The sequence below is a fragment of the Ceratotherium simum genome, chromosome 31, assembly GCF_057802395.1.
Source record: "Ceratotherium simum simum isolate JZ-2026a chromosome 31, ASM5780239v1, whole genome shotgun sequence".
Taxonomy (NCBI): Eukaryota; Metazoa; Chordata; class Mammalia; order Perissodactyla; family Rhinocerotidae; genus Ceratotherium; species Ceratotherium simum.
Window position 1 is genome coordinate 473,352 of NC_141930.1, and position 72,089 is coordinate 545,440.

At 37.4% G+C, this 72,089-nt stretch overlaps 1 long non-coding RNA gene across 2 annotated transcripts; it reads right to left on the reverse strand.

Moving 5' to 3' along the window:
* Positions 1 to 18,765: 18,765 nt before the first annotated feature.
* On the reverse strand, positions 18,766 to 57,469 carry LOC147913001 (uncharacterized). 2 transcript variants are annotated; one of them, XR_015549268.1, is made up of 4 exons: positions 57,405 to 57,469; positions 43,586 to 43,693; positions 28,050 to 28,183; positions 18,766 to 19,487 (listed from the first exon to the last, which is right to left on the reverse strand). It is a non-coding gene; the product is annotated as an uncharacterized LOC147913001 (long non-coding RNA). The 2 variants fall into 2 exon arrangements; XR_015549267.1 differs by lacking the exon at positions 28,050 to 28,183.
* Positions 57,470 to 72,089: the final 14,620 nt, after the last annotated feature.

A 72,089-nucleotide genomic window follows, 5' to 3' on the forward strand; every position in this document is an offset into this window, starting at 1 on the left:
GACCTGAAATCTTAAAATTCCTCAAAGAAAAGATAAGAGAGAAGCTCCTTCACCTTGGTCTTGGCAACAGTTTTTTGAATTTGACGGCAAAAGCAAAAACAAACAAGTAGGACTACATCAAACTAAAAAGCTTCTGCACAGTAAAGAATACTAACAAAATGAAGAGACAGCCTATTGAATGGGAGAAAATATTTGCAAACCACGTATCCCATAAGGGGTTACTTTTGAAAATATACAAGGACTAATACAACTCAATAACAGAAAAACAAATAATCCAATTAAAAATGGGCAAAGGACCTGAATAGACACTTTTTTCCCAAAGAAGACATACAAATGACCAAGAGATACATGAAAAAGGTCTCAACATCACTAATCACCAGGGAAATACAAGTCAAAACCACAATGAGATATCACCACACACCTGTCAGGACATCGATTATCAAAAAGATGAGAGATAACAAATGCTGGTGATGACGTGGAGAAAACAGAACAATTTTACACTGCTGGTGGGAATGTAAACCAGTACAGCCACTATGGAAAACAGTATGGAGGTTCCCCCAAAAATTAAAAGTAGAACTAGCATATGATCCAGTAATCCCACCTGTGGGTATATATCTCAGGAAATGAAATCAGTATCTTGAGGAGACATCTACGCTCCTGTGTTCATTGCAGCATTATTCACAATAGCCAAGGTATGGAAACAACCTAAGTGCCCACTGACAGGTGAATGGATAAAGAAAATGTGATACACACACACACACACACACACACACACACACACACACGGTGGAATATTATTCAGCCTAAAAAAGAAGGAAATCCTGTTATTTGCAACAACATGGATGAACCTGGAGGGTATTTTGTTAAGTGAGGTAAGTCAGGCAGAGAAAGACAAATACTGTCATGATCTCACCCATACGTAGAATCTGAAGACTGAATTCGTAGAAACAGAGACTATCTTGGATGGCTGCCAGGGGTTAGAGGGTGGGGAATGAAGAGATGTTGGTCAAAGGGTAAAAACTTCCAGTTAAAAGAGAAATAAGTCCTGGGGATCTAATGTACAACATGGCGACTGCGGTTGATGATACTGTATTGTATAATTTCATTTTGCTAAGAGTATAGAACTCAAATGTTCTCACCAAAAAAAAAAAAAAAAAAGGAAATATGTGAGGTGATGTGGTGGGTGTGTTAATTAACTCAGTGGTGGGAATCTTTTCACAATGTATACTTATATCAAATTATCATGGTGTACACTTTAAATATATTACAATTTTATTTGTCAATTATACCTCAAGAAAATTGAAAAAAAACTTCCTGTAATAATTTATTTAAATAAAATTTTATGCTGAGGATTTTACAGTCAGATTTTTTTCTGTAATTTTAATTTATATTTATTGTCTTAGATTTGGCTCTTGAGCTGGTGGAAATGAGGGCAAATTATATTATGACGGAAGGTTAACTCAGGGGAAAGCTATGGATGTGGAAAAAGAGTATTTCTAGATCAGAGATCATCTTGATTTGCTGGAATTATAGGGCACTGAGTAATTGGTGGTGGTGGCCGGACACGAGGTTGGAAAAGAAGTAAGACCAAGCGAAAGGGCCTTGAATGTCTGGGAAGCAATTCAGCATTTTTATTATAAACAATATGGAACCAAAAAGGTTTTCTAAGTAGAACAGTAACAGTGTCAGGTTTAATTTTAGGTCCCCATTCAGGTGGTGACAAGCGGAGTGGAGAGGAACAGGGAAACGCAGGTGCAAGCGTCCGGGACACAGACACCGCGAGTTTTTGATCCATTTATTTTTGTTATTTATTTTTCCTGAAGAACTCTCTATTAATGGAACACTTGGCCTCTCTTTGTCTCTTTCTGAGGTCTTATAAACCTTGCGAGTAAGTTGGTAAGTACATATCTTACACATCTATGTGATGAGTTACCAAAATCAAAATCATAGTTTTTCATGAAGAAAATAAGAAAGAAAAACAGAGAGAAAAGTAGAGAGAAGAATAAAGACAAGAAAAAGAGCAAAAGGAAGAAAAAAGGAGGATGGAGGGAAGGAAGTAAAAGAGAGGGAAAGAAGGATGAATCCTGCTCTTTCTCATCTCAGTGATGTCGACATGTCACCATTAGAAATGAATTTCTTTAGAAGAAAACATTTTCTGCTCTTATGCTATAGTGATTCCATGTAAGGTTGTGTGCTGTGCCACATCTGATGCACTGATCTTCAGGTACAGTGGTTTTACAACTTTTTTAAACAGCAGTAGCAGCAGTAATAGAACCACCTTCCTCCTCCTCACCCCCCATAAGATTTTAAGTGAAGCCTCTCAGCATATGGTAGATGAAAGTTGAGCACCTCTGTTTGGGAAGCCTGGAGCCCCCTCCTCTTGGTTTCACTCTCATTTTCACAGTAGCGCTTGAAGAAACGGTATGGAAACCTGGGCTCTGAGAGGCACCGTTCACCACCCTCTTCCTTATGTTGATGATTCTATTAAATAGATGGTTTTGTGAGAGTGACTCTAAATACAGATGGAAGGGATCGTGAGGGCCTGACCAGCTGAGATGGTCACTGGCAGAGGGAAAGTGAAGTGGTTCAGAAAGTAGCTAAAAGAAAAGAAGAGCTTTCTGTTTCAGTGATGTTTTATTTTTATTTATTCATTTATTTGTTAAAATTTCATATTCACTTTATTGATTGCTGAAGTTCAGACTGATGCATCCTCCAGCCTTCCATGAAATTGTCTTTCTGAGGCTTTTCTATGGTAGACGTCGTCTGGGCCTGGGACACATGCCCGACCGAGGTCATGGAGAAGGGTCCGGTGGAGCAGGAGCACCGGGAGCTGCCACAGTCCCTGGACCAGAGCGCCGGGGAGCTGCCTGTCCTGCTCGTCCTCGCCTAATCCTGCCCGGCGACACCGCAGGTGGGCGCAGACCTTCTGATGTTTGTTTGCTACACTGCAGTTTTGCGGAGGTCGACTCTGGGTTTGTGCTCAGAGACTTGCTGACTGTCTCCTGGAGGCAGAACAATGGTCTAGCCTCAGCTTTCATTTTCATCACCTGAAAACAAAGCATCTTGCCCTTTCCTCCACTCTATCCAAGAGATTTCCCCTTTAAAATATCTAGTGATAAACGGATAAGACTGGTGGAGACCAGAGCAAACAGGATGATTGTATTTAAATAGGTGGCCAGTGTTTTATGCATCTGTTCAATTACTAGGTGATACGTATCCAGACGCATACTTTTGTAATTTACAGTTTTTTTAATCATGCGGAGGATTTTCTCTTATAGCAAATAAACACCTTGACAGTGGGCCGGAGCATCAAACTGCTGAGACAGCACAGCAGAGGTTTGATTTTTCTCCTTTGTTATTTTTCATCTTTTATTTAACAAAACCACATGCCGACATTCAATGTCAAATTAATTTTCAACCGGTTTGTTCTTCTGGGAGTTTTGTCTGTCCCTCTGTCTCTCTTATAAATTTTGTTCCTGAAATGTAAAGTGTCATGTTGTGTTTGAATTCCCATATCCCCTGGTGCATTTCTGGGAGACTCAAATGCTCATTGCCAATTGTTGACTAGCGTTTGGCTTTGAGCACTAATGAACGTATGTTTTCTCTGGTGTCTTAAACAACTATATTGATGGCTAAAATATCTCTGAGGCCTAAGTCACTTCCTGTTATTAAGTTAGGCATCTAGAAAAGGAGGTTTTTTATTTGTCTGGACCATTTCACTTGTTGGTGACAGAAATTTAAGTCCAAGATGGTGAGAGAGAGAGAATGAATTGACTGATTTGTGAAATGAAGAAGCCAGAAGTAGAGCTGACTTCACATCTACGATGGGCCCAAATGGTGGTGTTAGGACAATTTCTCCATCTTCCAGCTCTGTTTTTCTCTGTGTGGGTTTGTCCTCAGTCAGGATCTCCCTTCGGTGAAAAGTTATCTACCGACAGCTTCACATTTGCGAGCTACCAGTCCAGCACACTTAGTGGAGATGACAGTGCGTCTTTCTCGAAAGGTCCATAAATGGTCTTGGGATTTATCTTCTTCAGCCCATACAGGGTCATGTGCCCACTTCTGAACTATTGCAGGGAGCAGGGCCTGGTTCCCATATCCACTCTTAGAGTTGAGAGTCAGATTGGCCTAGCATGAAACTCATGGAGTACTAGATTGGGAGGGAATTTAGGGTTCTCTTGCTGGAGGAAGGGAGATGTTGACAGGCAAAAACAACATACGCCTTTTGTAGCTGCCCAAATAGTGCAACACCTCCCTTCTTCAGGTACTTTTCCTTCCTTCAGACATGTGTTGCTCATACTACGTCCTTCCCTGGTCATTGTCCAAGGAAATGGAAGGGATGGGCATCAAGTCTGCGTGTGTCTGAGTGCTGATTACCTCTCTCACAATTAGCCCACAGCATAAATTGGCATAGACCTATCAGTTGGATAGAAGAAAGGCCCTTGTGTTGTCTTAAGTGCCAACTTGCATCAAGCCACAGGTACTACCAAAAAGACAAGACACACTGACTATGTGAAAGTTGTATGTGGACACAGACTTAGTGATCCTTGACCTTAGGGGATCTCATTTCTAGGTCACCCTGAGACACCGTTCTCACTCTGATGTCTGAAAAATTGCCACCACTTTTGAAATATGGCATCTGAAAGCCTACTGGGTGACACCTCGGAAGTCCTTGGGTCCATGGTGTGTTCTAACGTTTATATGCTGTGTTAATAAAGATTCGTCACTTGTTTACATTTTCTTTCTATTTTCTCTTCTGTAAATGGAGCAAGTTGTAATATCTGCTCTCTTCATTCTATTTCAGGACTGTGGTTTTAATAGTTGTACTCTCTGGGAATGACTTAGGGAACAAGGAGAAAAGAGCTCAACTGAATCACAAAAACAACAACTTTAACGGTCTGATTTATATCCAAGTGTGAAATGTATACGCTTCAATGGCAGCATATAACATAAGAAATCATGCAATAAAATGGATCTCTGTGGCAGGAACAAAAGGAAGACAGTAGAATAGGAAGACATGAAATATTGTTTAAACAGCGCTTTAAAACATTTTTTCTCTCCTTTCTCCTCTTCCTGTCAATATTTTAGGAATCAACTCTTCATATATTTATTCATAGTGTTTAGTGTTCTTGAACTAGCTTACATTAGTGATATTTGACTAGTAAGATAAAAATATTATTTAAAAATATTATTTGAGAATTCCTGAAGAGACTGAATGTAAGCCAAGATTATTGGATTGAAAAATTAGAGTCATTAGAGACATAAATGACGGCCGTTTAGTAATTGATTAACAATCTTCAGAATTTTATCCTCAGAGTCTATGGAACAGTAAATGATCATATATTAGATACATAAAATGCACTTAATATTACATCAACTAGAAAAAATAATATTCTTTTTGTATTTCACATAAATTTTGACTCACAATTGGAAAATATATTGACTGTAAGATTGTATTACTAAATTCCTGAAGACGTCATTTTTCATTTATTTCTTTTTTTTTTTTTTTTTTTTTTTATTTATTTATTTTTTCCCCCCAAAGCCCCAGTAGATAGTTGTGTGTCATAGCTGCACATCCTTCTAGCTGCTGTATGTGGGACACGGCCTCAGCATGGCCAGAGAAGCAGCGCGTCGGTGCGAGCCCGGGATCCGAACCCGGGTCGCCAGCAGTGGAGCGCGCTCACTTAACCACCAAGCCATGGGGCCGGCCCAATTTTCATTTATTTCTTAGCCAAAAGAAATAATTGTTACTAAATTTTTCAGGTGATTTCATCAACCTTCGCAAAAGCAATTGTTAAATAAGTAAAACAAACTGCAAAATTTGACAGTTTAGAGGCTCAGAATCTGAGAATCCCTTGAGAAAATACTTCAAATTTACAGAAAGACTGTTTCAAAACGCACTCATACCCGGTGAAACTAGAGATCTCAAAGTCACCAAAAAACGTTGTATTTGTGTACAATCTCCATGTAAGTTAAATTCTTCTCAATTTCTGGGAGTAACTATTTGTCAGATTTAGTTACTCACATTAAATATTTAGTTTCCCTGATTAAATCTCAATAAGAAAGCATATCTTACTTTTCTTTTGAGGTCTTTTCTACACACTTGGTGGACGGTATAGTGTTATGGGTTTAAGGAGGTACTTAGCACATACTGAATGAATGAAGATAAATGAAAGATTTTACTAGTTATCTTTGCATACTCTTCTTTGCTCCCAGTTATTTCTTGGGATACCATCTACTTAAAGCATTCTTTAGAAGAGCCTTTCTCTAATTACAGTCGAACCAGGAATATGCTCCCAGAGCTATCTGAACTTTGCTATAGGTACTTTCTTATATTCCCAAATTACTACCATTTATTCAGTCAACAAATGATTATTTAACCTCTATATATGCCAGAGGATATGAGCGGCTATAGTACTGTGTCTAGTGAGTAACCAAATGTGTAGACAAGTTATTACTTCTCTGAGAAATGGTTTCATGAGATAAATGCAGGGAAGTGTGATGAACCCTAAGATGAGAGACAGAAAACAGCACCAGGTTATGTCTGCTTAGCAGACTGCCATCTTGGTTTACCTTTGGCTTCTCCTCTGCTTTGTTCTGGCCTCTCTTGGGCTCTAACTTACATACAGGTGCTATCCTATTCAAGTTCCCTGTCCATGACTTTCTCCTTTGCTTTAACTCTCAGCTGCCTCTCAGCAGATGCCTCATCTAGAGGGCCAGGTGAACATGCTCTACACTCAGAGCTTCTTTCGAGAACTCCACCACAGGTAGATAGCACCACTTCTTTGGGAGTGGGGCTCTGCACAACTTGATACCTAAGAAATACTTTAAGTTGTTCATTAAAAACAATTTTTTAGGTAGGCTAAATTTTTAGGTAATTTAGCAATATTGTAAAACATAAAATACAGAAAGCTATAGAATCAGTAGAATGTATTCTATAGGAGTTACTCTCTTTCTGGGAGCTGTAGCCACCGCCATGTCTTATGTCAAGATATCTGTTCTAGAATCTGATGATTTGTATTTATATTAAGCTAAGTGTTTATTTTGCTTTAATTTGGTAAATTTGCCTGTGCTTAAATACTTGTACCATCTTTAAACTATTAAATAATTTGGTAGGGAATTGTTAGTCATTAAGGTATAAGGGCTACTGAGAATCTTTAATATAGATGATGTTGTCCACTGTTTTTAGGACCCTTGGATTTGTATGTCCTCTCTGCAACAGCACGCTCTCTCCATAATTAACTAAACCCATTTTATAAGAACAGGACTATTAGTCCACTGTAGTATTTTACATACCAACTAAAACCTGAAGTGCTGATACTTCTGACACTGTTATAGCTACAGGTTATACTTCAGCAGTATGGTCTCTCTGTAGATGGTGTGTTACTTAAATATGCAAGTGTTTCACTTATCCAATTGCGAAGTAGTCTGTGGTGAATAGGGAGGTATTAGTAACAGGGAGGTTGTTCTGATGTGAAATGGTGTGTACAGCATCTAACCTTAATCCCATCCCTGGGATGTGCTGCCCTGCCATGGCGTGACCCATTATAATATGCCCATGCGAAAGCAGATGTTCTAATAAATTAATTTTACTGCGATTTAAGACCTTTATATGATGAGTGGGTGCCAGAATGCTATAATCCGTCTATGCAGCTGCAAGATTCTGAGCAGTTTCCAGGCTTTTACTCTTGCTTTTTTGAGAGGAGGTAATGGATCTTCAACAGTCTATTGTTGAGCACAGAACATCCCAAATCAAGTCTACTCTTTAATGAGGACAATATTATTTATAAAAGCAACACATTCGTATAAACCAATGATAGATTTATGTAAATATTTAATAAGGCCACTGACTCCTATATTATAGAAAAAATGCTTGGCACTGTATATTTGGATGGTGAATAGAAATAAGTTATATAAAGCATGAAAAGCTCTCTTTAGGAATTCCGTATGTTACCAATTTGCTAATTAGTGGATAGGTCTATCTATACATCCTACACTGGATGAATTTACCTTCACATTCCTGAATCTTAGCTACATAGATCATTAATTCCAGCTTCTATTAAATGACATGGCACAGTGTCTGATGCCTAAGCACAGTAGGAATGATATACTCTAGAAATATACCAGGGAATGATTTAAACTCTGCATCTCTGAGATGCGATCTGAGCTGAAGGGAATATTTTTTATGTTTGTACCTTAGTCTTCAGGTAATTTCCTATCAATTTAATTGAAAGTGTAATTTGTGAGCAACAAACTGCATCCACTTAAAGGGCTCTTATTTATTTTTAATTAATTTATTCAGAGACTAATGATTAAGAACCTATCAAATGTAAATACCAAGTTGGACGTAGGAAAACAAAGATGAAATACCAAATGTCCTGCTCCGAGGACGTAGAAGATGAAAACAGGGACAATTACAATACTTGTGATAATTCTAAAAATGTATTGAGAACTATAGAAAGGGGCTTTTCTTCTGAGGAGGAAAAAAACATTCATTGAGTCTCTGCTTCTATGCCAGTCACTCTTCTAGTTATTTCTTATACACACATTTATTTAATTTTCCCTTAAGCCCTCTCAGTTACACAGGTATCACTCTCATTTTGGTTTTATATAATTAACAAATTAAGAAAATTCTCAATTTTTTTCTTTAAAGTTCTAAGATTCTACGTAGATAAAATATTTTCACATGACTCCCCCATTATTAGCTTGAATAGAGTCCTGGAGAGGAAAGTGTTTCTGTCTGGGAAGAAGTGTATGGTTTCTTATACCTTCTAGGAAATGAGCTGGAATCTGCTGCCTACCTTAGATAATGCTCCATGGTAGGGAAAACACACAGCGTCAGCAGGGAGCTTGGCTGTTTGACTCAATATCAAATCAACATGCAAAGAAGTTTTTATGCTACTGGTTGTTCAACTTATCTTCTATTTATCTCAGTTTCCAAATAAATTCAGAGTTGGAAAATGAGAATGAAGTTAATTTACCTAATCAAATTAAACCAAGTCATCAATCTGTGCCGTGAAAAGAAACCAAAAAAACAACAAAACAAGGGTGAGTGAAAATGTCTTACTTTTTGTCTTCTTTTATGAGAATTTCCTCCTCTCCAATGAGTTCACAGAACTGGTGATTGAGGCAAAAGAAGATTTTTGAGAGCAGAGGTCGGTCTTAGAAACATTCCTGGAGCTTTGTATTGGTGACATATTCTAACTTGTGGTTTTTTTCAATAAATGAATTTTGGAACAGCAAAGTTTTACTCTAAAATAGATAAATCTTTCCATACATCAATGAACAGAAGTCAAGACCACAGTTGGAAGGACTAGTGCTTAATTATTAGTTAATTTCCTGAAAATACTGAATATTTCAATTCCTTTAACTCATTTGAAGATCAGTGGAGATAAATGAGACAATGTCTTTGATAACAATATTGAACCTTTTCTAAAAGGCACTCAAGAATTTTGCATACATTTTCTTATATCTTTCACAAATTATACCTTGGCAACAAATTTGGTGGCTGCAGAGAATTTCAGTTTTAACAAATGAAAAACCAAATGGGTTTTTTTCTCAACTTCATGCTTTTTGTGAAAATGTATAATCAACTTTCTGATACGAGTTAATAAAGCAGAGAAAGTTGGTTTTGTATCCCACTCTATTCATGTGGGGAAGAGCACAGAGTCTGAAACAGGTTTGGATCTCATCTCAGCCATGTCTGACCTCTGTAACTTTGACAAATACTTTACTTTCTATCAATCTGAATTTCGTCATCTGTCAATGAGGATGAACCTTACTGACCCACCAGGTGGTTCTGAGAATTAATTCAGCTAATATATGCATGTATCTAGTACAGTACCAGACACTCAAAACACTCAACAACGGTTTTTCCCCCTCTTCTTCTGTGAAAGAGGAATGTGGGCTACAAATCACTACATGGGTCATAATACTAGGAAAAAGAGAGAATAAGGGAAAAGTTTGTTTTTACCTCTAAACTGAACTTACAAGTAATATCGAGCATGTGCATGCTAAAGTAGTCTGAAAAAGATGAATTTCACTTTTCTATCATTGGAGGAAAAACTGCTGAGGGTAGTTCACATCCTACAGCAACACTAAGTACAGAGGACTCTTCAAGGGGCTCCCCTCCCCAGATCTACGTCCTCCACTATTCTTGTCTTTCATTTGAATTTTTTCTCCCAAACTGGGCTGAGTTTCCTGCTATCTTAAATCAGGTTGGAAAATTTTTCCATGACTCTCATCCCTTACATTTGTGATAAAATTTATGTGTCCAGGGTCACCAGGCTTGAATACTAAGCAAGAGGATAAAAAATAACACACTCAGAAAGGCTTGATGCAAAAATTAGTAGTAACTATCTCAAATGTGGAAATAAAGTTACTTTGTATAAATTTTCTTTTGAGCATGACTTTATATCTTACTTTATTCTCCCGTGGTTAGTGATTACAGGTCTGGTATGCGCTGTGTCAGCTGGAAATATTTCCTAGGCTTGTCGCGTTTGAAAGGCAGCGTACTCCAGCCGCATGTTAATATCCGATCTCCAGTAAAGTATATAAAAAAGAATAAACACTGATCAAAAACATCTGGCAACACTTAAAAGGTCCTATCTACTCAGCATCATTTGATATTTGGTGTGATAATGCTAATCAAAATGAATTTCTGTGTATTCATCATCTTTTACGTAGGGGCTGCACGGTAATTCAGTCTAAATTAAAAGATTCTTTTTGTTTAAACAGTAAATCTCCTCCAAGTAGACTTCCACTGTTTTCTGTCCACTGATTTTACAGGGTTTCAGTTCAGTTCCTTGTAACTATAGCTGAAATGCCAAAATGCCTGAAGAGATTATATATGTGTGTGTATGTATGTGTGTATATATACAATATATGTATTCTAGATACATACACATACGTGTATATGTATACACACATGCATTATGATTTATATAATCTTTTTCAGATTCTAAATATCAAGGAGAGTTGTTAAAATATCAGAGTTATTAAAGCTTTTAAGGGTTGCTAATACGCTTTTCCACCATGTGTTAACATCCTTCAGACTTTAAAAGTAGCACTGTTGACAAAAAGTATAGGTGTAGTCCTCACATTTATAGCTACATAATGAATGCCTCAAACCTGCCTTTTGTTTAGTTTCAACAGCAATTGCTATTTCATTGTTTTCTTTGCCTTTGGAGTTTCACATGATGACCATATAAAAACTGTCTGTGTGTTTTAGTCTGTCACTTATGTTCAATATTCCTAATAGGAATATTATGGAACAAATTCCTCTTAGAAATGAGTACTAGGAAAAAGTTTTTTACTTGAGGAAAGGCATACTTCTTATAAATAGACAATGAAAAGTGTGAGGAGCATCTGTTTCCCTTTTTGCCTTGGCTGCCAGAGGACCCCAGATTAAATGCATGTTCCACGCAGTTAGCTGAGGGTTTCTAGCACCACAGTTTCTCCTCTCTGAATTTTTTATTCTCTTCACAAATATTCCCCACCCCAGATATTTCTTACCGCAGTCCTATTCTTTTTTACTAATTTTAATTTTTTACTGAATATTATATGCAGTCTTTATTATACGCAGTCTCTAGAAGTAGGAAGAATTTAAATATTTGACAGATAAAGGGCTGTGTAAAGCCTTTGTTGTAAAGAGTGCCTTGTGCTCTTTATCAGTTGCTAGTTCCTAGCACAGCACGGCCGTGCTCTGCTGCTTAAAGTCATATTTCCATGTGTCTCTATAATATTTACTCCACTCACACGCTCACTTTAATAATTTTACTGAAATCTAATTGTACACAAGACTCTGGATATGGTCACGATTCAGATGTGTCAAGACATTATTTTTCTCCCCAGGACAGGGTTTTCGAGGTAAACCTGTTAAAGGACATGAGAGGAAGAAGCGTAAGCTCCCACTCACCTGCCTTTTCTGGTTCATAACGACAGGAGGTAACGCCATGTATAACCCTATACGTAAGGAGATTTTTAACGCATCTCGGCCGCATTGTCTAAGGGGGTCTAGACTTGCGCCTTGGGAGAACACGCAGACTTTAAAGGGTAAAATGAAGAGCATTTATGGAAGAGTGAAAATAGGAAACGAACCTTGAGCTCCTTTGCTTCTGACTAACCTGAGCTCTCCCGACTAAGAATGGAGCAAATGCAGGCAAGCGCTGTCACTCTCAGTGCACAGGCGCCTTATAAAGCGATGGCGAAAATAGCACAGGCTGATATTTTAGGCCCTCAAGTAAGACGATTTTCAGCTAGTAAAGATCTGATAATAGACCCAAAGAAAGGCCTTGCAGGTAAGGTCCTAACATATATGAAAGGCATACTGCTCTGTTATTTTACTCTCTCCTTTTCTGAAAATGTAACTGGAATCTTTGCAAGGCAACCAGAGTCCATGTTTCAATGAGGTCAAATGAACATTTTTGATGTGGATAAATTATCAAAAATGTTATTGAAAACCACTGTCTTAGTATCTCAATGACCAGAAATCGGGCCCCCCCTTGTTTTCCGCCCCCATATTCAAGTAGCTTAATGTATAATTTTTGCTCCTCGTGTTCAACCCAGTATTCTGGGGCCCCCTTTCAAGCTGCCATAAGAGCCCTGAGGTCCCAGGTTCATTGGAGTGGAATTCCAGTGCAGTGTGAAACCAGAGACATTACTGCCTTGTTGTAGATTCAGTAACAAGACTTAAACATATTTATATGATGGGGCCCATGTTATTAAAGAGAAAGAGGTTATTGTTATTATCTACTACTTTCCGCACAAGAGTGTGGTGATGGGTTGTAACTAGTATTTGGGTGGTGAACATGATGTAATCTATGCAGAAATAGAAGTAGAATGATGTACACCTGAAATTTATACAATGTTATAAACCAATGTTACTGCAATAAACAAAAAGTTAAAAAATATATTTAAGGTAAAAAAAAAGAGAAAGAGGTTAAGGATTAAGGAAGATATAAGGCATACTTTACAATAATAATCATCACCACTCCTATTAGCCAACCCAGGTGGTCTAGTGGTTAAGATCCGGTGCTCTCACTGCCATGGCCTGGGTTTGTTTCCCAGTCCGGGAAGCACACCACCCGCCTGTCGGTTGTCATCCTGTGGCAGCTGTGTGTTGCTGTGAGGCTGAGAGCTGTGCCACCGGGATTTCAAGTATCAGCAGGGTCACCCGTAGTGGACAGATTTCAGGGGAGCTTCCAGACAGACAGACAGACTAGGAAGAAGGACCTCGCCACCCACTTCTGAAAAAATTGGTCTTGAAAACCCTATGAATAGCAGCGAAGCATTGTCTGATGTAGTGCAGGAAGATGAGAGGATGGCGCAAAAAGGCCGGGCAGGATTCACTCTGCTGGACACAGGGTTGCTAGGAGTTGGAATCAACTCGACTAACAACAAATTACTCTTATTAAATTTATAACATCACCCATATTTCCATCTCACTTGCACACACCAATAATTTCCTATCCTGTATAATCAACTCTAGTCTTCCTCTATATCTTACATGTGCCACCCCAGCTCTAAACCACCTCTCACGTGCAGAATTCAGTCTTTCATATGACATCTGCTAATCGGTGATTTCAAGCTAATGTTGCCTGCTGGCAGTGCTGTGAAAATGAAGGTGTTCTCGTCACCTCCCATGTTGCCATGATCCGAATGATACAGAACCTATGGGAGTGGCAATTACAATTTTATGATTTGTTTAGCTCTCTGACAATTCATTTTCTAAACATTGGACCTATGACTCTTATAGATTTGAATTTTATTGCATATTTTCTGAAATAAATGGTGTAGGAAATAAAAGTATACTGATGTTTAAATGACTTTAACTTTTACTCGGGATTAAATACAGGAGAATAAAATGAAAAGTAAAATGGTCAATATTTGAGAAGGGGCAGGATACACATAAAGAACATAGTGAGAAATAGTTGAGCATTCAAAGAAATAGATGAATATGAGGCAGTGCCATTAATGTGGAGTAACAGAGACAGGATATGGTTTTTGAAAATTAAGAAGTTGGTAAATGATTGGAATAACTGATACAAGGAGTTTATTTAAAAAATAAAATTCCCAAGTCAGTAGCCCTAGTTAAGGTCGACTCTCATGCATATGAATATAACCACCTGGTGAAACTGTGGCAATTTTTATTCACAATACACAGAAGCCTGGATGCAGGAACAGAGAAAATGGATGTAAAGGACGTCTTCTCCTTGGAGCATTGAGAAAGAGCAATGTGTGAATGGTTTAAAGACCAGAGGATATTAGGGTCCCACCTAAACGATCACTAACTTTACTGATTTTATTCTTTCTTTTTAAAATTTTGACAAAATGTTCATCTAAGGGATATCAGACAAAAATTGCTGGGGGAATTTAGAAAGAATTCTGACGGAGCCCTAGTTTTGCACCATGTTAAAATGCTTCGTGATATCACACTTGAAAATAGTTGGATAGCATGATGACTGTAGTTAATATCGTCGTACCGTACATTTGAAAGTTGCTAAGGGAGTAGATATTAAAAGTTCTCATCACAAGAAAAAGAAATTTTGTAACTATGTGTGGTAATGGATGTTAACTAGACATTGTGGCGATCATTTCACAATATATACCTATATGACATCTTTATGATGTACACCTGAAACTAATATAATGTTATATGTCAATTATATCTCAGTTTCATATAATCATAGAAGATAATAATAACAGGACAAATATCCCAAAAAAGAACATTCTAAACATTGATTTAATATATGTCTTGGCCACATCAAAGGCAGTAGAGAATAGAAAAAATTATTCAGTAAATGGTACTGGAACAATTGGGTTTTGTCATTTAAATGGTTTATCAATGTTATACATGTACATATTTTAAATAATAGTTCTATAAGGCTTTTTATATTGAACAATTATCCTCTGCTCCCTGTTCTCCATCATATTCCACTTCCTAATGATTATCATTTTCAAATCTGTTAGCTTTTCCTTTAGTATTTAACTTCAATTTCTAAATTAAATTCTTGTTATTTTCTTGTTTTGTTTTTCAGCGTTGCATCTTATCTATCAGCTACCTCTTACTGTCCAGGAAAACTTTATTTTTCTCACAGTCCCCCATCCCTAAACACACAACCCTGCCCTACCTCCTCCTCCGTCCTCCCAGCATCGCTGTGTCATAATGAATTCTCACATGATCATAGTCGTGTAAATATTATTCCCAACAGAATCATGAACACACTTTTTTTCTTTTACAACTGATTGCTTTGCCTGGAGTTAATAACTGACGTTGTTTCTTTCGCTTAGTTTTTTAATGAACCTATCACAACTTCCTTCCTAAGCTCTCTGCAGCTCAGCAGGGTCAGCACATCCTAACCCGCCAGATGCTCCTTCCGCTCCTCCGTGTTTGCTTCTCACCTGGACTGTTGTTGCTCGAGGTCTGTCGGCACTTCTCGTCCTGGGCTCCCCTGTATTAGCATTCCTGTGATTCCTTCATTTTTCTGCCACGTTTACTCCTTTATTTAGTGCATCCCACAGCTTCCCTGTTCTTGGTCTACTTCTCATTCTCCAGTAATTTATGAAAAAGGGCTCATGGAGGGTGAATTTGTCGAGGCTTTGCCCATCTACAAATGTCTTTATTTTGCCCTCATGCTGGACTGGAAATTCGGATTGATACAGGATTGTCATTTAGATTTCACTGTCTCAGATTGTAAAGGTGTTTGTCGCTTCTCCTCTTCCTCTCAGTATTGCTTTTCAGAAGCCATGTGAAATTCTAATTCCTAATCCATCCTTTGTGTGCTTCTCTCTCTTTGGTAGCTGTTTGGATGTCCTCTTTTATTTCTCATGTTATGAAGTTTCATGAAGTCCCTTGTCATGGTCTTTTTTTTTTTAATCTACAATCTACATGAGAATTTTTAAACTTTGGACATTTGTATCTTTCAGACACAGGAAAATTTCCTGAGCCGTTTGTGTTAGTTTTTCTAGGGCTTCCATAACCAAGTTCCCCAGACTGGGTGGCTTAAACAATAGAATTTATGTTCTCACGATTCCAGAGGCTAGAACTCCAAGATCACGGTGCTGTAGGGTTGGTTTCTTCTAAGGCCTCCCTCCTTGGCTGGCATATGGCTCTCTTCTTCCAGCGTCTTACACGGTCCTTCATCCACGTGTGGCTGTGTCCTAGTCTCCTCTTTGTTATAAAGACATTCCTCATGTTGGATTATGGCCCACCCGTATGACCTCCTGTTACCCTAATCACTTCTTCAAAGGCTGTAACTCCCAAATCAGTTGCATTCTGAGGTACTAGGGGTTAGGACTTCAACACATGAATTTTGGAAGGACACAACCCACCCATTACACTATTTTTTTTGACATTTTCTTTTCCTGTTTTCCTGTTTGCTCTTTTCAGAGCTCCCATTACTGAAATGATGTAACTTCTGCACTGAGTCTCTAACAGTCTTTTCTGTCACCCACCACTTTATCTCATAGTTACACTTACTAAGAGATTTTCTCAAGTTTATGTTTCCTGCTTTCTGTTTGTTTTTTTCTGACATTTCTACTATCGTGTTTTCAGTTTCCACATTTCACTCACTTGTTTTAAGATGCACTACCGTATCTTTTGATTGGTGTTAATAATGGATTTTTAATGATTTTTAATGGATTTTTCTTGCATCATCTATTCTTTAAAATTCCTCTTTGATTCTGTCTCCTCTTCGTCTAATGTCTCCTGATCCTTGACTGTGGACTCATGTTTAAGTGAATCACTAAAGGGCTCTGTATGGGAGGGGCTTGGTGACAGTGATGTTCCCTGCGGGATCATCTGGCATGACAGTTCAATTGAGAGAATGCTTACTTGCTGTATTTTTAAATCTTGGTGTCCTCCACCAGTCAGATTCATCAGAGGAAATTTTTTCTGTTTCTTGCCTGGAAAGTTTAATGCAGAGTGCCAAAATTCTGGGAACTCTGTGGGAGAAGTGGGCTAGGGTCTCTCCACTTAATATGTAGAAAATCTCTCAACCTCAGTGATGGTTAATTTTTTGTGCCCACTTGACTGGGCCATGAGGTGCCTGGATCTTTGCTTAAACATTATTTTGGGTGTGTCTGTTAGGGAGGTTCTGGATGTGATTAACATTTGAATTGGTGGACTCAGTAAAGCAGATTACCCTCCCTAACATGGGTGGGCCTCATCCAACCAGTTGAAGGCCTGAAGAGAACAAAAGGTGGAGAATTTGTGCATTTTCTCTGCCTGACTGTCTTTGAGTTGTGGCATTGGTCTTCTCCTGAGCCTCTGGTCCTGGGGGAAACTGTACCATCAGCTCTCCTGGGTCTCCAGCTTGTTGACTGCAGATCTTGATATCTCATTTGTGCCTATATGTAGTCCTGTCCTATTTCTCTGGAGAACTCTGACTAACACAACCCTCGTGTTTTCATGAGGGTAATACTTGTCACCAGCTCTGCCACATGAGCCCTGGACAGATTCTCTCTGTTTCACTCTTGCCAAAGAGAAATGCTGTGGCAAAGAAACACAGTTATCCAAGGTGTCTGGAATTCTAATTATTTCCAAAATAGAGCTTCTAACCTTTTATCCTGACTTATGTCTCTGCCCTGACCACTGCTTGGTCCTAGGTCCTGCTACCAGTCCTAAGCTTTCCTTGGGTTTTTAAGAGTAAAGTAAGGTTTACATCTCAAGTTCCACAATTTCTTGTCTGGTTTTCAGCTTTTCAAATCTGCTAACTTAATTAGCTAGTTTTATCTGCTTTCTAGATTCCAAAATTTTGTTTTCTCCTTCCCTTTCCCTGTCATTGTAGGTTTACATTATTTTTATCCCTTTGTTGTCATTTCAGAAAGATGTCAGAAGGGATATGAGGATCTATACTTAATCTAATGTCTTAAACTGAACTGCAATTAGAATTTTATGAAAAGAATCATCTCATACTATATAACAAAATAAATTTCAGGTGAACTTTAGAGTTAAAATTAGCAAATAAAACCATATTGAATAAAATAGAAATTTTTACTATATCTCGGTGTGAAGGGAATTTCAATGCCTAAAAATCATTACAGAATTAAGAAAAGTATTACATAAATATAAGGCTTTCATGCGAAAATACTCTAAAATAAAAATCAAATTTTTAAAAATTGACAAAATGATATGTTATTATGGGTTTATACAAATTATAATGTAAATATGAAAACCTAAATGGATAAAAGAGTAAAGCATAAGATCAGGCTATTGACAGAAGTATAATTATAACTGATTGTCCTTATAAATATAAATGATATATTTATAATTAAGATATAATTTTAAACCAAATTTAAATCAAGCCCTACAGATTAAAAGCAAAAATATATTTTTAAGCCTATCAAATTATCAAAAGTTTTTTTAAAATTTTAATATTGAATGATGTTGAAGATAGTGTAAGGCAGGGCATCATAGGTTATTGCTGGATGGCTACATTTCTATTCTCTTTCTAGAAAGCAATATGAAAATATGTATCAAAAGCTTTAAGAACATTAATTTTTACGTATCCCACCTTGAAAATTTCTTTCTACAGAAAATTCTAGAATAGTAAGGTAGATTGTATTTAAGATATTTTTAATGAAAAAATGTAAACAACGCAAATATCCAATCAAGCAGAAACAGATAAACTTCAGAAGATTATCAAGCAGTCATTAAAAGCAATCTGTCCTAGAAGTGGCTCTTATTCTTATGATGGTGAAGCTTGGTGTGGGAGAAAAATTTGCATAAAATAACCATACAATTAAATGTAAAACAAGCCTCAAACATATACTGAGAAGGAGAAACACAAGGTATTAAGGAGTGTGGGTGAAGAAGAGACCCAATCAGGAATTTATTAATAAATAAAGGAATTGGGGATCATAGGGTCAATAATATACAGAAATGGGTTCATAAAGAGAAGAACACGGATGACCTGAAGTAACAAGGAGGTCCCAGCGGACTCGGGGTGATGGGGCAAATGAGCAGATGGCAGGAAGGAGAGGGAGGGAAGAAGAACCTGATGGAGCAAGTTTCAGAGTTCAAATCAGGGAGTTGGAAGAATTAGGAATGCTAAGGCATTAGACAGTATGCTGTTGACTAAACAAGTAGAGTGGGTCTGAGACGTAACAAAGGGTCACACTCCGTAAGAAGTGAGAGCATTAGCAGCAAGAGTGTGAGGATAAGCTTGAAAACCAGTCACTTTTCCAGGAATGAGGGCAAAGAGAGTGAGGTGGTGTGTAATTCTCAGTCTAAATGTGTGTCCTGTGGGCCGCTGTGGGTATTGAGTAGAGTGTTGACTGTGTTTGAGATGGAAACAACTATTTTATTATCCAAATGGCTTTTTGCTGAGTTTAATGATTTTTATATCATGTTGAAGAATCAAAATATATGACAACTTAGCCATTATTCAAATAGTAACTAGAAATTCAGATGTGGAAATTCACTCAGGTTTTCTTCTGGGTAGAAAATTTTGGTTTCCTTTTGTTGATCATTTTTCTTGGTATGCCTAGAAGAGATGAAATAAAATATTCTGTGACACTGGAGTAGCAAAAACTGTAATTTTCTTTTTAGTTCAGTTATCATCACCTGGGTTGACAGTGAAAAAATAGTCAAAAAATAGGCATTTAACCTATGTCTTCAAATCTCTAAGACCCCCATGTATTGTGATCTCTGCACCATTATGTTCTTTCACAATAAAATTTAATAAGTTATGTGAATTAAACTATGAGATATCACCAATTTTTACATGCATTTCCAGTTTAAAAATGTTAAAATACTAAAAAAGTGCACCTTTTAGTATTTTAGAACTGGTGAAAAATGTTGTTAATGTTGTTGAATGGACTGGCAGGAGAGGTACAGTTTTGAAGTGAACATGTGTGCACTGATAATCCTTGGAGCAGGACAGAATGGAGACGAGTCTATATTTCCTTTCTGAGTGATGGTTTGAATCATTTAAAACGTGATGTGAATTTTCCTGATTTGAAGTAATATTTTGAACTAAAGTCATATGTTTTAAAGTCAATTAGAATTTTATCATTATCTCCATTATAACCTTTGGTGCATAGATTTGACAATATGAATCAAAGTTCACAGCTGTATCTTCAATTTCCTCTTTGGTATCTTGACTATTTGAAGGAGGATTATTCTGCAGTTTCATAAAACCTTATTCTAAGACTAATACGCAAGCTCTTATTTGGATATTGTTTTGTGACTGTTCTTAAACTAAAACTTTCCTTGTTCATCAACATCAAGTCAGATAACAATCATAATTTCCTTTGAAATGAAAAGGGTAGAGAACTTGTGACTGTATAAGAATTACACAAATATAAGCTTTCATCTATTTAAAAATATCATGTGATTTTACCCTGACTGGTTTCTGTTTCTCAAGAAAATTCCAGCTCATTTACTGTCATAGCTTTTACTCTGTTTTGAGAGACAATATGTTGATTGATTCTATTTCTCTTATGTAAAAGTCCTGGACATAGCATTGATATTGTGATTATTCTCTTAATTATCAAGCTCATTATTATGAATGTCATAGTCATATTTTATTTATTACCTTCTCTCTCAAAACATATGCTTATTTTGTTGTCCCTCTGTCAGAAAAATTGTCAAATTTACCTACATCTCTAAGGTAAAATTCACTCTAAAAGTGTCCATCTATTCATTTACCTTCTGAGTCTGCCAAGATTGGCTGGGCACCAAGGATGGAGAGGCATTGGGGATACAAATAAAATCACACACACAATAAACCCATACACCAAAATACTGAGTCTGAAAGAGGAGATAATTTGAATACTATGATATTTAATCAAATATATTATCTAGGGGCTGGCCTGGTGGCGTAGCGGTTAAGTTCACATGCTCCACTGTGGCACCCTGGGGTTTGTGGGTTCGGATCAGGGGCATGGACCGATGCACTGCTTATCAAGTCATGCTGTGGTGGCATCCCATGTAAAGCAGAGTAAGATGGGCACAAATGTTAGCCCAGGGCCAATCGTCCTCACAAAAATATATATATAATCTATAACAATAGCAGTGTGCGTAAGGCACAGTGGCAGCACAAAGGAGGAAGTGATCGTGTTAGCCTGCAGCAATTAAGGAATCTTTCATAAAGAGGGTAATGATTAATCTGAGGCTTTCAAGATGAGTAGAAATTCTCCAGAAAGGTAATGGGTTTCTGTAGGAAGAAAGAGCAGAACATTCCAGGTAGAGTCAAACTTGTGCAAAAGCATGGAAGTACAAATTATGGGATGATTGAATTCTCTAAGTATTACAAAATTCTGGAATATGACTTTTGAGAAAGGGAATGATGAGTGATAATCGTGGTTAGAAAGAAGGAGGTCATAACAGTCAGGGTCACATGTGCCCTTGAATGAGTTTGGAGTTATTCTGTAGATGATAAACCATCATTGAAGCATACTATGCATATTTTCAATTTAGTCTACGGGAAGACATGGAAAGTAGAATTTTAGGGTAATACCAGTTAGGAGATTATTATGGTGAGACCACACAGGAGCTAATGAGGTTCTGAACTACAGAGTTAGCACTAGGGTGTGGAAAAAGTGATTGATTTGAGGGAAGCAGGGATAGAAAAATCAGCAAAATATGCTTATTTAATTAAATATGTAGGGGAGAGAAAAGAAATCTGGCTTGATTTCAAAATTCTCTTTTGAGTATCCGGGTGGAAGGCAGAGTTAAGGAAGAGAGGTGCTAAGATCATTAAGTTTAAGAAGAAATTACCAAATAATATTGGGTTAGACATATCACAGACTTAGAAATTTCTCAGGATTATGTCAGCATTAAAATTGGAGCAGCCAACGGTGAACCAAATCTGAAAGTCTTCAATGACTGAAGTGTTGTTGCTGAAAGACTTTCAGGTGGTGGTTAAACATGAGTTGTGATTAGTGGTAGAGCCAGACAACATGGGCTCAAGAGCACAAGATTTTATCTAGGGTGTAGGGCAAAGGCTGGGTTGCTATGTCCTCCTCATCTCTGGAAAGGTTTATGCAGATGCTAGAAGAAAATCTTCTAAATGTTATAATGTTTACTTGTTGAAGGTCAGATGAGCTGGGCTATAAGATTCTTCGCAATACTAAGATGTAGTGATTCTTTGAAAATGCAGGGCAGCAGCTAACCTCTAAGGCAGTGGTTGCAAAATGACCATGATTGTAGTGTAAATGCGTGGACTGGACCCGAAATGTATAATCCCAGATCTCAAAAAAAGAAAAACATCATATTGCATAATGCATTGTGTCCAACTAGTTCAAAACTACACTACCAAAACATCTTCTCTTGTCACCTTTAATCTTAAAATAATCTCAGGAACTATTACATGAAAAAGCTATGTTAACATGTTTTTGATAATATGCATTTTGACTACTGACAAACTCTAACAAAAAAAGGAAAACCATGGAAATGAATTCCGAAAGTGAAGATAAAATGGTCTGGATGGGTTTGTGTTTGGCAGGATCCCCCCCAAAGCTCTACTCCACTGGTTTGGAGATTCAAAAATTGATTGTATTTGGAAATCAGAAATTATCTATCTAGAAATCAAATGGTCTATGGGAATCATTGATACTGTTAATGAAGAAAGACAAATTGTGAAAAAGTGAAGCACTTTGATTTAAAATGGTACCCAGTCAGTTTGTTACTGATGGTGTAATTCTGGGCAGAGAGCTTATAAAAGAGGAGAGAATCACTGCTTGGCCTTTACCTAAAGCGTGTCTGAATTCACCAGGTAGCACATCTTGCGTTTGAATTTTCCATATGAACAAGAAGGAGATGTTCAAAGACTCTAATGATAACCCGTTTTCTCTCTACCATAATCAAAATTATTAAAAGTTGACAGGGCACAGTTTCCAGGTAACTCACAGTTTTCAAATTTTGTTTGAGGGTTCTCAGAAAATTGGCCAATAATAATAATAGTAATAATAATAATGTCTTTTGTAAATATAATTCAGAGCTAAAACTTGTCTTATTTCTGAGAAATAAGTTTACAATTCATGTAAAAACTCTGAACTGTGAAAGCCTCAAAAGTATTTATCCTCACTGTTAGAATGTTGTTTCTCCCACGTACCTATTACTAATATGACAGAATAAAGCATAAAGAGATAAGAAAAAGTCTTTATTTTGTTTTAAATTTCCAGATTCAAGATTATTTTTGCAAGAGGAGAAGATTTAAAAGTTACAGCAGTTCAATTCTTCCTGATTCTCCAGCTGAAACCTTGGTAGTCATCCTTGCCTTCTCTCTTTCTTCTATCCCAACCGTTTGGTTGAGCCTACCTTCAAAATATATCCAGAATTCCGTAATTTCTCAACTACCTCCTCTGCCAATACCAAGTCCAACCAATGTCATCCTTTACCCTAGATTATCTAGAAGTCTCATCAAGTGATCTCATTGCTTCTGCCTTAAGTATGTATTCAATACAGCAGAAGGAGTGATTTTGAGTGTCAACCAGATCGTGGCACTCATCTGTCTGCTCAAGCCCTCCCATAGCTTCCTTTATCACCTATGAGGCCAGGGGTTCTCAAACTAGAGTGAGAACCAGAATCCACTGGAGGGCTGGTTTTAAGGCAGGTGGCTGGACCTTGGTCCCCCAGAGGTTCTGATTCTGTGGGTCCGGAGTGGGGCTTGGAAATTTGTATTCCAAACAATTTCCAGGTGACAAATGATCATCCCAGATGATGTTTCTGATGCTAATCCAGGGACCACACTTTGAAAGTCTTTACTATGACCTGTAGGGTTTTACGTGATGGATACCATTACCTCTTTAATCTCACCGCCTGCTTGATTCCCCATTACACATCCTGCTGTAACCACATCCCCGGCCACATTCCTGCCTCAGGACTTTTGTCTTTGCTCTTTCTGTGCCTGGGCCACTCTTCCTCCAGGTGTCCACAGATCCCTCAGGTCTTTACTCAAATATCTCCTCAGGAAGGCCTTCCCTGGCCCCCCCCCCATGTAAATCCTCAGATCTCTCCCCATCCCACAAGGCTTCTGACTTTCCTGTTTCTACTTTATTTTTCCTCTTTGACATTTATTATTTTCTGACATAATAGGTAATTCACTTACTTATCTTGTATATTTTCTGCCTCTCCATTAGAAAATAAACTCCATGAGTATTTTTCATTGTTGTTTCTCCAATGACTAAAATACTGCTTGACAGATAGTAAGCACTCAATCTTTGTTGCTTGAATAACAAATCAATAAGAAAGTCAAGAGAACACGTTGGACAAGGAGAATGGACACATTCAGTTGATATTGCTTTTGTGGCAATAAGGAAACGTTAATTTCTGACTTGCTATTAGGATAACGAGTCATTTCTAGAAGTGGTGACAATGGTATACTGCAAGGTCAACCTAAGCTTAGTCTTCTAAATGCAGATGCTTATTGGTTAAACAATCAGCTCAGAAAAAAGGAATGAAGTAAGAATATATATTTGACTAATATATTCAGATACTATGCTAACTGCTTTATTTCTATGATTTCATCCATTCCTCATAACTGCCCCATGCAGTGTCTTATTCATTAATATTTTGTAGATGAAGAAACAAGACTTACATAATTTAAGCAACTTTCCCAAGGTTAAACAATGACCACTGGCCATCAAATACTCAGACCTAGGTCTGCCTGTCTGCAAAGCCCACAATTTTGCCCGTAGTGTACTTCAGCCTGATAATACAAGTGCATTTTTCTGATGTCACTGGCATTGCTAATATGATGCTCCAGGGAAAGAAAGGCAATGGGATGGGTAGGGGTCCAGAAATAATGTTTTATGATCATTTTAAAGGGACCTGCTCTGTTATCCTAGGGAAGAGAAGATTCAGTGACAACACATATCTGCAGATATTCGAAGAGCTTCCATGTGGAAAATGGAAAATAAATGTGGTTAGCTGCAGGATGAAAAATTAATAACAAAAGATAGCTATTGTAGAATAGAAAATGGGCAGTCTTGGAAAGAACTTTTTGGCGATTTGTCTGTTCAGAAACAACAAGTGTTTACGTTATATACTAAGATTGAGCCACCCTTTCCTGGAAGTGTTGAAACAGAGGCCAGATGAGCATAGTACAAGGACATTTGAATCCAATTCATTTATTGGAAGGAGGGTTAGTATAGACAGTTGTAAGATCTTCTCCAATTCAGATGGTCTTTGAGTCCAGAGAAATCTTTGGTTCTAAGAGTAATTAATATGACTTATCAATTCAGCCAACCTACACCGAATTCAGTGGAAATTAAATTAATTTCATTTTTTTATTACATTGCATACTACTGCTCAATTAATCCACTAATTCACAAAAAAATGAAGCAAAACACCACCAAAAAAATAAAAAATAAATAAGCCAAAGCCATTAGACAAAAATGCCCTCAAGTTTCTTTCTTCCTCTACTCACCATTTTATCTTTTCCCTTCTTTGTTGTCTCTGCGTAAGGATGGCCCCCCCTTGGCTCTGGGGCAAAATATGCTGCTGTTGTTCTGGATCTGACCTCTCCTTCTTCCTCTGGTGGATCTTTTCTCTAGTCTGCATCTGCATATTCTCCTCTTTATTGGTTCTCCCCTTCAGCATGTAGACATGTTCAAGGCTTTTCCAACCCAAATTCTTGTAAACCACATGACTTCTTTTGCATTCCTCTAAATATTTCCTTCTGTCTTGTGTGTGTGTGTGTGTGTGTGTGTGTGAGGAAGATTGGCCCTGAGCTAATATCTGTGCCAATATTCCTCTATTTTGTATGTGGGATGCCGCCATGGCATGGCTTGATGAGTTGTGTAGGTCCATGCCCAGGATCTGAATCTACGAACCCAGGCCACCGAAGTGGAGTGCGCCAAACCCAACTACTACACTACTGAGCTGGCCCCCTTTTAATTTTTTTTAAGGTAAAGCTCTTGGAAGAAATATCTAGACTCTGTCCACACCTCCTTCACCCCCCAGTGCATTCCTAACCCCACTGAAGTACGGTTCCCACCCCTACCACCATTCTAAGTAAAGTTACCTGTGACCTCCTGGGTAATCTTGTATATTCCTGTTTCAGATCTCTCCAAGACCACCCACACATTCGGTAATTCACTAGAGAGACTCCCAGGACTAAGCACATACCTGTACTCATTGCTAACATTTACTGCAGAGACAGAGCAGGGATCTACAGACAGCTCAGTAAGGGGAAAAGACACAGGTGGGGTCTGGAGGAACCCATGCCCAAGCTTCCCGTGTTCTCCCTTCCCAAGAGAGGTCACCTGGAGTACTCTCTCCAGCAGTGACCCTGCAGCCACATGTGTGCAGCATTTATGCCTGAGAAGCCCATTTGAGACTCAGAGTTTAGGGGTTTTGTTGAGGGCTGTTCATGTAGGCATTATCTGCCTAGCAACTACTAAAATTCCAGATTCCCAGAAGGAAGCAGGTGTTCATCATCAATACATGGTTTGAATGTACAAATAGTCCAGACAGAGCGAAACCACCTTATCAGAGAATGTTTCAGATGCCAACTTCCCAGATGCTAGCAGAGGGCCAGCCTTAGAAGTAGGGTGTTCCAAAGACAGCAGTCTCAGGCCTGCTATTGTTAATTCTTTTCCGCACACCTCCCATCACTCCAAATACTCTCCATTACCTGATGAATCCCATATTACTCTCCGTATTTCAGATATGCTCCTTAGCTAAACCTATATACCTGCATGCATACTAAGCATTATCTTTAAAACGTCCCACAAAGACCTCAAATTCAACCCATGCATATCTAAATTTTTCATCTTTGCACGTAGCTCTTCCAAACGTTCTCCCAGCACTCACTGCCTCAGTGAACGGCATCACCAACCCCCAGCGTCGACAGCAAGAAAGCTCCATCTCCCGCATCCAACACAGCTAGGTTATCTCTGATCATGTAGGTTCTACCTCTTCAACTTCCATGTGATCTGACCCCTTCGCTTTATCTTCATTGCCACTGCCTTCATTTATGTTCTGTGTTCTCCCATATCATCGTTTCCTACCTTGTTACTCTAGTGGTCCTCTAGATGCTCTGCCTGACTCCAGACCAGACCCCTGCAAATTCATTCTCATTACAGTTATACCTTGGGCAAGTTATTTAGCCTTTCTGAATCTCATATTTCATATATGTAAAGTGGGAATGCTAATAGTCCTGTGCTCATAAGATTGTCATGCAGAGTGATTGAGATAGTAAATATAAAATGCTTAGCAAGGTAACTGTAAATAAACAAGAGTATTAATTATTAATATTGTTACTGTTACCATAATATTTTAAAAATTAAAGTATTTAAAAAGACAAATAAGATCTTGTTTGATCATTGATTATTACCAAAGGCTCAAAAATGTCTTCAGGATACCGCAGAACTCCTTACTAGACACCTCGTCTCTCATAATTCCACACTTGCGCTCTTAGCTTCCGTCACAGTGAGCCACCTGAGAACCTTAATGTAGGCCAGACTTTCCCTTTTCTCTCTTAAGCCTTTCTACATGCTGGTCCTTTCATCTGAAGTTCTCTTACCCTATTCACCTCCTCCCCCGACCCCTTTTATCTCAATAACTCCTTCTTATCTAGAAAAGTTAAGGCTTTATATGTATTCTCACAGCAACCTATGACTACCTCTACATACTAATATTAATACTATTGTAATTACCTGCTCAGTTATCTATCTTCACAGTTACATCTGAGGTTTTGAGGAGAGGAACCATATCTGATTGATCATTGTGTCTTCCCTCATTCCCAGGCTTGGTACAAGAAAAATGTTCGATAAATGTTTTCCGAACCAATAAAATCAAGTGAGTGGGATATAACTGCAGAAACAACTTCAAAGTTTAGCAGAAGATTCAGTGACTTATACTAGAAGAACCTAAAGTACAAATGAAATGTGTTTTATAGGCCATGTAGCTCTACTCCTCTAAATAGCTGAATCTTGGGTTTAGAAAACCTAAATAGGCTGGGCTGAGCCAAATGGAGAAACGCTTTTCTTGAGCAAGATTTTCGTGGATAGCCTAGAATGGTCTGCTCTGTCTGTTTCCTTCCCAAAGCCCTAAGCTGTTTTAGTACGCACATCAGCATGGGCACAAAACATCTCACCTGTCTGGGCCAGAAGCAGTGAGGAGGGCATTTGCATCAGTGCTGGTTCCAAAACTGGTCTGGTTCTCCCCAGGCTTGCTCAGGTGACAGCAGTAGCCCCAGGAATAATTTCCTGCCAGAGGAAGAGAGACCATCTGGGGAAAGAGTAAGCAGGTTAGCCCTGGACCTGTCACCACTCTAGGGTGAAAAGAAAGATGTGTGAGACATGTGGGCACTTTTTAAAGTTCCAGTGAGAGTCATGGAATTGTAGAAACACCTGCTTTCCATTCTGACATAAGCAGGAAAGCAGTAGAGATGATCTTTGAATAAGCTGTCTTATAGGCCACAAACTTTATTTTGTAGACCATAAAATAGATCAGGCCCGTTCAAAACTGACTCAAAATCTCACAACAAGCAAGAGTCCTGGTTCCAACCCAATTCCGTACTCTTAGCCCCCATGTTCTTTGCTGTACTGCACTCTAGCGCCCCTAGTGGCCAGGTGTAGTGCATGATGGGGTGCCCCGCTAGGATCTCCTTCCAGGACTCAGGCCCTCATTACCCCAGCTGCAGGAGTGTTGGCTGCTGATGGCTCAGAGCTGTTTCTTTCTGTACATCGTCTTCAGATGAAGGAAGCTGCCTTGCCCTTATGGCCCCTGGCCTACATCCACTGACTGGTCAAGGAGTTATTACAAAGACCTGGCCCCTTGTTTCACTTTGGGACAGCTCTGAATGAACATCTCAGCTCAGAGCTCCCAGTGCAATTGGCTGAAGCTTTTGTTGCAAATGTGGCATTACAATTTGTAGTAGAATTTCTTCTGCATAATAATGTTTTTCACGCTCACTTACAGCTGCTGTTCCTTGAGTGTACTTTTACTGCACTGACCGAAGATGGGTTACTTTCTCTATGTAATATAACATCCCAGAGATCTAAACTCCATGGAGAACTCTTAAGGAAATGACGGAATGGACGTTTCTGCAGTATTTATTGATAGCTATTCCATCTTTATCTAGCAAATCAGGTAACAGAGATGAATAAGTAATTGAACCGAAATGACTCGCACTTTGGAATATGCAATGATGAAAACCAACTTAATCTTTTTTGAATAAAATATAATATCATATATGACAACTCCAAGGAAAAAAATATAGTAAAGCTGATTTGTTTAAGTTGCTAATACGTAATACATTGCACTTTCTACTGCATTTTGCCTTGTAGGTAAAAGACTCTTTTGGTGATAGTAATTAAAAATCACAGTCACTACTAAATTTTTATGATTTGTTTTCCCTCCAAGACACTCCATTAATCATCTTGTGTTGTCCTTGGTTTATCCTCTTGTTCTTCCCAATGTATTCATGAAATTTTATCTTAATGACAGAGATCAGAGACTTTTAGAACTCGAAGAGTTCTTGAAATCTGTTTTCCCCAAACACCTCACTTTGTGAATGAGAAAAGAAAGTTCTGGAGAGATGATGAAGCCTTACGTGATCTGACTCCTGCCTTCCTTCCTTTCCCTTACCCGTTATGATCCAACTTCACTGGCTGCTGGCACCTGCCAAGCATCTCAGCATCTCCTCGTTGCCCTCTCTCGACCTGGAATGCTGAACTCACAGAGGACATTCATACTCAACTAAAGAGCCACTTTGTCATTTGCTATTTCATTGACCTGTTTTAATTCTGAGATTTCTCTAATGTGTGTATTTCTTTGCTTTCTTACTGTCTGTCCTCTCTCTGTGTGCCTGTCATGGAGTAGGGGAATAAATATTTGTGCAATGAATGAATGAATGAATGTGATTGAGTGATTAACCCAAGCCCCATATCTGGTTACAGTAAAGCTGGACTCTATCACCCAAATCTCTTAATTCCCAATTCACTGTTTTGACTCTGACAACAAGTTACATAGAGAGAATTCACTCCTATTTATGGAACACTGCTATGCACAAGGCATTTTGCTGATCATTGTGGGGAATTCAGATATTAAGGAATTGTCTCTGCCATGTCTATAGACCTTGGTTCATTGAATCGTTTTTGCTTTTGAGCTCATCCTGTATACTTTACTCTTTTCTGATATTTATCCCTGTTTCTTTTTTAGTTTCACTTCATTAATGAAAACGGCTATTTCATCTTTATACAACATATACTTGTCTTGACCTTGTAAAAGTATCTTAAGCTCTTAAACCACAGATACTTCACGCCGAATAGTTGTGTGGACCATTGAGTCTATTTACAGATATCTTTACTGCTTTTATTTTTCTTGCTCTTGTTTTAGCTAACTATTCATATGGAAAAGTCTACATTTAAACTGACCCTTTATGAGAGAATTAGGTGAATACAACAAAACTTCCATATGTTACAAAACTTGAAAGCTACAAGGCAGAAATTTAATCAATTCTCAGCCCAAGTTCATAAACGACAAACATAAATGTTAAAATGGCAAAAAATATAGAGCTCTATATCTCTCTAGCTCATTGTTCTCACTCAACAAATTAAACCTACCAATGTGGAAATGCCAAATGCCCATTGAACCATTTCCAAGTTAATAACATTCTGTATGAATCCATTTGGATTTTTTCCCCCAATCTGGCACATTTAATATCATTTCAAACCCTGTCGGTTTGATTATAAATGAGATGCAGTGGCATTTTCAGGGTGCAAACTCCACAAAATGGATCCAATCACCAAATTTGTAAAAGGTGTTTCAGCATGAAATAACTTGCCTTTGCCCACCATAATATTGTAAGTAGATTTAAAATCAGAGAGAGAATTTCTGTGTGCCTGAGCCCATGCATCTTTCCTTTAATTTTCAATGTATTTGTTTTAGGTTTTTGCATCCAGGAATGCGTCAAATGACCATGGATGGAGAGTCTAAAAAGTGGTTCATCATGTCTTACATATACAAAATTTTCAGACTGTAAATAGTTTACTTTGATCAGTATTTGCAAATTATGTTCTGTGTAACACCACTTCTATGAGGCATTTGTAGATATTCCATGAGACAAAAAAAAAATCTTCTTAGCAGTCATAAGGCAGGGAGATGCTGCACACACTTCCCTCACTCTGCGCTGTAGTATACGAAGGGCTGTGGGAATTTCTACAGGCAACAAACTCTTGCTGAGATATCTCTTTCTAAGATATTTTTTGACAAATTTTTTTTTAATCAGCATTTTAGTCAAACTCATAGAAACAGAGAGTAGAAATGTGGCTGTCAGGGGCTGGGGGTGTGGGGGAAATAGGGAAAAGTTGGTAAAAGGGTACAAACTATCGGCTATAAGATGAATAAGGTCTGAGGATCTAATGTAAAACATGGTGACTATAGTTGATAACACTGTGATGTATAATGGAAATTTGCTAAGAGAGTAGAACTTCAATGTTCTCATCAAAAAAAAAGGTAAATGGAAGCCAGCCCAGTGGCATGGCAGTTAAGTTCGCACCCTCAGCTTTGGCGGCCAGGGGTGTGTGGGTTCAGATCCCGGGTGCGGACCTACACACTGCTTATCAAGCCATGCTGTGACGGTGTCCCATATAAAGTAGAGGAAAACGGGCACAGACGTTAGCCCAGGTCCAATCTTCCTCAGAAAAAAGAGGAGGATTGGCAACAGATAGTAGCTCAGGGCTAATCTTCCTCACAGAAATGAAAAAAAAGGTAAATATGTGTTAATTAACATGATGGGAGGAAATCTTTCACAACGCATACATATGTCAAATCATCATGCTGTACACTTTAAATGTCTTAGTCTTATTTGTCAATTATACCTCAATAAAGCTGGAAAAAAATCAGCACCTTTTAATTCTTATGAATCAAATACAATCAAGAAAATAGAAACCACCCTAACTATTTCAAATGAAGGGGTATATTACAAAGAAATTTTTGCACCAGTGATAGAAAAGCTAATAAGCCTAACATGGGACAGTGAGGCAATGCAAATCTAGTGATACCAGAAAGCTACTTCCAACTCTAGGAAGGGTGGCATCATAGGATCCGGGATCTGGGGTCACCAGACTCCCCAAGCAGGGCTGACCTGCCTGGAGAGTTGGGACCAGGGAGAGAATGTTTGTCCTGTGAGAGCTGGCAATTACAGGAAAGTTCCAGTTGGTGCTGGAAATAGCACTCTAGCAGAGATACAGGGTTAGAAATACCCCGGCCTCTCCTTCCTAGCACCTTCCAACCCTCATCAGACCACCCATTGGTACAGAAGCCTGTTGGCAAAGGTTTCTGGGGAATGTAGTTCCCTGTGTTACAAAGTGAATCTAAAAGAAAGCAGGCAAAGGACCAGCATACGGAGTTAGTGTTTTATGGAATCCAGCCTGAAAATACTTAGTTTGTTTTAATATTCAGTTGGTAATATAATCAACTTTCCAATGAGATGTTTAATGATTAAAATTCTGCAGAGTAACTTTCATGAGCAAGGCATATCCAATTTTCCAACTTTTGGATATATATTTAGATGTATGTACATTGGCCAGGGTTCTCCAGAGAAATATAACCAGCTGGATATCTATATCTATATCTATCTATCTATCTAGAGAATGAGATTTATTATAAGGAAATGTTTCATATGACCAGGAGGCTGGGAAGGCCTGTGATCTGCTGTCTGCATGCTGAAGACCCAGGATCTCCATGCTGTGGGGTAGTTTCAATGCCTGGGAGCTGGAGAGCCGATGGTGTCAATTCCAGTCTGAATCTGAAGGTCTGAAAACCAAGAGTTCTGAATCAGGAGAAGATTGATGTTCCAGCTCAAATAGTTAGGTGGAGAGTGAATTCCTCCTTCTTCTACCTTTTTGTTCTATTCAGCCCTCAACGAATTTGATAATGCCCACCCACGTTGGAGAGGGCCGTTTGCTCTACTCAGTTCACCAATTAAGTGCTAATCTCTCCAGAAACATCCTCACAGACACACCCAGAAATAATGATTAACCGGATACCTGGACATCCCGTGGCCCGGTCAAGCTGACACATAAAATTAACCACCACAGTGTGGCATTAGTTAAATATTATAAGAAAGCTAATGGATACACCTAAAGTTAGGACAAGACTTATCAGAATCAACCAAAAAAGAATGGTGTTTATTTTTGTGCCATTTTGGAGAACTTTCTGGCTAACCAAAACAGGAAGTGTATCTTTTTGGGTGCCGTTTTATGAAGCTCAGTTCTGTGATAATAGAGAGCAATGCTGGTTTGAGCAGTGGTTGTCTCTAAATGTGCGTCTCTAACTTCTCGTCTAGCACATGTGGTTCCTGCCTTGGCTCCAAATCACAGCCAGATGGACAATTATGTCTCCTTGGTTCAAGTATGTCTGATTTACAATACCTGAAGTTGCATGGTAATTTAGACGAATGGTAGCAACAAGAGGAATTAGATGAGGGGACCTGAACAATATTATTGATAAATTGCATACAGGATTACTTAGCAAGTCGCTTAGACACCTGGCGCCATTAGCAATATGGAGGCCATCTGTGTGGTTTTGTTTACATTCCGGTCTCTTCTCACCACAGATCTGTAAACACTTCTCAGTATTCCTGATCTCAGGTATCTTTTTTCTTCAGTTTCACATAACCACTGACATTTGTTGAAACCTTCCTAGACATTCCAGAACTTTCATATATTTAATCCTTTTTAAAGCCCTTGAGGTAAGAATTTCCATTCCTTTTTCACAGATGAAGAAAATAAGCCTCAAAGCTGTTGTGTCACAGCACAATAATAAATATTAAATCTTAGATTTGAACCCATGTCCCCTTTACACTGTATTAAATGTTAAATCACTGCAGGGGCACTCAAGAATCCTCTTATATTACTGATATGTGATTAATCAAGAATCCTCTTAGATTACTGATATGTGATTACTCTTTCTTCATTTACTCATCGAGAAGTAATTATTAAGGCCCACACTGTGCTGGTCTTGTTGACCTTACAATGACTTTCATTTTCACTAAGGTTTTGGTTCTTTTTACTACCTCCTTTGGACTTTTTTTTAAGGCTTTATTGTTTTTGGAACAGTTTTAGGTTCACAGCAGAACTGAGGGGAAGGTACAGAGATCTCCTATATACTTCCTGCCCCTACATGTGCATCACCTCTCCCATTATCAACATTCCCCTCCAGAGTGGGACATTTGTTACAACTGATAACTACATTGACACATCATAATCAATAGTTTACATTAAGGTCCATTTTTAGTGTACATTCTGTGGGTTTGGACAAATGTGTAATAACATAAATCCATCATTAGAGTATCACGCAGAGTAGTTTCACTGCCCTACAAGTCCTCCATACACCGCCTATTCATTCCATCCCCCACTCCCAAATCTTTGGACTTATGCATATATCCACGTTACCACACCTGGTGCTGGGTTTGTTTTCCCTTGTAGTCAATTATTTTGCTGCAGTTTGTATGTTTTACTTAAATAGATACTTCTCATGACCATCTGTTCCTCTCCTACCCAAAACTCAAGCAACCAGCTAAACACCCAAGTACCCAACTAACAGAGCTTAGATTTCCCAGTCCTCTGTGGAAATTCTAAATTTCAAGGCTGCTTGATAAATACTGTCATGAGTCACGTCTTTCTTGTTTGGATATTGTGACCAACATGGCTGGACTGGCTATAAATGTGGCACATAGCGATCACTCCAGTCTCCTGGCCAGTAGGTGCCTAAGTTGATGACTTAATCTCAGATTTCACTGACCTCCACTGGCTACAGGGACTGTGTCCCTCTGTGGTATCTAACACTAATGGAAGACGTGAGCCAAGCTGTGTCCTGGTACTTCTTATGTATTATCTGATTTAATCCTCCAGACAACAGTCTGATGTAGATATCGTCATTTTCATCTTATAACTAGGAAAGGGACATGAACTTGTTGCTAGTATGTAATAAAGTTTCCTTTATTTGCTCAGTTTAAAAATCTTGGAGTAACCTTAAGTCCTCTCTCTCATACTCACACCTAATTCAATAGCAGACCCCGCTGGTAAATCCAAATCCTTCTCACCAAACTGCTATTATCTCTTTCTCGATTATTAAAATAGTCTCCTAACCAGTATTTTTGCTTCTGCTCACTTCCCTCGCCTCTCCTTTCAATCCGTACCACGAACTCCAGCTCTTCACTCTAAGTATACAAAGTAATCTTTAAAAAATTTAGGTCAGACCATGCCATTTCTCTATTCTGACTCTGCAATGCTTCAGTGGCTCTCCATCTCATTCGAAGTAAAAGCCCAAATCCTAACAATGGCCTACACTGTGGTCACGATTTGTCTCCACGTGATTGTACAGCTTCCGTTCCTTCCTACCACTCTCCCCCTGCTCTCTCCTCTGTAGCCACACCAGCTGTCTAGCTGTTCTCTAAACTCAACAAGCACAATCAGAGCCTTTGAATTTGTTGTTCCTTCTGTCTCTTATGAAATTGTCTGGAATGCTATGTAATAATTTGCTGACAGTGATTAATTTTGGTGGTGGAAGGCAACAGAAACAGGTAGACAAATTTTAATCCTAATTTATATAATTACAAATTTAAAAGAACTATATTTATTGATGATTCACATTATTTTCTTTATATTTTGTGTATTTACAATATAGGAAAACTATAAAATAATTTTATGTGTGATACTAGCAGGTCATAAATGTACGAAAGTTTATATAGATGCAAATGAGACCCACCAAAAAATTTAAAATATACAAGCATCACAAAGGTGGGGAGTGTCTTATTAAATTACTTAATGAACTGTGCATGTAATGTATGATTGAAATGCACATGACAGTGGTAGTTAACCTTGCCCAGAATCACCTGGGGAGAGTTTGAAAATCTCAATACCCAGACCATGCCCCAGACAAATCAAATATGCATCTCTGGGAGTGAGGCTGAAGTACCAGTATCTTTTTAAGGTTGAACCTTATATTCAGCCGAGGTTCAGAACCACTGATAGGAGAGGCAAAAGCTAGAGATGTGGTGAGTATGGATGGAGAGGAGGAATTTAATAAGTCATAAATGATGGCTGGAATTTAGTATTGAAAAAGATCAGAGAGTGAGGAAAGAAATTCCGAGGCAAAAACCAAAATATTTGTTCTGGGCCTCCTGGGATGACCCACTTCATCACACTGCATAGCCTGTGTGAGAGAGACCTGAGGAGTTGGTGACTGTAAAACACATTGAGTGCCAGAATAAGGCGTTCCCACATCAGCCTGTAGATAACCGCGGAGTAATATCTGATTGCACTGACTTCTGGTGGGTAGTGTAGGATGGTGTAAGGTGGAGGAAATGCATCCAACAGCTGGAATAGGAATTTATTGCAGTTTTCCTAACAGGAGATAGTCAAGGTTTGAATGAAAGAGCAGAGAAAATCAAAATGAATGACTGTGCAATTACTAAACTAAGGAGAAAATGGCATATCTCCACTTTACTCCTAGGTAGACAGTTTAAGAACAATTTGCAGATAACTCTCTCATTTGCAAGGCAAGCTCTTTGTATCTCAGTCTTGAAAGCTGTGTGGGCCCACTTAAGAGTCCACATGACAGTGCATCGCCCAGGGAAACGATTTTGCAATTAAACAGTGGGTAGCCCCACCAGTTAATTCAGGAAAAGAACTCCACAGAGAGAGTGCCCTGTACACTGTGCTTGCTGAGTATTTGTAACTTCCCCTGGAAAACTTTATCAACACAGCCCTCAACTTCTGCCCTAAGCATTTCCTCCCCTTTAAATTAGAATGGATATATTTGTATTATCAGTGATGTGTTGGTTGTGGAAGAAGGAGGAGGCAATGTACAAATTACAGGGAATCTTGAAGATACATGAAAATGTTCATAAGATTAAAATTTATAAAAATTTTATTGACTGTTAAACTTGGCATTTCTGATATCTTGTTATAACTATTTAAATCTCCAGAAATATCGGGAGTTTGTTGTTGAAGAGTTGAGATTCTCTTAGGTTAGATGATAAAGTGAATACATATAATGTCTGCAAAATATTGCAGAGCATAGAATTAAAAGGTAAATAACATTGGGTAGCTCTGAGTTAGTTACTTTACATACATTTCCTTCGAGTGTTCAAAAAAAACAAAACTCTAAAGGAGCTGTGATTATTCTCACTTTACAGATGGAGAAATGGAGTTTAAGAAAGGTAGTATAACTTGGTTGAGGATGAAAGAAGTGCCCACACTGAATTTAAACCCCAGGGTATCAAACACTAGATCTGTGTTGGGCTAACTTCTCACTATTAATATTTAAATGTTAGAAACAGACATTATTCTTCAAATCTTGAAGGACAAACGGAACAAATTATAATTAGCTTACATATCAATTATATCTTAACATGACCCAACATGGAACTTCAGTGTTCTTATCCCAAGTAAGCATTTTACCTTTTAAAACAACATGATACATAAAAAGAAATGAGGGTTCCCAGAAATTTGGAGGTGATGGTCCATTCCCCTCCCTCCTGTGCCTTAATAATAGCTGCACAGTGCAGTTTATTAGATTATATCTACATAACATTTCACGGGAGAAAAGGTAGGATGATATCTTGGTAATTTATGGAGATGGTAGGAATAATAAGATATTTTTCCCATAATAGAAAAATTGTGACCGTGCAACCTTGCTCTTAAAAGAGGCTTGGAAATGATGTTTAGATGGTTTGAATAAGCTTCATATTTCAGTGTATTACACTTCTCTAAATAAAAATAATTTTTATTACTATGAAGAAATCAAAACAAATGGAAAAACATGGTTAAATCCATTATTAAAATATTGCTACATGAGGTACACCAGATTTAGGAAATATATAGATAGATAGATTTACACATATATATTTGCATATATATTTTTATATGTTTACATATATATGTAAATAAACTGATATTTGAAAAGTGAAATTATTGAGTGAGGATGGCACTCCTTGTTGTTGGTGTGATAGAATTTCCTGGGGGCAGAAGTAGGTAAAGTAGGGCTCTAGGAATTGTTCTGAGATAGACTTGATATCTGACCTTGAGCAATGATTCACCTTTCCATGCCTCAGTTTACTAATCTGAAAAACCAGGGATTTAGACTTTATGATCCTTGCATTTCTACCCAGGTCTATAAATCCATGCAATTTTCCCTGGTCATATGAACATTGTCCCTCTTTCTAAGCCCGACTAGCATTAGAAATAAGCTGGCGTTCCAGCTGGCTGCCACAGAGGCTTGGGCAGTAAATGGAAAGAATCATAAGAGAGGATTAATTTTCAGGTCTGGGTTTTCATCATGGCATTCGTTCTAGACTGGCTTATACGAAGAGAATGAAGCTACAGCGTTCGAAAAGACGTTTGGATCACAACCACTGACAATGTTTAAAAGTACTTAGGCATTTAAAAAAAATGTCTTCCTTGTTAAAAAGCAACTAAACCAAAGTAGATTTTTAAGTTTAATTTAATTAGGTTTAATAGTAAACATTTGATAACATTGCCAAATGATGATATGAAAATAAGTAAACTTATCTTTTCACATTTATTCCCTCTTAGTGTAGTCATGGAGATTTCTCAACCAAATGCCATACATAATTACCCACTATGGGCAGTCTCCCAATTTTTGCTACTTTATGTTTTGCAGACCAATCATTGGTCTGTGGTTAATGAGGACCTCAATTACTACCATTTCTATTTACTTATTCAGTGGCACCAACTAATGTCTGAATAGATAAATTGAGCATGTTACATAGCTAAGATTTTCCTATCAATATGGTGCCACGAAAAGCTGTTCCCCAAAATGCATTGCCCTTGAAATTGTGATTTGTATGCTAATTATTTCACGTAGTTAACGTATTTTAAGCATTTTGGACAAATATAGGAAAAATGCAAGACTTTGTAGGCATATCTTGATATTTAAGTTTGAGGCAAAATAAACAAGTATGATACTGTTTTTTCTTAGATATTAGATTGGCAAAAATTCAAAGGCCTGAAAATATAATCTGTTAGTAAGGCTGCAGGGAAATCGTCGTTCTTAAACATTGCTGGTGTGAGTTCCAAATATTACACCATTAAAGGAGGGGAATTTAGAAATATCCAACAAAATTACCTACGCATTTCCTTTTTGACTCAGCAATCACATTTCTAGGAACCTACCCTGAAGATACTCCTCCATAAAAACCAAGTCTGCATGGATGAAGTTTTCATTGTGGCATTTGTTACAGCAAAATATCGGAAACAATTCAAATGTCTGCTAATAGTAGGCTCATTGAATAATCTATGGAATATCCACATAAATGGTTTCTACGAGACTGAAAAAAAAACAAGAACTGATCACAACTTCTTTGTAGTTAGTAAGAAAAAAAAAAAACATTACAACACTGTCCACGTACTGTGCTGCCCTTAATGTAAGAAAGGACATCTCTGTCTCTCCATCATCCATCTCTCTCTCTCTCTGTCTATCTTCTTTTTGTTTATTTTTGCAAAGTGAAATGCAGGATGGGTTACCCAGAAAGGAAAGGTCTACCAGAAATTAATGAAAAAATCGCCCCTAGGGGATGATAGAAATGGGAGGGAAGGAATAGGGATGGAAGCGGTAATTTGTTGTACAATTTATTGCTTAAAATAAAGACATAAAATAGGATGTTAAAAACAAAACCCCCAAACTTGAAAAAAACCAGAAACGTCAACTTATTTATGTAGCAAATTGATATTACATGCACATAGAGAAAAAATACTTAAATAACTCGAGTAATATTCTGACTGTGTATACATGATGGGATATATTTTAAGATTAAAAAGAAGTGCAAACAAAATCTTGAATTTCTAATTAGGTTTATTTTTCATAGAATTTGGTATTGTAATTTTAAAACCATTCTGTGTTTATTGTAAGATAAACAAAATAAGTAAATATATTAGTACTGTGAGAACTGAGATTTTTCAGTTTAAGAGAAAAAACATAAAATCATATTGGAGTATAGAAGAGTGAAGTATTTTAATATACCTAACTTCCTTTCAAATTGTTCTGAAAAAAAGAAGGTACACGGCAAAATCAGAATAATTGTTAATTCAAGTGAAAGGTACATGAATTTTCATTGTACTATTCTTTTCACTTTTTTGTGTATTTGAAAATTTTTATAATAGAATGTTAGAAGAAATACAAAGTAAAAAATGTCTGAAGATAACTTTCTTGATTTGGACATATCCTAACCAGGCCACAGACTGGCATAAACCTGGTGTCTTAGGTAAATATGTTTTTTAAATAATGAAGTATTCTGTAAGAATTATGCGTCTTTTGTGAAAGGAGGATGGTAGATATGTGTTTTAATAACTTATCACAAGGTATTCAGAAACTGTATGCAATTGTATCAACATACATGTGTTAAAACAAGCCGAGCATTTCTAGATATATCCAGGTAAATCCATATTATTTGAATAATATATTTTTTCTTGATCCTTCAACTGATTTAGAATGTATAAATTTTCCCATAAACAGGTATAAGTACCATATTTCATTTGATATTTTATTTTCAATTTGCAGGAATCATATGCTAATCTTATGCTAATGCCATAGTTTCATAGATAACTAGTTGAAAATAATTTTCTGTGTTCTTATTTTTATAAATTGACATTTGTTGAATTCTCTTATTAAATATAGTAACTGTAAATAAAACTTTTGGAGGGTATAATATAAATAAATAATATCCTCTGGAAATTAGTGAATTAGAATATTGTTTTCTTATTTACAATATTGGTCTAAATAAAACTGTTTACTTAATTGGTGATTGCTATCCCCATTGGGGATTTAATGTTACATCACTAGAACAGCATTTGTGAATCTGGCAACATGATACTGTACTTTTCATTTGTTCATGTCTTTTGGGAGACAATTCTTCATGGGCCCTCACATTTCTGTACATCTTGTAAGCAAGTAATTAACTGCCCTTTGTTACAAAGTATCTTTTCAATGAATCTGGTAGAGCAAACAGCCTTGATAGACAGAAATAGTGTGTCCCTCGGGAGCAAAAGCAGGCGTGCTTCCTGTGCAGTAAAGAGAATGTCTTCCTCCAGAGCAAAGAGCAGCAGGCCTCCTGTCTGTTCATAATGCCGGAGTTCCCCGAGCTCAGAACTCCCCTCTTGCACTAAAGCTACTGCATGGGCTCACCTGGCCTCGTGCACACTGCCCTGAGGGACTGGGGGGCGAGGGGACATCATGCAGACATGCTGCTGGCTGTGCCAGGAGTAATCAAGTCCTTTATTTCTGACCCAAGTGTCTGGTGTCTGTGTTCGATCTTGATGAGACTGGCAGCACCCATGAAACCTATTTACTTGCAAGTAGGGCAAAACCCCAGATCCTTCATGGTTCCTGACAGTGTCCTGAAGGCTAATTTAATTTATAGAATGTTTAAGTCTCTTTAATAATGTTATCTAATGAAGACAGTTAAAACACACAAACAATATAACACAATACATACAGACATTGGTAACCTGTTGAATATATATATGTAGTATATAATATGTGTATATATGTAATATATATTATTTATTTATTTTATTTATTTATATTTATTTTATTTAGTATATATAAATATGTATATATTAAAACCTATTTACATAAAACATCTCTAAGCCAAAATTTTCGAACATTTTGGTTTAAACTGTTAAGATTTTTACATTGAGGAAGCTTTAGAAATAATTGAATATTATATTTCTAAATGCTATAACGGCCTAGACAATTAGAGTAGGAGGCTCTAGAAAGAAAAGTGCTTAATACAAATAAATCACATTTTAAACATTTTTACGAAAATGTAAGTTATGTTTATTAAGCCATAGTGTTGATGGAAAAAAAACTGTACACTTATATTTTGCAATACACTCTACAGGTGATTTTACATGTATTATTTTATTTATTCATGTCATTTTAAAGAAATGTCAATACTTGACATCTCTTCCAGGAAGATTAAACAGTTTGTGAGAGCGCAGAGGTCCATGTTGTTAAAGAAAGCCTAACAAACAAGAACTGGGTTAAAAAAAATGCATCAGAAATGCTCAACTTACTTTTCATATTATATCAAAGAAATTTCATAGTGTTATCATCCGGGCTGATACAAATGTGCTAACAATATAGATCCATCTTAATATTGCAACAAGTACCACCAATACCTGTTATTTTTTAAAAATTCAGCTAGAAAATTTATTCTAAAGTGATTCCAGACTAGATAATGGAGACCAACCTGCATTTTGTCATCCATATACTTTTATCTTGCACAGGAAAAATTGTCTCGTAAGTAGATATTACCATGACTGAGAGTATTTTCTTAGGTATTTAATACAAATGAAATAAACTATTTTTTTTAGATTTATAGTCAAATTCTCTGCATTCATATACATCTATATCCACACCCTCATCTTGTTTATAAGTCGTCCTGTTCAGCATCAGATGAGTTTCTGAAACCCAGCCCATTCCCTGCCACTGCCTTAGTTTAGGCCTTCATCCTCCCTCGTCTGGCTTACCAGCATCAATCTCTGAGCAACTGTAACCATCTTCTATACCTTTTCATAATTATCATCTAAAAGATCGTATCACTAACGGCCCTTCCCTATTTTTGATATGAGTCATTTCAAATATTCTAGCTTGGCTGAGGCCCAGTCTTTCTTCCCAGTTTCCTCTGGCCACCAGACACTTTCTCAATGTCTCATCTTAAATGTCGTATGTTCTGTGAAGAATTTCTCATTCCTGTACAAAAGCAGTTGCTCCATCAGCTGTGTCCCCCTGCACTTCAGTCATGGTCACCCCATCTTTAATGCTTTAATGATTTCCATGAACGTTTCCCAGTTGGTCTCCAGACCGTGTGAGGGTGAGGCCTGGACACCAGCATTCTGGTAATGGGGGTTTTATCTGGAAATGGAATGAGGCTGTGGTGGGGTCACAGGGCACCCGTTTCATCTTTTTCAAAAGATAATGTCATAGCATATTTTGCTAGTACTAGTGAAAATAATAACTAAATAGCCAAAGCAACACGTGTAAGTCTTCTAAAGTAGGGGCTTAACTCGGCTCACACCGCCTGACAACAAGAAGGAGGAGACGACTGAACAGGGAGGACGCCAAGAGGAGGCAGGCACCAGGAGCGGATCTGAGGAGCCTGCTCTAAGACCACATCCTTGCCACTACCTGCTGCTCAACCATCCCCTACAACTTCCCAGATTATTCCTTGGGATATATCTAACCTAGAGAGAACCTCCTATATCCAAATACATAATTTAGAAAAGAATCAACGCTTACATAGTTTGTATGTTCCAAGCACTATTCTGTCTTGACTTCTATTAACTCATTTAGTTTTCGTTACATATCTATGAGACAGTTACTACCTAACTGATGAAGACCTTGAGCCACAGAGTAATCTGTCCAAGGTCATGAAAGAAGTGGCAGAGAAGACATCTGAACCCAGACACTCTGGCTCCAGAGTCAACATCTTACTCTCCAAACCATACTACTAAAAGGTAGAATAAACGTTGAAAACGCTGTCAGGATCGGGGGGAGAGTGTTGAGAAAATTGAGCAAAATAAAATGGAAAATAATGCAAAGGTAACTTAGCGTTATTTCCTAGGCAACTTTACATGTGAGTACATTTGGACATACCCGATTCTTCATAAAAGCCACAGAATGTTCCGCTGCATGTGTGAACCAGTCCTCTGTTGATGGACACACAGTTTGTGGACTTGCACAGACGCTCCATCAGATAAATTGCTGGGTGAGTGGGCATGAACATTTACAACCTTAGTACATGTTGATAAATTATCTTCCCTTATAAAATGAAGCAATTTACACATCACAAACAGTAAGCCAGTCTCTCTTCCCACATATCATCAAGAATGGGCATCATTAACCTTCAATCTTTGTCAATATGATATGTGAATAACTATGCCTACTTGTTTTAATTTATGTTTTAAGAATTATGAAGTTTATTAATTATCTATTGCTGTCTAGCAAATTATCCCAAAACTAAGCAGCTTAGAACAACGGACATTTATCATCTCACATTTTCTGTGGAAACAGGTAGAGGGGAACAGGTGCAGTTAGCTGGGAGCCTCTGCTGGGGGGTATCTGGGGGGCGCGTCCTCTCAAGGCTGGACGGGAGAGCCCCTTCCACGCTCACTCACGTGGTTGATGGAGGGTCTCGTCTCTTTGTCATGCGTCCTCCCCGAGGGCTGCCCAAGTGTCCTCATGACGTGGCAGCTGGTGACCCAAGGGCTGGAAGCCAGAGAGGGAGGAGGCACAGTCCTTTTGTAACCTAATCACGGAAGTAACGTCTACCATTTTCCCCATTCTCTATTTATTAGAAAGTAGTCACTAGGTCCCACCCACACTGAAGGGGAGGCTAACACTCAGGCATGAGGATCCTTAGGAGCCACCTCAGGGGCTGTGTCCTGTGAGGGACACAGAGCAGCTTTTTCTAGGTATTTGACTTGGTGTGTGAATGTGTGAGTCTCATAAAGACTCTTTAAAATGTTTATGTTTTCATGTTTATCTTCTTTGTTGTCTAAATTTATTGCCATACTCAGGTCTTCCTCATTCTTAGAAGGCTTTCAAAAACTTGAAAGATAGCAAGGATTCTTACCTTATTTTTACGGATTATTTTCATATTTAAATATTTTACCCATTTGAACAATTTGGATGGTGTAACGAATGAGGTAGGAATTTTGTTTTATTTATTTTATCCAAATAGGGAGCTAGTTGTCTCAAAAATTTTTATTAAATAATTCAGCCTCCCTTTCCCTGACTTAAAATGCCCAAAGGCAGCATTTCACCTCATTCTGCTAAAATAAATAGTTTACTCCTCAAATTCCTGTGATTGCCTGTTATGTTAAAAGAGTTATAACACATAAGAACAAAGCTTGTTTTGAAGAGATCATCTAACTCTACATGTCACTGAATCATTATTCTAAATCTTTAAAAAGAATGATTATACGTTGTTTATGCCATCATATGTCATATGGCTTAAACTTTTAAGGAATTACTTCTCTCCGATTCATGTGGATATAAGCTTTATATCTACTATAACTACCAGCAATCATTCAATTTTGGCATTGTGAAGAAATACCCCATAGTCAAAATGAGAAATTAATGTTTCCTTAAGAAAATTAAAATTATTTATTTTAATAATTATCTAGTGACTTATTTATCCAATGACTAGTTTCTAACAAATAGAAAATGTCTAGATTCTTACTGCTATTCACCCAAGACCTAGGTCAGTTGGGCAGTTGAGCTCTCAGGGCTTCTTGACAGCTATAAATTGCCAATTACACACTTACTAATTGCAAAGATAATCCACTTCTTCCCATTTCTCCAAACCCTCTGTTTTCAACCTCTCTTCTAGCTGAAAGCTTTCCATTCAATAAAATGGGCTCCCTTTTGTCTGTAGGAACATGATGGGTTGTGATGACATGATAGCTTTCATAATTTCTTATCATGTCCTGGGTCTACTGCCCTCTCTGAGATGAGAGGGGATTCAGTACATATTGTATTGTTCTCAGCTTCTTTCGAGAATCCGAGCCTTAAAGAGTTCCATTTGTTATCCAGGTAAACTAGTTCATGTCCATGATTCTTATCGTTATTATACTTACCTTGTTATGTTTACGTTGCTTTCTGGCTGCCAATAACATTTCATCTATTAAACTGTTATTTCCTCGGGATCAAGGTGCATCTCATAATTTTTGTATGCTCTATAGGGATTGGCACAGTGCCTTTTACATGATAGACAAGAAAAATATTTCTTGAATAAACTAAATCATAATGCACTTGTTGGTACATATTGTATGTGACTGGAAAATCATTTTTTCTATACTAAGCGTAAATGATGTTTGATGCCATACTTTTTTTTGCTTAATTCATTGCCTATTTTAGCTGAAAATGTCTGTTAGAATATAAGGAAGTTTAAACTTTTATTTGAAAAGAGACTCTCACGTCTTTGTAACTGAAAACTTCAGTGGTTTGCTTGTTGTGGATATTCCTTGCCCAGGATAATTATACCAGGGAGTTAGAGGCTGCGCCATAGGAAGTCACCATACACAAGTTCTTTGACTGTTACTGTCATCTTCTTCACACTTTTCCTTTCCAACAAAGTAAGGTTACGATACACATCGAGTTAATATTTGAGGAATGACTACATTGTGAGGCTTTATTGGCCAAACCCTTGAAATTTATTAGGGATCCAGATGAATTCAAGGTCATGACATTTCAGGTAAATTTAACATTGACTTCCAAAATTGTGCCTTCCTCTCAAATTCCATGTCACATCCACAACACAACGTTATAATCTTTTATCATGTGGGCAATTGCAGAAATTATGCATACACTGGGCACTCTGTAAAAATTTAGAAAATGAAGCTAAATAAAAGGAGAAAATTAAAATGAACTATAATGTGTTCATTTAGAGATAACATTTTAGTGTTTCCTTCTAGATGTGTTTATTTGCATATAATGTGAATTTATCATATATATATGCACTTTTTTACTTTACAATATGTCATGAACATTATTTTAGGTAAGTATATTTCTTAAAAATCAAATTCAATGGCTTCATAAAACTGAATTGGGGCATATTTATTTTACCAGTCCCTGATTTTTGACAATTTAAGCTTTTTCCAAATATTTATTATAAAAAATCTTGCAGTGAAGACTCCTGTGCCTAGGTATGTACACACACACACGCATTATTATAATATTCCTGATGCGCAATATTGCTGTATTTCTTTTAATTACTATATTCGTCTATGTTAAAACCTGTCCCTTTTTCCTGACTCCATCATTTCAGCCTCTTTTGGCATTACCATCAGACTGATCTTTCTACAATGCCATTTTTATAATACCACTCCTCAGTTTACTAATCTTCAATGGCTCCCCACTGCCCACCTGCACGTTACAAGATCAAAGCATTGTTCTAGCCTTTGCATTCTGCCTCTTCCCGGTTAGGGTCTCTTCATTTTAACCTATAGGCTTATCTCTTCTCCAAATTCCCAGAGCAAATCCTAGTGATTTCATGCTTGAAAGCATGCATTCCTCAATAAATGCTATTAAAATTCAGACTCTTCTTCCAATGACAAAAACAAAAAGATGTAGATAACTTTATGATGAAGCGAAATTTGAATCTCATTTAGCCATCAATTCAAACTATTTCGTTTCAAGTAGACACGATTTGGCTGAAGTGAGCATTTCACTAAATACATGGTAGGAAACAGTTTTGATAAAGGAAGTGGCACCCAGAGGAAGAATTTAATGTTATCTTTTAGACGTAAAAGCAGAAACTAAGGTGCGGAAGAATAAACTCACTTTTCATACTGCTTAGCTATGCAATCTCTTTCTATGGAAAGCAGTAAATATTGATTATAGGTTAAAGGCAATTAAAATAATGGACCTGTGGCTGGCAGCTGTGCCAGATGGCTCTTGGCACTGAAAAAATTTACCACATAAGCAGTGACTGTCAAATTTAATGAGCAAACACATTTTCCAGGAAAAAGCATTTAATATTCATTTGCCAAGCACAGGCTGTATTCAATTTGTGGGTTAACACTTAAAAAATAAAGACCAGAGGCAGAAAATATTGGTTTAAAAAGAAGAAAAGGAGGAGGACATTTAAAAATCCGTTTAAAATTAAAACTTTTTAGCAGATTCTCTAAAGCTGATAAAATAAGGCCTGTGTCTCAGCAGAAGAAACAGCTCCTTCACACTAAGCCCACTATGAGACCCTCCTCTGAGGTCAGGTTGGTTTTGCCAGTTTGACAAAGACTGAGGCAGAGAGATACCCATGTTTTCAGGACTTTGTTTATAAGATATGGATTGCTGTTATTTCTTCATAAAAATTCTATTTTTAAAAATTTATATTATTGTATTTATGTAGCTCACTCTGCAAAGTGTTCAAAAATAAGCCCCCCACACACCAAAGTAAATAGCTATTGGTATGAAACAGAGTCCATAATTCATGAGAGAAAGAACCTGGACTCAGCTTGGATCTAATTAAGATAAAATCCCTCCCATCACCACCTGGGAAATAAGCTGAACATAATGAGAGAAAGAGAGAATGGAGGATACTCAGTACACAATCAGAAGGAGAAGCCATTGTCAGACTAGTAATACCTGGAGAAAAACAATTAATAGATGTTATTGTAGGAATTCAGCGAACTATACATCTAGTGAAGATACTTTTTAAAATATGTGCTAGAAACAACTTCAGACTAACAGGAAGTCAATTTCATATGACTACAAGAAATTCTACCCCTGTAATGAACTGAACATTGTGGAGGAAGAGGAAAAATCCCCCTCTGCCCTTTCCCTTAAGGTTCTTATGGCTGACCAAATAATTAACAAGACAGGTTAGCAAGAGAAATAATACCAAGTTTAGTAACATGTATACATGGGAGAAACCAGGGACACTGAGTTTCTCAACACAATAGCAGAAATTCTCGTCTTAAATACCATGATCAGCTCAAGACAAAGGAGGATGTTGGTGGTGGGTGGTGTTTTGAAGACAATTTACATGATGAGGGAAATGTAAATGTTTGTCAGACAATGCTTTGAAGGGTCACCTATAGAGAATGTGGCCAGAGAGACAGGAATTGTAGTAATCAAGAGTATGTACATTTAAGTCTTCTTCTTCTGTCCTGATAAGAGTTTTTACAGATAAGGTCGTCCCCCCTCCTCTTCCCACTACACAGAGGGAGATACCTTTACAAGTGTAAATATTTGGTAAACAGAACTTTGTTTAGAATGGGCTTAGCAAGGACCCTGCCAGTCTTTCCATACCCAGAGTTAAATTCCTTTAGGCAGTTAGTGGGGGAGGTCAAACGTGCCTTAGAGAAAATAATCCAAGTAAAGAGAGATATTTCAGGATGGTCAATTTTTGATCTCCCACAACATCATGGTACAAACAGAATTAAAATCAGAACCAATATTTTGGAACACTAGCTTGCAAGAAACATTACATAAATTATGCCTTTTAATCCTCAGAGAGTAGATTTTATTTTCACTCACTCCTCACATCCAATTAGGCACAAAATCCTGTTAATTTTACTACCATAATATCATTAGAATCTTCCCCCTTCACTCCATTCCCTCTGCCCATGTTTCTAAGTCAAGCCTCCTTCATCTCATTAATAATATTAAAATGTCTTAGCTGAACTCCATATATCTCCAGTTTTGAGCACTTCTAGTTCATTCTCTACCTTGCAGCTAGAAAAATCTACCTAAGACTTTGTATCTTTTTCTGTAATACTCCTGTTTAGAATTTGTCGATGGCATGTTTTTGCCCTCAGGATGAAGGACAGCATCTCTGCTGTGGCATCTGAGACCTGTCATGATCCACCCCTGATTATCTGGCCTGTCTCATTCCCCACCCTCTATATTCACTGCCCGTACACCATCTCTGCCATGTCAGTCACCTACAGTTCCCTCGGACCCCTCAGTTCTTTCTCATCTGAATATTGCTTATTCCATGCCTTCTGCCAGTGTTTATTTACCTCTACATTTTCCCTGAATTGCTTCTGATTATCATTTCAGACTAACCTTGGGTTTCTGTTCCACCAGGAAGCCTCCCATAATGATTTCCAGCTCAGATTTGTTATTTCCTGTAGAGTCCCATAATACTATCCTATCCAGTCTCTCATAACACTGAGCACAAGTATTACAGGGGTTTCACTTGAGGTCATGTACATAACTGAGTGATCAGGAATGAAGAAGGCACCAAACATTAAAAAATGTTTGAAAAGTACTCACAAACAGGGAGTTTGCTAGGTGAAGGCAATCTCTGCCTGCACTGTACCCTGCCCTAAGCATTGGCCTGGTGACTAACATAATGGTGTAGGTGGGAGATTTTGAGGCTTTAGGACAAGTTAGTTGAATATGAATCAAGACCAGAAGAGATATTGAACAATGGAAAACAAGGAGAATAGCATAAAGAGCTTACCTGATTGTGAATTAAAGAATGAAGTATGGAATAGGAGAAAGCTCCAACATACCCAACTTCGGTGAAAGGCAGGCTTGTTTGTCTTTGCAAGCTTACATAATCTACACAATTGCCTTTTATGTACCACTCTTGGGAAAATAGGCTACATTTTTCACTAACCATTTTAATGAGGTGGGTCACTTGTTATTCATACCTCTCCTATACTCATTTTCCGAAGGTAATATGGTCTTCAGCAAATACACTTAGCTATAAACAGGTAACAAATTAAAATAGAAGTGCTGTAGGAAATGGGAAATCTTTAGTAGGTGTCTTGCTATACTAGTTAATGAAAGCAGCATAGGGACTGAAGTATTGTCAAACGTTGAATACCACCAAACTGTTAACAGAAAGTTTTATAGCAAAATAATAAAAATGGTTTTAGAATGTAGTTTAGGGCTGTCAGTGGCATCATGCTAGTCAAAACTCATACGTGCCCAGAGCTCTCCATAAGTTGATACAAACTACCATCCTAATTTTGTTCCTTAGTCTTCTTCTACCTATCTTTTTTCAAGTACATCTATTTACTTCACATGAACGGAGTTTGTGTTGCCCTGTCTTGATGCCTTGTGTATACAATTGTTTCTGTATAGATGCTATCTTCATCTCACTCACATCTCCAAACCATGCTCGTATTCAAGGTCCAGTCTAAATCTTACTTCTTTCATAGATCATTTCTTGGCCAATCTGTATTGAAATGCTCTCTCTAGGCTCTGAACTATAGCAGGATTTACCTTTTCATTTAGTGCACTGTATTAACTTTAACCAAACAAAAATGAGATGAAGTATTTCATATTCCTCATAAACTAGGTCTAAAGGCAAGTGTAAATGTATAGTTTAAGAATATTTTAGCAATTCTAGTATCATTATAAGCTTCCTGGAGTGATTCTGTGAAGCAGATCTCTCATAGATGTACATATTCAGTAAACATTTTTATAACCAGCAAACTATTTTAAAGATCTTCCCTTAAAGCACTGAGCAGGTTGCTATGTATAGAACAGAAGCCCTGTAAATCTGGTTAATCTGAAATGATTTCTGTCTACTCGAAACTATGATAGGACTTATCATCTTTTCACTTAGTGCTATATATTAACTATATCTATGCAAACGTGAGATTGAGTCTTTCATGACTTATAAATTGGGTCCAAAAGTATCTCCAAATGAATGGTTCAAAAATACTTTTTAGTGATAATAGTAGTATCAGAATAAGTATTCTTTTTTAATTTTTTTTTTTTTTTTTTTTTTTTGCTGGGGAAGATTGGCCCTGAGCTAACATCTGTGCCAATCTTCCTCTATTTTGTATGTGGGACATTGCCATAGCACGGCTGATGAGCCGTGTAGGTCTACGCACAGGATCTGAACCCGTGAACCCACGTTGCTGAAGTGGAGTGTGCCAAAATTAACCACTACGCCACAGGGCCAGACCCCAGCATAAGTATTCTTGAAGTGATTCAGTGAAGGAAATCACTCATGGATGTATGTGTTCTGTGAACATTTATGTAATGAGCTGGTTATTTTAATGGAATTCCCCTAAGGCACTGAGCAGATTGTTATGCGTGGAGCAGATTCCCTTCCTCTAAATATGAGCCGCTTGACTGGCAAACTGGATGAGGATAAGTACTGAATTGAGACATGAAAGCCACTTATGACTCATCGTGATAGGAGGGATATGGGTGTAAACAGTATTATAACAAAGACGTCCTTAGGACCCCCTAGCACGTCAGTGAATCCCAGGCCTGAAAAAGGTGCTTCTTCTTTATATGTCAAGGGTCCAGTTGGTTTTACTCGAAGAAAGCTGAGAAGTTAGTGTCCAGAACCTTCTCTTAGGAATGGCAAGAAGTAACTAAATATGGTATCTAGAGACCTTCCAATTTTTCTCACATTCAGAAATTTAAACAAGCCTGAGCTATGCACAGGGGCTATGAAGGTATAGGAGGGAGCAGAATGCCAGAGGACTCCATCAGGACACTCGGGAGGTTTGATGAGTGTTTGAGGCTTAGGCTAAATAAAGGTTGTTTCTTATTTCTGAGAGCAAAGGGCACAGAGCTTTCACTCAGGGAAAGTGATGGGGAATGGAAAAAATGGGCTCTGTCCAGAGAAAGATGAGTCATTACCTGCCATGAAAAGGAAAGGAGAGATCACTCTTATTGGTAAAACATGTTTTCTCTTTGTTTGCTTTGTCTTGTCTTATTTTTAGCAGGTCTCTGAGTATTTCATCTTTTTGTTGTTGCTGTTAAAAGGGCAACATTTGGGTGGCTGGTACTCTCTGAAGTTTCACCCATCTGACATCACAACCATCACACCATCCATCATAAGTGCACCCAAGTCGCATAGACAGACACACACACACTCGTATGGATGGTAATCCCTTAGTAACTCAATGCATGTTCACCGCTTTACTCTGGTTCACCTCGGATGCTGACAGCTTGGCACTCAAAAGCATAGACTCGGCAGAAAGTAATGCAAAATTGACAACTGACCATAACCCCATGATTCTACCTCCCCACCACATGTTCTCTATGCCTATATATTTTCAGTGTTGTTTTTTACAATGGCAAAGTCCATGAAAAAAGAGACAATACTGTCTAGACATAATTTTTTTTTTGGGGGGGGTGAGGAAAACTGGCCCTAAGCCAACATCTGTGCCAGTCTTCCTCTATTTTGTATGTGGGATGCCCCCACAGTGTGGCTTGATGAGTGAAGTGTCAGTCGGTACTAGAGATTTGAACTTGTAAACCCCGGGCCGCCAAAGCGGGGTGCACAAGCTTAACCACTATGGCACCAGGCCAGCCCCTAGACACTATTAAATTTAAACATTTTTAGGTCAAAAATTTGATCCTAAAAGCCCTGGGTGTTTTTGACCCACCCACCTCACCAGCCTCATCTCCCACCACTATCCTGATTTCTCTCTACTGCAGAACTGCTGGACTTTCTCTGACACCTGAGCCTTGGTCTCTTCTAGTTGAGATCTCTGAACATCCCATTACTTCTGCTTGGAGCGCTGTTAAGTTACTCACAAAAAGTTCTCCAAATTGACTCCTACCATTCTTCATTAACCTACATGTGTCTATAATATGCTTCCTTAGGTCACATTCTTCAAAATCTCTTGCTGTCCTGGCTGTAAAGTCTGGGAAAGTGGGAATTATGTCTAATGCTTTTGCTTAGTTTAGTTACTAACTGAAAAAATGGCAAAAATGCTCAATAAACACCTAATTGATGGATTCTGACTTTCAGTCACTATGCTAACTAAAATTATGTTCACTTTTTTGTGTGTGAATTTTTCAAGACGGCATGTGTTTCTCTTTTCTTAGTTGCTCCAGTGTTCACAGCAGCTCGAGACTGCTTTCTAAGTCAATTTCTTGATGTAGCAGTTTCCTGGGCCACAAGTAGAGTAAACTGAAATCTAAATTTATTTAACCGACAACAGAATGGCCCAGGGATTGCAAATTTTCAGGGGAAATATTTTCTTGCAGAGTCTAGGCCAACATAGTGAATCATCTTCCGTATGAAACTGTGCTCTTCAAGAGTACCAAGTGTTTGGAGGGAGTTTGGGTCTAATTTCCCTCCTCATTTCTCATTCTGTAATGGCCATTAAAACCCAAGGCTGCTGTCATTTATTTGAGCTAGTCAAGTGGCCCAGGAAAGCTCCTGTCTGTTGATGCCCACTGTTATGGTTTTAAGGCAATAAACTTGAAAATTCAGATGCAATGGCAACATTTCCAGAAAAATAAAAAGTATGAAAATTTACAAAGAAAGCAAATTATGAATTTTTAAATATCTATAAATAAACTTATTAGTAAAAAGATTGTCATTAACATTTCCAGACTGTAAACTCCAGGTAGAAAAAAAATCACATCGCTTCTCTCTGTCACAAATTCCAATCAAAGCAGATTTAATAATGTAATGAGATACAGCTTTTTCTTACCCAAATGTTATTTGTAAAATCTTAGAATTGTATCTGAGTGATTTCAGAAATTTTGATTAGCACATAAATCCTACTGGATTTAGTTCTTTAGGAAAATTTATTTCTGTTATTTATGAGAAATGGATGAGGGGAATGAATAAATGAAAAGATATTGTTAGTCTTAAATCCCATATCCCAGTTAATTCTAAACCTATCACTTATGAAACTAAGTGAACAGTTTTACAATCCTAAGTGCCTAATCATCCCTTCTCAGGTTCAATTTTACAATAGTTTTTATAAACTGTTATTTCTCATTTTAAAGAAGTTGAGTTGTGCTTAGTTTTCTTCAATTTACATTTCTGAAAATCAAAAGTAAACAAACAGCTCTGAAAATTTTGCTTGTTATATATATGCAAACTGAAATGAATTGACTATTAAAATATTTTCCCTAGACACAAATTATTTTTTCAGCTACCAAAGGTGTCTGTTCTAAGATAAGAGGAGAGAGAAACGCCTACTGGTACTGAGAGCACCCACGGCACCTACATTGTTTCTCTTCCCACTGTGTCATTGCCAACAATTGGGCCATCAGCGTGAGCCCCTGGTCAATCACTGCCCGGACAGTCGGCATTTGGGTATTGGTCCCAACTACAGACCAGCCTTCTCCAGGGTCCTGGACCACGCTGTTTAATACCTAACAGGATAACATTGAACATTTTTCTTAATTTAAAAGTTTTAACAGTGGAATTTCTGTCACGCTTCTGCTTGAGTTAAATGAAATAAAACCTCCAAAAATTACAACATAGAGAACAGTTCTGCACTAGATCAAAAGAATTTCTCAATGGCTAACATATTAAAATAGACAGATGATCTTACAATAAATCTACTGTTTCCTTTCACCAACTTTAATCTTTTTTTGAGGAAAGGGATCATTTTAGGGTGACTCAAATATTTTCTTTAAAAACAAGGACCTTCTAAATATATCTATAGAATTATCAGTATAGAATTATTAAGTTTAATAAGTTAATACTCAGAAATCCTAAGTAATATGTTCCAAGTAGTAATGTTGAAACTACTTGTCGAGACCACTGTACTTCACTATGCAATCAGAACTTTGCAAATTCTAACTATTCAGTGCCAATCTTAAGTGCTCAAAGATCAATTCAATTTTTGCAAATCCTGATTTTAACTACTTTTATTTTCAATCACAGGAAGCTTTTGTTTCACTCAGATCAAATTACTGCTTCATCCAGCCCTTAAATCAATCTCCTGTGATAGTCATGCTATTGAGAATAACAATCAACATTTGAAGAACTCTTACTGATGTTTGTCACTTTTTTACATAAGCCAAGTCCTTTGAACCTGACATCAATGACTTGAGGCAGAAAAGGCAGATATGTTAAGTATCCTCATTTGCAGGATAAAGGCATTACAGTTAGAACATTTAACTGACTTGTTTAAGGCCACACAGCTAATGGGTGATAGAGCCTGGACCCATGTACTTTTCCCTACACTACATTGGCTCACATTTTCTCATTTTCTACTAGACTCCCATTACTTATGACAGTATTGACATAACTTTTGAAGCACAATAGTTTCAGAAACAAAAATGAATGACCTCAGTAATCCTATTCGTTTGCACGTTTTAGACTAGACTGTCAAAACTTTGAGTAGTGCTTAGTAATGCTTAAGTTTTCTCAGAGTACCGAAGGGCACTGATTGAGGGTGGAGAGACTGTTGAAAGTGAACTTCTAACTGCTGAGCGGTGGTGTTATTCCATCATTCTTGTTGTCTCCGTCCCCAGCTCCACCCCGCTCACGGTGTTTGGAACAGAGAAGATCAGACACTAGCACAAACAGCACGTGTTCATAGTACTAAATTAGCTTGGAGATCTTTGTAAACAGATTGTCTTTGACTTATAAGTAATACTACATTATCTTGTAAATGATAAAGGCTCAATTGCTAGATTTCTTTTTCCAGAAGTAACTGAAATTTTTGGATAATCTAGCTAGTTATGTGTCAAACAGTATCATAAATATTCGCCAAAAATTGTTGTTGCTTAGAAATGTTTGGATTAGATGGTTGTTTTAGGGAAGCCTACTTATGAACAAGTTATAATACTCAGGGAAGTCACAGAAGTGCTGTGTTAATGAGTAGTTTCTGGTGCATTTTATTTAGCTCTTTATTTCAACAAAATGCATCTTTCCTCACTAACTTATCTAAAGCCTGCAATTATTAATCCACAAGAGGCTGAGCTGTATAGATATATATTACCTAGCTATGGTTTCACAGAAATTCAACCAAAGGCCAGCCATCAAACACAAAAACATAAATGGAGGCACAGCTTTCCTTGGGATAGACAGAGCTCCGCCCTAGAATTCATACATCTTCCCAGATGAGTGTGGGGAAACTCTTGTCAACTGCTCTGGAACCTGACTAAGTGTCAACTCTAGAAAGAGCACTGCCACACAATCATTGCTTCTAAGGCACCTACTGTCTAGGTGAGAAGAAAGAAGGAAAATATGCCCCATCTTTAAAAGAATAAGTGCAAACTGCTATTGGGCTAACCTACCTCACTGGTATTACAAAAATGAAAAGCTTGGGAAAAATTACATTAGTCATGGAAGGATCTTCAGGGGATGGTTAATCTATGCAGGTTAGGCTATGCGGAAACATAATAAAGCAGTCCATTGTCCTTCTTCCTCCCGAAACTCATACCGATTGCAGCCTCCTTCCTGCTTTTCTTCGTTGGGCACATTTTCAATCTCTCGTTTGGTCGAGGGGTTGAAAATAAGAAATCACCCCTGTTAGAGCACTAACCTGACATTCTATAAGAGTCAATGCTCATTTGAAAAATTTATTTCTCATTTGAATAGGTGATACAAACACAAGACACAAAATTCTAAGTGTACAAATATCAAAATTTAGTTTTCTCCCTTTTCCAATTCTAGGTTACACAGTTCTCCTTTACAGAAATAACCATGATGAACAGTGTTTGAAGATTCTTCCTAAATTAGTCTGTGCATATGGATTCAAAATGCATTAGAATATAGAACATTTGTTTCTTATAATTCTGCACTAGTTAAAACTTCCTCTTACAAAAATTCTAATGTACTCATATTTACTTCTGCACATTTTTTGTGCAATTTACAGTGTAGTACACTTCAATTTCAAGTTACTCTTGTTAGCAAATATTGGGAACGGAGGCCCGGAAATGAAATTAGTAAAGATAAGGAAATAAACAGTGGAAAAGGAGTAAAGATTTGGGAACGGAGATTTAGGAGAAACAGAATGAGGAATAAATAAACCAGGACCCTAAAGGAAAGGAGCTGAAATACACGGGTTTTGGCACAGGGTTTCTTGCCAAAGATAAGGGGCCATTGATAATGAGCAGAGATTGAAAACATGAGCCCTGTCAAGTCATCTACATAAAGGCTATTTATAGACTTTTCTATCTATATCATTATTTTTAACTCTGAAAATTGGAAATCTAAAACTCTATATCATAAACTCAGACAGGTATTAAACATAAACAGGCCCATAAACAAAATGCTTATTACCTGAAATAAAGAAACACAAACATGTGCTCTTTGTTGAACTCCTGAGACGTGAGTGTGAGTAACAGCGAGGAAAAGCCTGTGATGGTTAATTTTGTGTCATCTGGGCTGGGTTAAGGGATGCCCAGAGAGCTGGTGAAACATTATGTCTGGGTGTGTCTGTGAGGTGTCTCTGCAAGAGATTAGCATCTGAATCAGTAGACTGAATAAAGAAGACTCTCCTTCATCAATGTGGTAGGGTCACTCAATCCCTCCAGGGTTGAGTAGAACAAAGAGGCAGAGGAGGGGCAAATTGTCTTTCTCTCCTGGAGCTGGGAAGTCCATCTTCTCCTGCCTTTGAACAGCAGAGCCCCTGATTCTCTGGCCTCGGACCCCGAGACGTAACACCACTGGCCCCTGGTTCTCAGGCCTTCAGACTCTGAATTCTACTACCAGCTTTCCTGAGTCTCCTGCTTGCAGATGGCTGATTGTGGTGCTTCTGAGCCTCTGTAACCCTGTGAGCCAATTCCTTTAACACGTCTCCTCTTCTATCTCTCTCCTATTGATTCTGCTTTTCTGGAGACCCTAATAGAGACCCTATAAAGTTTCTAACAAAGAAAGAGTGGTTCTTACTGGAAGATTCCTTTTATTGGTTTACAGACCCCAAATACTGTAAAAACATTCTTTCCTCGTTGACTATCTCCTGAATTTGCTGAAGTCAGTAGGCGATAAAATGAAACAACTGGTGTATCTTCCTGGATTATAACATTTGGAACCTGGCACTGTAACTGTCTTTGATTGGGAAGTGTGAGGTTGGTGGCTAGTTAGGTGATTATTCTGACTGGGGAGGCCTGTTTGCTGGCAGTCTCTGATGTGATTAAGGCTTCCCAAATCTTACCTTGGTCACCCATCTTCTCCCCTGGTTCACTTGACTAGTCTTTTCCTTCTACTTACCTGGTCACTCTCATTAAAAACATTACCAAAGCCATATTTGCAGCGTTAAAAGATCCATCTCATTATCTAACAAATGCAGGAAGTGTGAATTCCACGAATGTCAAGAAGATTAACCAAAGTAATGTTTTTGAAAACTATTTTTTAAACAGCCCTCGAGGCACTGTTTTAAAATGTAAAATATTAGTTTGTGTCAATATGTAATTCCAATGAAATGCCTTTTAAATGAAAGAGAAATAAACCATTGTTAGGTAAGTAGAATTCCAATTGCTATTCTAAGCTCAACTTATAGAAAAGTTTGCAAAATAGAACAATGGAGTAGATTGCCTAAGGATAGCATACAGCTTCTAACACTAGATGTACCTGAATATAAAACAGGCAGCCATTTGTTTAAACTGATTTGTATATATCTCTGCCCAATACAGTAAACCGGAGAAAAATAGCCATTTCTGCTTTCTTCCTTTTCTATTATTCCCCGTTTTTGACAGTAAGCTCATTTTTTCTATACTGAAGACCTTTGAATATGAACTTCCAAGAAGAATTAATGTGCTTGGAAGACAGCCTTATAACTAACACAAAAACTTTTCTAGGCATAATTCTATTTTTTTAATGCCACCATATGTAGGACAAATATTTTAATGATTTGTTTCCGTGGAAAAGAAATATTTATATCAAAATGCATATACAAGATATTGCAGTTTTCTTCACTATTCTATTCAATCTTTCAGTATGCAGTAATTTTATATAAAAATAAATACATATTATTTAATTCTAAAATGCTTCTTGGGCATTCTGATAATGGGTCCCTGGCTTTGAATAGGAGCTGAGTAAAGAAAGAGAAATACTGAGTGATTCCAATTTAAATACTACCAGGTAGTTTGTAACTACAATCAAAAGCACAGTAGGATTTGCGTTGCCGAGCCCAGTGTGGTGGAGGGGGAACGGTGCAGAACAGAGGCCTGGGAAAGGTGTCAGTCAGGACTATATGATATACACTTGCAGATGAAAGAGAGACAAAGTGCTGGGTGTAAGAATAGGTATATACATGGGTTAGGACCCATCCAGGGCGCTCCCAAACTATCATAAAGTCGTAAAATCACGATCAGATCATGGGGAAGATAATTAGATATTGTGGACCTGAGGATACATCCCTTTATAAAGAGAACTTCAGCCCAAGCCATCTTTACCCGAGCGTTAAATCTATTGAGCTCTTACCATTTTGTGATACAGCTGGGTATCTTAAAAGTGCTATTTAGTTTCTCACAATTATTTTCTAAAGTGTAAATATTCCACTTCCACATTTAAAAGTCCAGGCTTCGGCACGATCTAATTACTCTAATTCAAATGCCTTTCTTACATTACTACGATAACAAGTTAACAGAGTGTCTAGAAGCATTGAGTACATACTCACAGTCCATCAGGCACTGCACCAAGGGGTTTCCAGGCATTACCTACTTTATCCTTCACAGTGACCCTCTCAGTAGGCACTGTTGGGGACAAAGCAGTTACTTCTCTAAGGCCACAAACCTCCTGGGAGATAGAATCAAGATTAAAACCAGGTCTGGCAAAACTCTGAGCAGAAGAATTTAACTGCTAAGATTTCAATACTACTCTGCTAAAACTCATCTTTTAGGAAATAATATCCTGAAGTGATTTCAAGTTTTGCCTGTAGTTGAGTGATTGAGATTACTAAATAGGAGACAGTTAAAAATAGAGGGCCTCCAGGAAACAAGCAATCCAATTTTAATAATTTATATTTGTCTCTTTTTCAGCAGTAATCACATTGCCTACAATATGGTAAATAAATGAATATTCAACAATTGTTATTTTACCTGTTAAGGCAATGGACAGACTTCTAGTCCAAGATGGCAATCCGATGGTTTGCCATCGGATTACATATGCTGCCTTTGGTTCTTTAAACCACATAGAAATGCAATAGATATAGGAATGAAACTATAGCAGTGCTAGAAAATAGAGAAGAGGGATGTCCATAGAGAATAATATTTCAAGTTTTTTTGTGTGTGGTTCACAGTAGTTATTATGGGATTGACCTGAAAACAGAGACAGAGAGCCAGCGTCACCGCCCCTGAGTAGGAGCAGGCTGCCACAGAGGTGAACCCAAATGAAAACTGGAAAAAAGTGCAATCTCAGAGTCAGCAAGAGCTGGAAGTAAGAGCAGGCCCTAGGGCAGGTAACTGGATAATCAACTGAAAGACAGCTAAATCTGGGCCAGCACAGTCTCAGCGTACAAGGCAAAACTGCTGAGGTATTTGCTTCAGGAAAAGCTTAGTAAACACTGCTATATAATTAATGATTGGGTGCATTTTGCTTTCAGGGGACCTTAGGATGTGCATTAGTGGGAAAGGGAAGAGGAATAAAGTGTTAAGCACTTAGGACACACACAGAGGGACAGAGAGGGAGAGAAGCAGTGAGGGAAAAGCAGTTTCCCCCAAAGTACACTAATGTTCTCTGTCTCTGGGTAAGAACCTTGTTTAACAAGGCAACTGTAGGAGGATTCAGTTTTGCTTTTGTTATCCCAACCTATTTATCTGAAGAGAGCCAACCTGTTGTTGGTACAACCTGTCTGTATATCCACAGAGCCATACAGTCAGAACTGCCATTCAGAAGAGGCCTGAAGGAGGGCAGGCCCCATCACTAGTGAGTAATTCCATCTTAGTTACCTTGCAAATAAGTTTTATCTATCTATCTGTCTGTCTGTCTATCTATCTATCTGTCTATCTATCTGTCATCTTTCTATCTCTGTCTATCATATCTCCCTAGATACCGACATTAATTGAAAAAGCAACATCTATATTAAGTGTCCATGTAAATATGAATACATACACACGTACACACAAAAGAAAACTGAGAATTACCACACATATATGAGAATACAATATAGTAAAAGGAAAGCACCTCAGAAAAAAATAACTGAGTGGCGAAATAGAGCTCACGTAAAAAAAAATGAGCGCTTTTAAAAATTAGTATCCTCAGAGAGATTCAAGGGGATACTATAGTACTATAAATATAAGGAAAAAATGCTTGTCTAAAATAGAAGCAGCCATATAACTGAAAAGAATCATCAGAGTTAAAATGTTTACTGAAATTACAAATAGTAAGGTTAATTAAATAGCAGAATAGCAGATAATATGACTGAAAACTCAGTAATCTGGAATATAAACTCTTTGACCTTGCCCAAAAGTTAAAATGATAGAAATTATGATGACAATAAAAAGAAAAGGAAGATTCATAATATCCAGTACTTGCTAATAGTTAGAAAATTTAAAAATATGGATGGAGAGGAATAATCCAATAAACATATTATGTGAATTGCACAAAACGCTAATTTTTTCATTCAAAAGGGCTCAGAGAGAACCAAGATAGAATACTTTTTGAAAAGAAATGAATATATAGATACACTATGGTGAAGATTATAAATACTAATGAAAAAATAAAAATCCAATAAACTTCCAGAGAGTGAACACAAAATCTCTGTTAAAGAATAAAAATTGGATTGACAATGGATTTCTTCTTAAAACATTAATGCTAAAATATGATGAACTACCAAGTTGTGAAAGAAAATAAACTGAACCCAGAAATTCATACCCTTTCAAGCAATTATCCAAATATAAGAATACAATCAAGACATTTTAAACATTAAAAGAAAAGGAAAGACTTCCACTTATGCAAAGTTTTTTCAAAAATATGTACATAGATGTATCCCAGCAAGTTTAAAATACAATCCGCTAAAGAAGAGACACTGGAGAACAAGTTAATCAGGAAATGTTGGTGAGCAAGAAACCAGGAAGCATATACTGATGTCCAGATAATTACTGACAATGTGGTTATGATATTAAAGCAAGGTTCAAGAAAGGATCCCTCAAATGAAAGACACACATGTAAATAATAACAGCAATTTTCTCTATAGGTTTTATAATACATAGCTACAAACTTTCTGGTAAATAAAATGGACCTCAGTGAAGATTTTATTGACTTAAAAGCCGTTGCCAGGAGAAAGAGGCAAGTTGGTTACGGCAAGGATGGTGGTGTGGTTCTTTAATGTTGAACAAGTACACAAATACAGACAGAATAATTAGTGGAGCAAATCTAAAAACCCAGAGACAGCATCTTCACCAAGTACCCCACGAATGCCTATATGTCACTGGTATGAACCCAGTTAGCAGTGTCTTCATGTTCAAACCAAGAAGATGTAGCAGGCAGGATGATGATGGCCTGGGGACCATATGTCACTGACAAGCTCCCCTCCCCAGAGCAGGAAACGTCATTCATAAAGTGAAGTTCAGCAGTCCAAAACAGTATCAGCCAAATTGGTGGGAGAGTTCTCAGGCTCACATCATGATGAGTGCATGGGGACCACAAGAAGACTAGAGGACACTGAGAGGATCTTCATCTGAAATCTCTAAAAAATGATCAGCCCAAGTTCCCTTCTTACAGAGTTTTCAATGAAAAGAAATGATGTGAGTAGAGTGCAAATTGAGCATGGCTCAGAAACTAAGACGAAGGAAAGAAAAGTTCACATAGACTGAAGGAGAAGACAGGACAGGCAAATCTCAGTATTGACAAGCTATTTTTTTTTTTTTAAACACTTTTTGGTAACATCAAAAGAAGGAAGCTTCAACCTGTGATACTAGAAATGCTATAATTGCTCACCCCAACTCCTTAAACAGGTAAGCCATCCTAAATATACCAGAAAATTCCATCCTTATTAGCATGATCACTAGAAAAGAGCTGTACTCAAATTTTGTGTAAAATTAGTATTAAAAGAAAGGTAACAAGAAAAATAACTTGATACAATCAATGAAGTCATGCTAGAAATTTATACCAACAAAACAGACTATACTGACTTAAAAAGTTGATTATGCGCTAAAAATGTGAAGATACATGAGTTCATAATGATGTTAGAAAAAAACTCATATGGCACTTTGGAGGATGACATAAAACCAACTCATTTTTCTGAACACTGGTAAAAGAAGGGAAAAACCACACATTTATCTTGCATATTTATAATACCTCAGAGTTGACAAACAGTTTATGAGGCAACATTACTCTATATAGTAAAATCCCAACTAATAAATGAAGAAGGAGTAGTAGAAATAAAATCTTCTATTTTGAAAACCCTAAGGATACAATGAATCTAAGCAGCAATCACTGATGACTGCTGAAATCATTAGGTAAAAAGCTGAATTGGCACTTTATAATGGATGAAAAATTGTAGCTGAGTTCACCCAACAATTTACTTCATAGAAGAATTACAACTATGACTATATGACTCCTGACTTATGCAATTGGAAATACACAACATTCCTTATAAATTATTCTTGCCAAAAATAATCAGAGCCTCTAGTTTTAACTAACAGATTATAGAAAATACAGGGGATAGAGGAACCTCTTAAATCACACTATGGGGATGCAATCAGCAAAATGCAAAATGTGAGATAATTTACATTGAAAAGTGATATAATTTCATCAGTAGATGGGAAAAAATAAATTGCAAAGGAAAAGAGGGATGGAGATCTACATATTAAAAGAATGATAGAGATTTATCAACTAAATACAATATGTGGACCTTGTTTGGGTCATGCTTTGAACAAACCAACCTTTAAAAACATTTAAGCGACACTCAGAGAAATTATAATTTTCAGTGAAAATCACAATAGTAAGATATTTCCCTGCTAATTGATATTAATTGAACAACTAATATTTAATGTTATTTTATATTGCCTTACAGTGGAAGGATCAATGTATTCTATGGAAACATGTTAGCTTTGCCATATGTGAACTTAGGTAAACAGAATAACTTTCTGGATCATTTCTCAGGCCTAAAAAGAGAGTATGGGGCAGGTTATCTATAGTAGTGTTTTTCAAACTTTGTTTTTTGATAGCTACCTAAAATAGAAAGTAAACTGTCATTCTATGCACACAAATGCACACGTATATACCCACATAACACACATAATAATACTATATAACCAAAATAAACGTTTGGCAAATAGCATTTATATTTGCCATATACAATGTACTTTATTTTCCTATCTTCTTCATTCTATTTCTTTTTCAAAATGATTTCCATGATGCTCTAAATTGTTTCCCCTTTGCCCTAATTATAACCTGAGATTGAAAAATGCTGGCTATATCATTTCCCCAACTCTTCAAATTTGTAAATATTCAGCTGTAGTATTAATAATTTACGTATTTTTCAGCCAAATAGGTTTAGAAATATTTAGAAGTTGAATAGGTACTTATTGAAAGAATAAAAATAAAGGTAAATAAAATAAATTAGGGCTACTGCTGAAGATGTTAATACATCACAGAAATGTAGAAAGGAATTACAAATACAAGCAAAAATACCTGGATTGCAAAATAAGGGCAAAAATAGAACTGACAAATAAAATCTAATTGTTTATTTGGAAAACATTAAGATGATTCACTAATGACACAATAAATCTATGAAGATTACAAGAAATAAAACATTTAGAAATAAAAAGTAAACATAGTAATCAATATGAATCTATTTTGCAATTATTTTGAAAAATAATGCAGCTTCATAATAATTGAAATGGATAATTCATAGAGAAATAAAAACTATCAAACTGAAACAAGACATCAAGAAGTTGAACAATCTAATTCAGGGAAAGACAAATGAAAAATCATCAATTATTAAAAATGCCAATGCAAGAATTTATAACCACGTGAGAAATCGTCCTGAACTTCCTAAGAAAAAATGTTTCTTTCACTACACAAATCTGATCCTAAAGAGAGAGAGGGATGAAATATCTTCCAAATGCAGCCCTGATCCTAAAAAAAATCCTGATGATGACAGCAATAAAAGCAAAACTATAGACAAATGGTCTTTAGAAATGAAAAATGCAGCCATATTCAGTAAGGTCAGAGTCAACAGCAGTCAAGAGCACCTTAAGGAAGACTACTTCAGGAACATGCAGTGAGCATAACATAAGGGAAATCTGAAACATGATATTATATAGCAACATGATTGGTCAACATAAGCACATGATTTTAGCAATGCTATTTAACAACTCTCAGTTAATTTTATTATATTTCTTATTACAATACAGAGAAACAAACAATACAACTATGATCTCACTACTGAGCGAGAAATACCATAAATGTGCACTGTATACTTGTAGAGCTTTTACAGATAGTACGTAGTATAGAATAATACGTAGATCAAATCACTATGCCCTGAATCTTCTGTTCGTCCCACCAGATTGCCTCCACTGTTCTGCCTCCTGCCCTCCACCCGCTGCCTCCTGCCCTCCACCCACTGCCTCCTCCTCCCCTCCACCCCCTGCCTCCTCCTGCCCTCCACCCGCTGCCTCCTGCCCCCCACCACCAGGTGACTGACTCAAGAGAGGAAGTGAGGTGGCCATCTCGGTTCCTCTGACATCTTCCCCATGTGGGTTTGGTCGTGTCCCTTGATGGTTGGTTGCTGCTCCTCTCCAGGTGGCGCACTCTTCATGAACCTTTCCTTTCTGCATACAGATTATCTCTTTGTATTAGTTTCTGTTTCTGAATCATGAATTATCCAGTTATCACCTGAAAACAGTGAAGACTTATCAACTCACAGTTTCTGCGAGTGAGGAATCCAAGATTGGCTTAGTCAGGACCTCTGGCTCAGTGCCTCTCGTGAGACTGTAGTCAAGCTGTTGCCCAGGGCCTCAGTCATCAAGACTCAGTGGTGTCATTGGCAGCCTTCAGTTCCTTGTAGGCTGTTGGACTGAGGGCCTCGGTTCCTCCCGTGCCCTGTGGGCCTCTCCATAGGGCTGCGCATCACAAGGGAGTTTGCTTCCCTAGCTCAAGTGATGAGAGAGGGCAAGAGTGTACAAGAGAGGACCAGAAGGAAGGCCACGGTCTCTTTAACCCTGGTCTTTGAGGTGACATCCCATCTCTTCTGCCATATCCCTTCATTCAAGTGAGCCCTCAAGTACAGTTCCCACTGAGGGAGAGGGATAGCACGGGAGAGGAGGATTGCTGCAGGTTACCTTGGGGGCTGACTCCGTCCACTCTCCTTTCTTCCACCAGCGCGGTGGGTGGTGACCGCTCGGGTGACCCCATCCCTGGTTTCCTCAGCTATGTTTCACGTTCTAAATTAAAGTCATTTGAGTTATCCAAATAGGTGCCGTCTATTTCCTGGCGGACCCTGACTGACAGAGCAATATACTGTGTTTATATGTGGGGATTTCATGTAGGATCTTGTATTTTGTTAAATATGTACACATTTTATAAAAATAGTCTCATCAGATAAAACTATTTATTAAATTTATTTAATCTGTTTTTAAGTTTATAAGCTCATTCTACTTAACTATGTATTGTAAACTTTTTACATGTCAATTAATCTTCATTTCATATTCAATAGCAGGACGATATTCCATTTCATGGATGTTCAGGTATTAATTTAACCAATCCCTTCTATTGGACTTTTAATTTGGTTCCAGATCTTTGCTTTTATATTAAGTCAAACATTTCTGTGGTAATTATGGAAGTAAAATTACTGAGTCAGGGGGTACGTGCATATTTAAAGCTTTCGATATGTAGAACCAAATTGCTTTGACGAAGGGCTTTTCTAATATATATTTGCACAAGCAGAGTGTAAGAATGGTTGATTTCATATATCTTTTGTGGTATTACATATTATCCTTCTTTAATATGTATCAATTTGCTATTTTAAGCATATTCTTATTGTTTTAACTTACTTTTTTATTATGAGGTTGAACACTTTTTCATATAGGCTATTTGTACTATGTTTTAGATGTTAGTAAATTGTAGTTTGTTTTTCTTATTGATTTGTAAAAGTCTTTATTTACTGAAGCTATTATCTCTTGTCATATTTTTTGATAATACTTTCCTCCAGGTTTCATCTTCCCTCTTGATTTTATAAGTGTCTCTGTCAAAATATCTTTGAAATTTTTGAAGTTCAAATCTATTAATTTCTCATTTATAGTTTATACCTTCATATCTCTATTTCAAGCTTAATAACTTTTTTCCTTCACAAAATTTAACAAATATTCACATATATTTTCTTCTAGTATGTTTATCATTTAATTTAGGGAATTATTTAAACCTTTAAGCTTGCTCTTTATTCACTTAAAATCATCACCAACTACCCTGTTACTGGTGCTAGAGATTTGGGAGATTTTCTAACCACTTAATTCTCCCTCATGCCTCTTTCCCACGCTTGATAAAGCTCAGAAGTACTCAGATCTGTAGTCCTTTCTCTTGAGTGGAGATAATTTCAATATAAGAAGATGAAGTGAAATGACTTTTTGACTTGTGTGGACTTTAGCTTGAGTGATAAAGTTTTATTGTGGGAAGCCACTGAAATGTCTGTGTCGATTGTTATGGCTACATAGCCCATTCTATTCTTACTAATCATAGGTGGCAATTGAATCAAAGGGCAATTTAAAGCAAAACCTCCTTAAATGTACACATAAGAAAATGAGGATTGGTTTCCGAAGTTTTTTAGGACGGCAAAATATATGGTTGACCAATCAAGACTCTGCAGACTACCAATAAATCAAAATGAGTGTCACATCTTCCACTGAAGCAAATTGCTGGGTGACAACCTTAAGGAACATTAAGGTTGATTTTAAAAGTTTGTCAATCAACTGTATAAATATTCATACAGCAAAACAGTGTGATCAGTTATTTTTGGTGCTCTCCTGGGTCCCGAATTCATAACTTGTTGCAGTTGATGTCGGTTCACAGGGACCCTTTGCATCAGGTGAAGATCATCTCCTTGTGGCTGGCACTCTTTCCTGTTACATGTACCCAAGCACACACACTACTCACCTGAGAGACGGTGTCTCAGCTGAGGGTACGACTTCCCTATCTATGGCCAACAGAGAAAATTCTCCTCAGCTATTTCAGGGAAATATGAAAATAAAGTTCAAGTCTGCCGTGGAGAACAGGAACAGGTTTAGAGGGTTGAGAAGGCTTGCCCGGGAAGAGCTCCAAGGTCAGTTACTAAGTGTGGCTCTCGAGTACCTGGGTCTCCTATGTGGCTGGCTGCTGCTGACTTAACTGGTCGTGACAGGTGGCGATGGTTGTGTGTGGGGTGGTGCTATGTTAGAAATACAAATACGCTGATATCTAAAAATATCTGGGCTTAATCTGGGGAGCAACCTGATGCTTAAGATTGGGGACAACAGAATTTAGTAGACATGTTTTCATATCTACTCCTAGACACGCAATCAGGGCAAATTTCTTGTATATGTATATATATATATATATATACTCCCCCCCCCCAAAGCCCCAGTAGATAGTTGTATGTCATAGTTGCACATCCTTCTAGTTGCTGTATGTGGGACACGACCTCAGCATGGCCGGACAAGCGGTGAGTCGGTGCGCGCCCGGGATCCGAACCGGGCCGCCAGCAGCGGAGCACGCACTTAACCGCTAAGCCACGGGCCGGCCCTCTTATATATATTTTTAATGGCTATGTTAAATAGCTACTCAATCTAGCTAGTTTTTATTATAAGATTGTTAATTTTCAGATGGAGTATCCTGAAAACTGGAAGAATCAGCATCTGATAAGATTTTCACATTTTGTAGTAACAAAGAAAGAAAGTACTCATTAATTTCTCCTCTTCTATTTTATAAATGATACTTTAAGGAAAATGTAAGAGTGTGAAAAATTAGCCCACAGAGTCTCAGATCTTCCATGAGAAGCTTAGATATTGTTAGTTTGGTGAACTTTGCTGTGACCATATTTTACTTGGATCATTGATCTAGCTGTTTATACACACTGTCCCCTATAAGGACACTGTCCTATATGAATATAATGCAAGCTACATATGTAATCTTAAATGTTCCAGTAACTATACTAAAAAATGTAAAAAGGAGATGAAATTAACTTTAATAATATACCTTATTTAACCCAATATATCTAAAATTTTATTTTAATACGTTATAATATGAAAATATTAATGATATATTTTATTATTTTTAAATTTTGGGGGGAGAGTGGAAATCCAGTGTGTGTTTGACAGCTGTAGCACATCTCAGTTTGGGCTGGCTACATTTCAAGTGCTCAGTCACCACACATGGCTGGTGGCTACCTTATTGGACAATACAACCCCATCTTTTCTTTTATTCCTTTTTATTAATCCATATTTCCCACCCTAAACTGACATCATTTTCTTTGTTCTTTTTCCTGTAGGCCTTAATAGGTTTCTTGTCCATAAAGCTCCCCTAGTCCACAGTCTTTATTGGTATATTTATTTATATATTATTTTTAGAAAGGTATTTCTAGCATTATTGAAGAATAATGAACATGCAATAAACTGCACAAGCTTCAATTTAACAGTTTGATAAGTTCTGACACATTTATGTACTAAAGAAACCATCCCAGCAGTCAACATGGTGAACGTATCTATCCCCCATTCCCTTCTCTCCCTTGGTGATCTCAATCTACCTGTCCTTCCCCTTTCTGCTCCCCAGGCACTGCTTCCTGCTGGTACACATTACACTGCATTTTGTAAAGTGTTATGTAAGTGGAACCATACATTATGTCCTGCCTTATTTTGGATTAATTGAGCACATTTTATGCTTCCACTTTATCTTCTTTTTTGGCTTACCAGCTATAATGTTCTTTTGTTATCATCATGGTTGATTTTGGGTTACAGAATATATCTTAATCTCAGTGATCACTTCATGTATAGTATAAGAACCTTACAATAGTATGCTTCCATTTCTTCCTTCTCTGCCTTTATGCTATTGTGTTGTGTATATAAAACATAATGCCAATACATGGATATTATTTTTGTTTAAACAGTTATTTTTTTGGAAGATGTCAATAATAAGAACAGAATTATACATGTTAAACCATGTCTGTATCGTTTTTCATGCTCTTCATTTCTTGATGTAGATCTGTAGTTCCATTTAAGGTCATTTAGCTTCTGCCTGAAGGAGTTTTATCTTTAACATTTTTCTTATAGTGCTAGTCTGCTGATAGTGAATTCTTTTCGTATTTCCCAATATATCTTTACTTTGTCTTTGTTTTTGAAAGATAAAGGTGTAGAATTCTAGGCTAGCATTTCTTTATTTCAGTGCTTTAATAATGTTGCTCCAGTGTCTTCTTGCTTGCATTATTTGTAACCAAATCTGTGGAAATCTTGTCTTTGTTTTAACGTATGTAATGTGTATTTTCTCTGGCTGCTGTTAAAATTTTTCTCTTTATCCTTGGTTTTGAGCAATTAAATTATAATACTCTTTGATGAGATTTTCTACAGGTATCTTGTGCTTGGGATCTGTCGAGCTTCTTGGATCTGTGGACTTATAATTCTCATTGAATTTAGAAATTTTTGGACGTTATCTCTTCAGATTTTTTTTTCCGCTTAAACGTCCTATTTAACACCCCCCCCCCCCATATACTTCCCCTCAAGAAAGAGATAAGCTTACTAGATTTCTCTCTTTTGGGATACTCATTTATTGTGCTGCATTTTTCAGGAGAGTGAGGTGACGTAATAGAGCCTTGCACTCTCTCTTTCTCTCTCCCTTCCTCCTCCCTCTCTCTTTTTCTCTCTCTTTTGTGCACTATGGTGTTCTCATCCATAGGTGGTCTGTTAGTGCTAAGCCTGCGACTTTCAGGTTGGGAGAAAGTCTGCTTGGGTCTTGAGCCTAAATTAATGTTCAAACTCAGCTTCCAGTGTTTCTTGTTTTAGGAGTTACTGCCACTCATTTTACAATAATACGGTGGCTTGATTTTCTATTTAGTATTGTCCCTAGTGTGTATAACTTCATTGGGAATCTTCTGTGTAAGACATAAGCCAGATTTGAGAATTCCTGTGTTTTCCAGAAAAATATCAGTGAAATTCAACCCATATCCCAAGGTCAGGATAAAGCATAAATAGGAAATAAGGGAGCATGAAAGAGTTTATTAAATTGAAATACTGAATTTACATTTTATGCTTGAGAAAAGGAATATATTGGGGACTAGTTCAAAATGAAATTAAAGAATTATTGAGGAAGTATTCATTTTATCTGCAATGTTATGAGAACCATTTAAAGTAGTATCATGGTAAGGGTATTTTCAGATGGGAAATAATGATGGAAAGAATAAAAGTGGTAGCGGTGAAAATAGAAAAAAGAGGCAACATATGAGAATATAAGAGATGTTAATGAAGTAACATCTGCAAGTTTAATTGGGGTGGATACTGAGAGAGAAAAGCGTCTAGAATAACGCTCAGTTTACTGTCTTGGACGTCTGCGTGTCTGTTGATGCCATCGATGATCAGAGCATGTAGACGAACACCAGGCAACATTTGCATGTGCCCCAGAGCCAAGTGGGTGTACATAGGCTCATGTACAATTTCTTTTTTATTAGCTTTAATGATATCCATTTGGTCTCACTCAAGAAAACATGCTATAATGTAAGTGAATAAGATGCTATTTATTATAAGGATTTACTTGAATTTCCTCTGAACGATTTGTAAATTTTAGTCCTTTATTGGTAACAAATTATTTGTGACATTTCTTGCAGCTTATGGAAACAGACTGACATGATATTTTACCACCAACTTAGAAGTTATAGTCACCTCCAGCCTAACTTGATTCAAGACCAACCTCTATTTTGGCCAGGCTTATCATCCTAAAAATGCTGTTGACACAGTATCTTTCTGTTGGATTTTTAGGCAAATAGGTTAAAATAAAAACTTCTTAGCATATATGCACCTTCAAAATCATCCTCAATCTACTATTAGAGCCTCATTTGGGGACGTT